Source organism: Crassostrea angulata, chromosome 5, assembly GCF_025612915.1.
Source record: "Crassostrea angulata isolate pt1a10 chromosome 5, ASM2561291v2, whole genome shotgun sequence".
Taxonomy (NCBI): domain Eukaryota; kingdom Metazoa; phylum Mollusca; class Bivalvia; order Ostreida; family Ostreidae; genus Magallana; species Magallana angulata.
In genome coordinates, this window is record NC_069115.1 from 16,151,331 (window position 1) to 16,223,419 (window position 72,089).

Consider the following 72,089-nt stretch of genomic DNA (forward strand, 5'->3'; position numbering starts at 1 on the left):
GGCCGCGGAATGATAAAGAATAGGTAATAAAAATAAGGATTGCATGTTTACTTATTAGTAAATTAATTCCCAGGTAAACTATATAATTAATAAATTTAATTCAAAATCAATGCAAACTCTCTCTCTCTCTCTCTCTCTCTCTCTCTCTCTCATGATTAATCAGGTTTTTTTTTTAATTTCTCAATATCTATAAAACCTCCTACATGTATAGAAAACATTTACATTTTCTGACCTTGGCGGCAAATATCTGTTCACTGGCAATTAATTAAATTATCTTTGATATCTTCCACTTTGCAGTAAAAAAAAGTATGACAATTAGATTTTGGAAATTAATGAAATTGATTATGAGATTAAAACATCAGTTTAAATTCAATTCAAGAGTCCAATAAGCCGCCCAGAAACGTATTGAACAAACATACTAAAATAATTTCCTAGGCAAACTTATATAAGCTATTGAAGCTTTATTTTGCTATTCATGGGAAATTGATAAAGGTATAACCGAGAACTTGGTTAGAAAAAAGAAGAAAGGTGTATTCTATCGTTACATAGCTGATTATAAATTCTATATTCTGACTGATTTATTAGTTTTAGTGTGCTCCTATATGTTTAGATATATACAAAATTAAAGCCATGTGCCGCGCATGATCTTAGTTTCTAGTGTGTTGTTCATTACCAAGAATCATATGATTCATAGGCTTAAGATATTCATAAGTAAAGTGTACATATATCTGTAGACAATTTAAAAAAATGAATAATTCACTCTATGTTGTATTCTTATGTGTTTTTTTTAAACATTAGGGAGTTGCGATGTTCCCGAGCTCCAAAGGACTACATGCCCTGAGGGCTTGCACATCTAATATAAAAAAATAATTCCCGCCCTCACCTGAGGTTTACCACCCGGTGAATCTCAAATCTTAAGTTGTTAGCATGATTATTGAAATATCAATAAATTATCAACCAAAACATGTGATTTCTAAAATAACAATATCAGTGTGTCTTGTGATTCGACGCTGTTGATTGCAAATATTGACTTATAGCTCAAAATATAACACATGTGATTTCAATAGTTGAATTAAAAAAATGATATTGAAAAAAAAACCCAGTCAAAAGCCGTACAGGGGATGTCAGGGGCATGCACAGGGATATACAGTGGCTTACAGGGGATGACAGGGGCATACAGGGGGTGACAGAGGCTTACAGTGGCACACAGGGGGATGTGTACAGGGGCGCACAGGGGATGACAGGGTATACAGGGACTCTGTACAGTGGCACACAGGGGCTGTACAGGGGATGACAGTGAAAACACAGGGGGTGACAGGGGAAGACAGGGGATTTTCATACGGACAGGGGTTTTTAGAGCCAGTAGTGTTGTCTTGGTGTATTGTAGCGAGATAGTGTGAAACAAAATGTAAGGCAATTTTGTTCCCCTTTAATATGATAGATAAAAGCGATACGTAACCGTATTTGTGTATCTATCATGTATTCCAACTCTTATCTTTTGGATTCGCCTTCCTACAGATGCTGATCTAAATTGATTTTAAAAACAGTCGAAATCTACTCCGAGGAAAGTTTCTCTCTGTTATCCTATCCATTAAGTGCCCTGGACTCTTTTAACTTCCTTAGTTTCTCAAAACTATAAAAAGATGCATAGTTATTGTGATTCCTTGCGATTGTCTTGCTATTTTTTTTTAAACTTCAACGAGGACAATCATACTCTTCAGCATTATCAAGCTGTACTGTGCAAAATTAAGGCATATATACGTCCATAAGAAAATGCATTTATTAAATAAAATAATGTTAATTTATTATATGGTAACATTTAAATTTCATATTGAATGGAAAAATATAGTAAATGCCACGTATTTTTTTTATTTTTAACTTAGAGTGGTTCCTTGAATCGATTGTCACGTTAAATGTTTGATAATTCTCCTGAATTGAGGTCATAAATAAATGATTTTAAATGATAATTAAATACACCTTCCTAGTAATTTCTGAAAAGCTATTCTGCTTTGTATAGAGGTCGTCTTTTATTTAAGTTTTAATTTAAATTTTATTTTGCGTCAGTGGGTACTTGTCCTTTTCTGTCCGGACACAACCAACTAATCACGGATGTGGGAAATTCCGGAGAGTTATTCTTATTTTCGAACAAGCAAATCTAAATCATACATTTGCGTAAATTGTTTTTATTTTCTCCCGTTGTTTGAAATATCTCTCATCTATTGAGCAGATTCGGAGTGTTGGGATGCATAGTCCAAAGGGGATGGATTTTTTGGTAGATTCAGAGTAGACATATATTTTGATTTGGAACATATGTTTCTCAGTGGCCATAGGTTTACTTACTGTAAAGGTCTGTAGAAAGAAATCCTTCTTCAAAAGGAAAAGTTACATCTTGCTGATTTTTTTTTAAAAAGTAGGTCAAGCTGAGTATTCAGATGTATATCATTTGCGGTTTATTGAAAATTTTGAAGATCAGTTTATGACCCTAACCATATTCCAAACATGTCATCGATATATCTGATGTAAATACATTGCTTCTTACAAAGGACTATGTGCGGTATGGTCAACTATCTGCCCCCGATCTCAACCAATTTTTAAAAAGTATCGTATAATAATCAAATCTTCACAAATCATTGTATAGAGGATGCCTACAACTTTAATCTTGATTTAAGTCATCATTGCTCATTCGCTGTTTATCTATGACATCACCTAAATGACCTAATTCCTGCAAATTTGCAATCAAATGAAAATATTCTCCTTTTTGCTCTATATTTTGCATTCGGAAATATAGAGCGCAAGTCTGCTGAAGTGCGATTTCAACATATGTTTTTCTTCAGATAGTTATACACATTATACTTGAGCAAGCCTGCGCTTGATGTTTCCCTGTCGAAAAACCATCGGAAAACACACATATTTTGCTACAAAACATCAATTTATCTAAATAATGCAATCTTCATGACGTCATTTCTACTTTATGACGTCACTGTGGTGGTAACATTTTACACCTTTATTTTCAATATGATTTTAACTATCTTTTACCTTGTTTTTACAGCTCTTTCAAAAACTTTTATTTTTGGGGCAAAATATGCAGAAAACCGCACATAGTCCTTTCTAAATGTAAACGTTCCAAATCATCCATATATACACATGCGTAGTTTCTGTCAAGCTTGGATACAAAAGCAGTTCCTTCTGTTTGAATAAAGTGTTTGTTGTTAAAACAGAAATTGTTCTTTTCTAGGACAGCATCCATCTTTTTCAAATGCTATAATTTGAATTTTGTTGGTCGTTGATTTAAAACGTTTTACTAGAACCTGAGGTTGAAGTGAGCCTTTCTGACCATCTGTTGTCCGCTGTCCGTCCATCTGTCTACACGTCTGTCGGTCTCTCTCTCTCTCTTTTTTTCTCTCTTGCGATACTGCTCTTTTGCAAGGTAAATTGATATACTTTGCCGAAGTTATAGTAGGTAGATAATTAAATGACGTAATTGAAACAATTAACGTTACGACATTAACTACCAAATTATGTCATTTTGACCTGCGAAAGAGCCAGTACCGCAGTTACAGTGAAGAGGTGGATTGCTTTCAAAGCGCTGTGTAGAAAGCAACTTGTTTGTACTTCAAATGTCATCATCATTAGTTACGGGTGAACTATTTATATAAATATATATATGCAATTCGCTCGGTTAATTATATTTTCGATAATTTAAAAAGCGCCGTTTTCCGATATAATTTTTACTTGAAACATGTGCGGCCTGTATGCCTCGATCGAAAAGCAACCACCGTAACTTTTTAGCCAAACAACATAAATGGGTTAAGTTTCGCATTGGTTCCATCAAGAAAAAAAAATCAAATCGAATATATACAAGTATATATTAGAGTATGGAACGAATACATGATAAATGACAAAAATCATTGTGATGCAGGTTTGGAATGAGTATCTACAAGAAATGCTTTGTTTAAAACAGACAAAATATCAAATCACACCACGTTCCCATTATCGTTTTCTGTGTTGCCTTTCTTTAGTCCCAGCTCTTCATCTTTTTTTTGTCTCCTTTCTCCCTTTTTAGAACCACAGATTAAAACCCCTATTAATGAAATAGGAAAAAAATGACTACTTATAAGTTTAATCGATGCTTGTGTTGCTGTTTTCATCAATATTTTGATGAGTGTTAAGTGTAAAAAAAAAAAAAAAGAAAACTTTGTGATAATAATATTGTTACACGGTTTGTTAGATATGTAGTTTCTGTTTATCATGAACATATTTTGGTATTCTGTTGCTGAAATTTATTTCATTTTCTTGGCTTTCTATTTAAACCGAATCTACTAGCATATCAAAATTCGTGTACTTTGTTGTTTAGTGTACACGACCCATCGGCTGATACAAAGTTCTTAATTTCAAAAAGTTCTATATACTATGTCCCTTATCTGAACCATGAATTACTACTTTTATCGTTCAGATAAGGGTATAATTTTGAGAGAAAGCGATGCCGTTTGTAAATGGGAGCTGGATGGCAATAATAGGAGTTACCATATTGTTTATATTGCGCCCGCCCCAACCGTCTCATCGTAAACATATAATTACTAATTGCTCAAATTTCAGTTCTTTAAATATTTCTCTCTAAATTTCATATCTTTATCGCTAAACTATCTTGTTTTTATCAGTAGAGTATTATATGTAAAATATGACTTCTGTAAGATTGTGTACGCTTGTAATTTTCTGTTTATTTTGTTCATAAAAAATACTTAGTTTTATTTTTCAGTACATGCACCTTTAAGTCTGTTTTCATTTCATTTCGTCATGCAGTCAACTTACGTTTGTACATTTCTTTGCAACTTCCTGGACAACAAATATTGATGAACAGAAGAGTTATCAACACGAAAAGAGAAATACAAATCACGTACAGTCCGTTGTTCAGCACTGTATTATCATTTGCACTGCAAAAACAGGTTTATTTTTTATAAAAATGTACATTTCATTATAAATAAATGTTCAGAATCATTTTACTTTTTATTCAACCTGTGAGTTTTGGTTAATTATTTGCAAAACGTTATTTTGTATTATTATTATTTTTTGGGAGTTGATTTTAATCAACTCTCCTTTGCAGTTACTCTGGCAAACCGAACGTGAAACAGTGTTTGGACCTAAGCACAAATCATCATCGCTGACAAGACTAAGTTCTTGAAAATAATAGAAAAATTCGATGTTATGTATGCTGAAGCATTGTTTTTCAAGGAAACTTATCTATAAACACTTTGAAAATAGTCAGATTTTATATCATACGAACAATTTATATATTTTTGTAGTCTCATGTGTTCGTACATGTACGCCAGAGTTTAATAAAGTCTCGTTCAACCAGACGTTCGGCTGTCTCCGTAAATTTCCGACAAGCAGAGAGGCTCTCTTGCTTGTCGGAGATTAACGGAGACAGTCGAACGTCTGGTTGAACGAGACTGGACTTCGATATCATACGATTCTTAAGAATTGTTTCGATTACTATTAACTAGTTTGAAATCTATCTTTAAATATTGCACAACATGATTCATATGGGGTTTCTCGAAATTCTTGTCAGAAAATTGTGAACAAGTAAAACCATTAAATCTTTGATATCTCGGAACCGGAAGTGACGACCAAAAAAACTCGTTTTATTTTCTTACAAGTTTTGTCATGAAAAAGATCTGAAAATTTCATGAATATCGGCTGAAGCATTTTTGAGAAAACATGGGAGAAAAAAAATAATTATAATAGAGGAAAAGAATCAAAGCATTCCGTTGGAAACGGAAGACCTAAAAAATGAATAGCAATATGTGGTTTACAATGAAGCAATTAAATGAAGTGTTCATCCTTACATTACGATTGAGCCAGCGGTGTTGTCTGCTTCTTTGTTGTTAAATTCTTTGAAACATTCTGGGTCTAATAGGTACAAGTAAAAAATGGATGCAATCAACATGAATATGTAGAAAATGATACAACTCATACGTCATTGATATAAAATAAATTTTATCTTTTGCTTAAAATACCAAATCTATACATTACATAAAACTTACAGTTATATACAGTGTTTGATTGGTACACATTTGAACATGGTGTCAAATGATCTTTGCATGGTTGGTTAAAGTTGGTGACAATAATGTTTCGCTCCATATCATAACTTGGACAATGTTCACCTGAGTTTTATTGCAAAACATAAAAAGAGCAGTTTTGTGGACGTACACAAGATATAAAAGTAGTCAAACTTTTTTTCATTTTAAACTTTCTTATAATCATTTCATGAATACTTAAAATTGCAAAACTCTAAGGATAAAACGTAAGTACTCTTACCAATTATAAGTTTTGTTGGGGCACAGACTTCTACAAACAGGTCGAGGAGGGTATTTGGTAGACAGTGATATTCAAATTTTCCTGCTGCTGTGCAGTTCTGGCTAATCGAATGACACATTTTTCTCCTCTTGGCTTTTATCCACTCCGTGATGCCTTTTGGACAGGCAGCTACGACAGTTCGGGTTGGTACAGATTGAGGACATCCTTCTCCCCTCTGAATTTATAACACATTTGGGTCAGTTGAAATATATAATGAGTGACATGATTTTAAATCAAAGAAAAGAAGTCAAGAATTCTTTTTACAAAATTATATTTTTAATAGTTTTTAAACTAATAAGTAGGCTATTCTATCAAAAACGTAACCCTTTAGAAGACAAAACAAACAAATATATCGGATGATTTAAGTATTTTTCCAGACAATCAAATGCAATATTTGCAAAAGTGGACACGAATAATTATTAACCTATAATTTTGATGACAAATTATATTGTCTCTAACAGTTGATGTCTTCCATTTATTACCTGAAAGTTATTTTACAAAAAACAACGAAGCAATTATATTGTTTGTCACGAGCTAATTTGTTTACGCATAATGAGATTTCAGAAAGGCTGGTATTTTGTACTACCTATTTTCCATTGATAAATGGCCTTAAGTGGTATAATTATCAAGATTTCTTAGAATTCTTAAAGTTACAAGAATTTAAATTCTCTTTGAAAATGTGTTTCATTGTATCTAATATTTAAGGAAATTTCCAATTCTTAATAAGATAAGTGAGTGTATCATAAAATCCATCGCTTTGAAACACAAATTAATTTTTACATCGATTTTCACGCATTGAAACACAAATTAATTTTTACATCTATTTCAGTAAAAAATAGAGGTTAAAAACCAGGCTTTGGATGATTTTCATGATAGATTCAAATGAAACAAATACCAACCAGTTTATGTTGTTTTTGTTTTATACATTTTCTAGCTTTGTTTACCTAGCAAAATCGGTAACATTTGATATAAAGATATCCTAAGAGACATAAAGGAAAAAAATATGTTCATACTTTTTATACGGTATCTTGTTGGGTATTGGTCATTTTCTTTAAATTAACTATGAGTTAAATTGTTGTGATTTTATTACCTTAATCGGGTAACATGCCAAAAAAGCGCATAGTACGACAGCATCATTTTCAAGTATTATAATTTTATGCATGAAGGATTTATAGAAAGGGAATCAAAATAAACATGAGAACAGTAAATATTTCATTAAAGACAATAAACCGTTAATGATGAAAGGGTTAAAGAAGATGAAATACATAATATAAAAACATCCTATATCAGTTAGTTAATAACACAAATACTCGTTTGGTAATAGCAGTTTAGATATACAATTTTGCTAGATGCAGTTTCGTATAAAGCCGAATTTTCTAATTTTTTTTTGTTCATGCTAAATAATTAATTCAAGGTTTTAACATATGCGATCCAATAACTTTATAATACCCTGAAACCTTGAAAATAAGCAGCGGCTTATTTTGAATTTTGGTAAGAACGTGGGGCTAATTTTAAAACCGTCTTATTTTCAAATTGCGGGTTATTATCAATGCAACACTCCCGTAAACAATGAGACAATAATCATGGTTTATTATCACAACAATATTGATTGTAATCGATCGATTGTCAACTATTTGTCTGTTCTAAAAATGGTATACACCTGTAAGAGTAAAATGGAAGAGGTAAAGTGTTTTTAATTCAACTTCATTTCATGTATTTGCATATTTTTGCACTCTGACCACAGTTTCTTGCATCTAACAAGTTCTAGCCACTGCATTAACCATTACGTTACCAGCCACCTGTTGACTCGTCGAGTGGTCAATGTTTGTTTAACAATTTCTGGTGTCAGACGCAAGCAATGTCCTGTCGGACTTCACAGTTTATATGAGTATAGAGGATAAGCTATAATTATGATTTCATTAAAACAGCATTAACTTTATGTTCGTTATACCATAATTGGTTTGCATACTGATGGACACTTTTAAAAACTGACCGATCATTTGTACGACTTGTTAATGACGATAAACAACATATACAGACGTTTCTTCACATTGTTTATTTCACAATAATAAAAAAAAATTGGATTAACTATCAATTAAATAATAGCCGTTGTTGGTTGACTTGGTTTAGTTATTATTTTTAAACGAATTGAATACATTATGTATGCATGCATATCGATGACTTTGAAAAAAATCGTATTTTTGAAAATGCGTAAAATGCATGTTATTATACTTTCATGTTAAACACTGAAATCTGATTGGTTTAAACGCAGTTGATAATCCGTTATATTTCCTTCAGTATTAGCAACACACTTGACAACTTGTAACAACGAGTTGCTACATGTGCGTAAATTATGCGCGTAGGGTTAGCCGTAGAATTCACGTATTCAGTATAATAAAATAAACAGTGCTTGTTTGGGAGGGTAACCGATGAAATTGACACCCCTCGAAAACCATTGCAAACCTCCGCGTAGCGAAAATTGTCCAAAATAACACGTTTGAGGCGTAAAATTGATTTTGTATTGTAGAATAAACATAAATGTATTGTAATATAAGCTATATTTGGGCTCGGGTCGGAAACATGAGATGGTTTCAGCATGCCTAGCGATCTGTCACGTTTTCTTACCCCGCCTAAATATATAGCCTAATACGTCTATTCCAAGACAGTAACCACGTATTTTATATTAATGACCCTTATATGTGATGTTGTTTATTACTTTATTATGTCTGAATGTTTTAAAAATACTATTTCATACAATGGGTACCCCTTTCATTAACTTACGATGTATGTCTGGTTCAAAGTGAATCCGAATAAGATCATAAACAGTCTCAAAATAATTGGAATGGACATCTTTTCTGAAAGAGAAAGAAAATATATGAAATTTTACAGTTGAAGTCGTGATCTGTTTACGACTTTGAAAACAATGTACACTTGCACTAATAAGGTGTGACTATTGCATGCTTAACATAATGTTAACTTATTTACTGCTAGTTATTTTTTTAAAGAAATAATTATGAATGTTATATTTACTAATAACTTTTAGTAAGACATGTTTTATAACAAAGTCAAAATAAATATTTCATCTGTCATGAAATAGTATGCACATTTCAAAAAGGTGAAAATAGCTTATATCCTTATTTAGTGCCGGTACAAACATTAAAATAGAGTCCTTTTCTGTAAGTGTTACATGCTTTGCATTCAATTTTACCAATTTCAAGAGAAATCAATTAACCAGTATTGTTGTCAAAGAGAAATGATTTGCTACTTACAGCATTTTCTGTAGTAAGTAAAACAAGTTTAAATATAAATTATACCAATATACTATAATATCGAAGAATAACGTAACTCTAACTTAATTACATGTATGTTTGAATTCTAATTGATCGTGTCAAGACATCAATATACAATAGGGGTACTAGTAAACGCTAAAGTATTGCAGTAATCGAATAATTCTTCCTTTTTTTAATACGAAAGGTAATATACCAGGAGTCGATTAAATTCCCACACATATTTTGAGCGCATGAATGATAATGCATATGGTGCATCATGGGAAGGGTAAAGTGGACTCGAAAACCTAAACATTGTAGATTTGAGTTTGGTAAATGCATTTTGTCTGCTTTGATATTCGTGACTTTTACATTTAGATGTGTCTAGGGAAAATAAATGATAACACTTGATAATAACACACTTCAAACCCAAGTTTTTGTTGCTGAGAGAGAGAGAGAGAGAGAGAGAGAGAGAGAGAGAGAGAGAGAGAGAGAATAATAACATAATTCATATGAATTGTCATCTTTTTTTATCCAATTCCTTGATATTTTTTTGGTAATGACTTTTGAATGACTTATCATCAGTGCTGTTCAGACACCATATATTTAAAAGTCATCTCCAAAGCTACAGATGACGAGATAAATGAATTTGTATACCACCTTCGTTATACAAAGGTTTCTGATCAGAACCGCTTCTCACAAACACTTGGCATATCGTGCTTTCAAAAGTCGGTATTTTTTTCTTAACGTGATCTCCCAGCCTTTTTTCATATATCAGTCAAAAGATGAAAGAAGCCGCACTTTTAAAGTCACAATTGACAAGTTGAAAGGACGTTTTAATGCCCAGTGTATTCAATAAATTGGAATATTGTTAACTGTTACGTATAGATGGATTTGATTCAAGGGTGAGAGACTTTGAGCGGTAAATCCTTCGTTTATGAGCGCAAACCTCTATTGATACACAGTCAGGTGGTACTCGCAGTTTTGTTATTGCACCATTACATGCTACATGTATCATGAAGGCTCAAACAGACATACTTCAAAAATAGGGTTTCTAAGCTATGCGTGTTAGAGACACTCGTGAATAAACAGTGCGAAAACATTGTCGGTTAAATCAAATATTTTTTGAAAACTGGTTTCAGTAAACCCCAATCAAAATCCAGGAAAAAAATCTCGACTTTTGATAGCACGATATGCCAAGGGTTTGTGAGAAGCGGTGCGGTTCAAAAACCCTTGGCTAGCAAAGATGTATGTATGCATGTGTTTCGAGTTACATTTTGTTAATAAAGAAATATGTAAAAACTGATTACTGTATATTGCTTTTATACAAAGATTGTTGACATGAGTTACTATGCCACTCTCACTACAAGACCAAATATATCATCTTCCTATTTGTTTTAGTATACTCGACAGAGAACGTACTCCGAAACATTTAAACCTTAGTTTTTAAAGTTGTTCTTAGTGGTGCATATACTCATAGTACGGAGTATTCGAGGATGAGTAATCCGTTAAAATATTACAGACAAATTATCTATCAAATCTAACGTACAGCTCTACTTTTTTCTTGAATATTAAATGCAAGTACCCTCATTACCATTTAAAAATAACATGTCTTAATCATGTTGTTGTCTTTATTGTATTATTAGCTCTGTTTATTACAATGTAATCAAACTATTCCAAATATTGATATGTCTGGCAAAAAGGGCATGGTTAATTTGTAATATCTAATTATTATTTGAGACCAAGTTTATTGACCTAGTAAGGTATATTTCTAATAAGAAATCATTTTATTTATTCACTGCCTAACGCAATTTATGTTTCCAATGGCGCTTGCGCAGAATATTCGATAGCGCAATGAAGCAATGACACAATAGAGAACTAACGTTGGCACGATAGAGCATCGCATCATCACTATCGCATAATCGCGTTACATGTATCGCTGTCGTGTCATCGCACTATTGCTTCATCGTACTATCGTCATCGCATTGTCGCGCCATCGCATCTTCATTGAGTGACCCGCGCAGTCACGAGATTTAAATCCCATAGAAAATAGTTGATTGACTATTGAAATACTCTGTATGCAAATTTCAATACGAAAGTTTTAAATAACAAACCTTGACAGTGGGGCGACCCCACTACAAACCTCTACCCGAAAGGTATAAATGTAAAATCAATAAAATCAGAAAAATGCATCATGTAATCGTAAATGCTCTTTTAAAAGTATCTATGTTGTTTGGGTTTTATTGAGATTAAACATGTTTTATCCTTCTATAAATGTCATTCTGTCAAGTTAATCCATTTAGATTTACTCTATATAGAGATATGTTCTAAAATTTAACCCCTATTTTACCCGAAAATTAGTAAAATGAGAGAATGCATCATGTAATGGTAAATGCCCCTTTATCTATGCTGTTTGCATTTATTGAGATTTGAAATGTTTTATGCTTCTAAAAATGTCATTCTGTAAAGTAAATCCATTTAGATTTACTCTAAATAGAGATATGTCCTAAAATTTAACCCCTATTCAAAAACGAAAACAATAAATTGCGACCGTCCTTCCGAAATTGTAAGCTTTTAAAGAAATTTAATTTGTGAATAGCTAACTTTATTTGTCACGAAAACAAACGCAATTAGTTTCTTTGATGGTTAATTTTGATTTGACAAGAATGAAAATTACCCACCTTTGCCTCGAGTGTCTCCAAATATTGCGTAATCGAGGAAGTAAATTTACACATGATTACCTGTGTAGATATTATTTCCTACATGACGTTCTACTTTAAGTCCTAGGTTTAAATTTCAGAGAATTTGGTTTCTTTGCACGCGAAGGGATGTATTTGTTTTGTTATTGAAATTTGATAAAAATATAACTCATTCTATTTGGATTTGAATTAAAATACAATTTCAACTTCTAGTCCAAGAGGTCGAGTTTTCTTCACGACATATAGATCTCAATTGTGCTGGTATAATTATATTAATAAATAAACAAGAAAATGCGATACGGTATAAAATGTTGACTCAAACAAAGATATACTTTGATCGCTTTATATATTTCTCATTAAAATTTTGATGAATTAAAATGGTCCTCTGTTTCTTTTCTTCTTTTTTGTGTGTTTGTTCCTGAAATGTCAACCTTTTCTATCTATAATATATACTGAGAGAGAGAGAGAGAGAGAGAGACAGAGAGAGACAGAGAGAGAAAAAGACAGAGAGAGAGATGGCAAAAATATTATTTCAAATACTTTCAATTGATCGTTTTATTCAGTATATATACCTAAGTGATAAATTTTATGAAAATTTCATGAGGAAAGTCTAAAATAACAAACCTTCATTTCGCCCTACTACAAACCTCTACCCGAAAGGTATAAATGTTAAATCAGTAAAATCAGAGAATGCATCATGTAATGGTTAATGCCCCTTTATATATGTTGTTTGGGTTTTATTGAGATTGAAAATGTTTTATGTCTCCATAAATGTCATTCTTTAAATTTAATCCATTTAGATTTACTCTATATAGAGATATGTCCTAAAAGCTAACCCCTATTCAAAAAAGACAAAAATAAATTGCGATCGCCCTTCCGACATTGTAAGCTTTTAAAGAAATTTAATTTGTGAATAGCTAACATTATTTGTCACGAAAACAGACGCAATAAGTTTTTGATGGTTAAATTTGATTTGACAAGAATGAAAATTACCCACCATTGCCTCGAGTGTCTCCAAATATTGCGTAATCGAGGAAGTAAATTTACACATGATAGGGTCGGAAAGTCTCGTTTACTTTCACTTTCGATTTACAACTTCCGGGCAGCAGACGAGATGCCGCTATGTTTTGCATTCGGATGCAATCATATGACAGGGGCGAAAAGAACGTGCAGCTTGTTTAGATTTCCAACAAATCCGAAGGAAAGGAATAAGTGGATACAGAGGTGCAGGTAAATATGCAATTTCACCTGTTTTATTTTGAAAGTAGATAAGAAAAGCGTAATTCAAGGTCACGGTGCAGTGTTTATGCTAAAGTCCACTGTACTGTCATTTCCACGTGAAAAGTTAATGGATTTAGTTTTGTAACGAGATCTTTCAAACTGTACTTTACATCGCCAAGTCTGAGTTAAATTTGCAGCATAATTCTTTTGTGATAATATTAAATATAGTTGGATGCATGTGATGTGTTTGTGCGCGAGAGAAGAATAGCTAGGTTGATGAGGGTGATTGGCGCAATAGGCATTTTGAATTGTTTTAAATTTTAAGGAAATAACAAATAGTAAATCTTTAAAAAAAGGAACGTTAAGAAATAAAAAAAAAACACCACCAAATATTTGTAAAGATGGCGGTCCAGTTTGTATTATACCTATATTAAAATCCTCTGTTAACATGGTTAATCTTGTCTTTACAGGAGAGCATATAGAGCCTATGCCGCCAACGACAGGCTGTGTAGCTGTCATTTTAAGGATGGTGTAAAGGAAAATGGACCAACAATTTTTGCTTATAGCACAAATCTTGGTTGCTTTCCTACGGAAGCCCGTTGGTGCCACGTAGGAAAAATATTTTATCTGGCGGCCGCCAGATAATTATTTGGCGGCCGCCACTTATTATCTGGCGGCCGCCATATAATTTTCTGGCGGCCGCCACATAATTATCTGGCGGCCGCCACATAATTATTTGGCGGCCGCCTTTATATTTAATGTCAAGTTTCAGAAATAATTAATAAAACTAATAAATTGAGTGTATCCACAACTCCCTAAAAAGCTCCCATTAAAACATGCGCGCTCATCAGGAAGCCAGGTTTTATCTGGCGGCCGCCAAATAATTATCTGGCGGCCGCCACATAATTATTTGGCGGCCGCCAGATAATTATTTTGCGGCCGCCAGATAAAACCTGGCTTCCTGATGAGCGCGCATGTTTTAATGGGAGCTTTTTAGGGAGTTGTGGATACACTCAATTTATTAGTTTTATTAATTATTTCTGAAACTTGACATTAAATATAAATTGCAGAGCTTAGTATTTTGAAAAACTGGTTGAGTTGAATGTATATAAGACTTTGTGTTAGAATCTAGAATGAATTTTATAGTACTTTGTGCCTTGTATTATACATGTATGTTGTAAAACATTGTATTTTAGAGTTGATTCTGAATTTTTTAAAACTGAACTAGACACCCGTTGAGGAAATCTTATGAGGAATTTTATGTAAACATGTATAAGTAAAGGAACGCACTGCCTTCTATATGTTTTAATTTTGGTATAAGAATTTACCAACGCAGATTAAAGTCAGCTTTATTGACCACGACAGCTAGTACAGGCAATATTAACACGAGAGCTGATCCATCTATGAATTTTTAAGGATAAACTAGGATAATTGTGTACTAGCATTCGTGGCCATAAAAATGAAACTATTTAACTGACTGTGTTGTTTAACTCTTATTCCAAATCACATGAAAGGCAGTGCAATAAAAAGACCGTGATCGGCCCCAGTCTCTCTGGGTAAATCAAAGTACTGAGAGTACTGAAAGGCGGGGTCTTGAAAGTTTGAATTTGAATTTGTAGTTTTCCTCCATTATGTTCCAAAAATTATGAGTTTGAATTAGTTGTTTCAATCTACATGTAGTATGCTAAAGTTCGGCTTTTTGCAATTGCCTGATACTTTGTCATAATTTAGCTAAATCCCGACCGGGACTGTTCTTCATAATTGTAAAAAATTGACACAACGGTTATGCAAAATAAGACCTCAAGAAAAATTTTTAAAAACTACAACTAACCGGGAAAATCAAAACAACTATATTTAGGTAAATAATTTAAATAGTTATATTTATTTATTTTGTGATTCAAGGGAAAATCTATAAGTCGGACGGTATCTGTTATACAAGGTTATTGGGAACTCCGAAAACTCTCAAACTGTTGAATTAACGAACAAAGTTAACATTTGTATACCGATAACAAACACAGGCATCTAACGTTAGAAATATTTCTTTTTTACAATAAGATTATTCCAAGTACTATAACAATAAAAAAATTGTCGCAGTAGCCATTTTGATTTTTTAGACCTTCTTACCTGTCATGATTTTTTTTGCAGCGAATCATATAAAATTAATAGGTAAAAAATAAATTCGTTCGCCACTTACTACTTTTTTTGTGTAAACTCGTGCATTATTTACACGAATCACGATACAACCGTTTCTGAAATTTCATTAAAAATCATACTCCAAATTCAGTCATCTGCTTTTCAAATCGTTAAAACAAGAAAATGGAGACCAAAAGTGAATGAATCCCGTCATATTTTTTCCTGATTGGCTGTTATATATGATAATTGTAGATTGTTAATTTTAGCTATTAATTCAGATTTATTTGATTTTAAGATTTCTAAAATATGCAAAGTTAACGCTTTTAACAGTAAAATTAACAAATGTTGTATGACATTGTCATTTCAGGGATCTTTGTCCTTTAAATACACCCTCGTTTATTAAACGCACAATTTAATGCGTGTCTTGGAAAACTGAACTTAATTTCGAAAGCGATTTAATTTCAAATTTTTTCGAGGAGCTACAATAAAGGATTTGTAAATCAGATTTTAAAACTATGATAAAAACTTACTTTTTATCTTCTTAAAATTGAAACAAGTCCTATTCATTTACATGTACTACCACACAATAAATTAAAAATTTAAAACAAAACAGCCATGCGTTATCTCTGAATTCAAAGGTCTAATATTGGTGCGAGATATTTATCAATGGGAGAAAGATCAGCTGAGTTTCTGATGAGAGGCTTTAAGATATTGATGAAGAATTCTTTTAAATCACGAATATGACTGGTTTTGTCCGTTATAAAGTATAGAAAATGTCTCATAATATTAAAACAAATTACATGATTGTATATTCCAACTAAGCCGGACAACATGAACATTAACATTTAACTTGGTTCTTCAATCGATAAGATTGTATATATCAATTAATGTATTGGTCACCCAAAATGTATAATCTATATAGATTTTGCTTACAATGTATTGTTCAAAATCTAAATTCATTTTAATTAACTAAAGAGTCAATGAACGAGAAGGCAAATTCAGACTTGTTTTTATTTTCTATGTACAAATTGGTTTTTTTTTTTGAGATGAACAGCAGTCATAACGCGTGTTAACTGGAGGCCAATGAAACACCTATTTATTATGTAGGACATCTGTGTATTTTAACCTCGGCTCGCGCATGAAGTTCGGTTATGGTGGCATATCTCTGTCCCTTGTGTGCAAGTTATTTTTCTATCAAATATGTCGACATGCAAGATAAATATGTTGACATGCAAGATAGTTATGTCAACATGCAACATAACTATGTTGACATGCAAGAAATTGCAATCTGATATGAATTATACAAAATCTCATAAAATCGCCCACCTGTGACATGCAAGATGCTATCTTTCTATGTCGACATGCAACTTATTTATGTTAACATGCAAGATAAATATGCTGACATGCAACTTATTTATGTCAACATGCAACTTATTTATGTCGATATGCAAGTTATTTATATCGACATGCGAGATGAATATGTCAACATGCAACTTAGTTATGTTTACATGCGAGATAAAAATGTTGACATGCAACTTATAAGTTGCATGTCAACATAACTAAGTTGCATGTTGACATAAATATGTTGCATGTCAACATACTTAGCTTGCATGTTAACATAACTAAATTGCATGTTGACATTTATAAATAAGTTGCATGTCGACATAAAGAAGTTGCATGTTAACATAAATAAGTTGCATGTCGACATTAAGAAGTTGCATGTTAACATAAATTAGTTGCATGTTGACAACAATAGGTAGCGTATCTAGCATCTTGAATGTCACATGTTGGCGATATTTGAGATTTTTTATAACTCTTATTTGATTGCAGTTTTCTTGCATGTCAACATAGTTATGTTGCACGCTGACATAACTATCTTGCATGTCAACATATTTATCTTGCATGTCAACATAATTAAGAGAAACATAACTTGCACACAGGGGGCAGAGATATGCCACCATAAACTTGGAATAATCTTATTGTAAAAAAGAAATATTTCTAACGTTAGATGCCTGTGTTTGTAATCGGTATACAAATGTTAACTTTGTTCGTTAATTCAACAGTTTGAGAGTTTTCGGAGTTTCCATAAACCTTGTATAACAGATACCGTCCGACTTATAGATTTTCCCTTTGATCACAAAATAAATAAATATAACTATTTAAATTATTTACCTAAATATAGTTGTTTTGATTTTCTCGGTTAGTTGTATTTTTTTTTAAATTTTACTTGGGGTCTTATTTTACTTAATATACCGTTGTGTCAATTTTTTACAATTATGAAGAACAGTCCCGGTCGGGATTTAGCTAAATTATGACAAAGTATCAGGCAATTGCAAAAAGCCGAACTTTAGCATACTACATGTAGATTGAAACAACTAATTCAAACTCATAATTTTTGGAACATAATGGAGGAAAACGTGAACAATTACAAATTCAAACTTTCAAGACCCCGCCTTTCAGTACTCTCAGTACTTTGATCACGGTCTTTTTATTGTACTGTCTTTCATGTGATTTGGAAAAAGAGTTTAACAACACAGTCAGTTAAATAGTTTCATTTTTATGGCCACGAATGCTAGTACACAATTATCCTAGTTTATCCTTATAAAGTCATAGATGGATCTGCTCTCGTGTTAATATTGCCTGTACTAGCTGTCGTGGTCAATAAAGCTGACTTTAATCTGCGTTGGTAAATTCTTATACCAAAATTAAAACATATAGAAGGCAGTGCGTTCCTTTACTTATACATGTTTACATAAAAATTCCTCTCAAGTTAAGGTTTTTTAATGTTAAGATTTCTTGAGCGAATGTTTAGTTCGGTTTAAAAAGTTCAGAATCAACTCTAAAATACCATGTTTTACAACGTACATTTATAATACAAGGCACAAAGTACTATAAAATTCATTCTAGATTCTAACAACAAAGTCTTATATACATTCAACTCAACCAGTTTTTCAAAATACTAAGCTCTGCAATTGATATTTAAAGCTGAACACCGCTCGTAAATAGGCACTGTCCGCCATATTTCTCTTTCAGCACCGCTCTTCCTACACCCCTATATAAGCCATAGACCTCTTAACAGTTCAAAGTATATCGCTGTAGAGGTCTCACCTGTGTGGACGTACATCTTGCCTCGCCATGTTACTCGGTCGCGATGAAATTGTCAAGTTTTACGCACTTTTTTCAAACCAGGAGAGTATCAAATGAACGGGTCATTGCATTATTTACAGACATAATGTGCACATAAATAACAATTAAATGCATAAAAATCCAAAGACAACGAAAGGAACACTACACGTCGGCCACGAGTTTCAGATGTGCAATCGGGTGTAACGAAATCGAAGGGTTTATATACCAGATACCTGTGTGACGGTTCCTATTTACGAGCGGTGTTCAGCTTTAATGTCAAGTTTCAGAAATAATTAATAAAACTAATAAATTAGAATGTATCCACAACTCCCTAAAAAGCTCCCATTAAAACATGCGCGCGCATCAGGAAGCCAGGTTTTATCTGGCGGCCGCCAAATAATTATCTGCTCCAGATTCCTTTGAAGGTTATATGTTTTTCATATTCTTACACTTTACTCCCATACAGAAACATCAGAATACTTGGTCTTGCTTGCGAAAGTTTTAAATGAGATATTCTTAATTAATAATATATGTGAATAAAGAATGGAGTATAAACATTTTCACAATGAAACCATTAATGACAAAAAAACCCATAAAATTAATTTGTTTGGTTTGCAGATAGAACAGGTCCTGTGGAAACATTGTCCAAAGATGTGCAAGGCAGCAACACTGATCATGATCACTGCTATGCTGTTTCTTTACCGGAGACATCAGAGGGTACACATGTTCTTAGATAAATTAATTACTTAATTATAATTTGAATCATTAGGGAAGGAAAAATATGAACAAACTTCAAATTTCATTACTCAAAATATGACATTACAGTAAAAATGAATTGTTTTGTCTAGAGTAATTTAATGTATCAATAGGAAAATAAACAGTAAATAGAAAATTTCTGAATTACAGTCTGCCAAGTTTTTAATTAAGAGAGGGTAAAAAAACATTGAAATAAAATTCAATCATGTTTTTCAAGTGGCATTCCCATGAGTCATCTTTAAGAATGCGAATAACTTCCATACTGACTGGTGTCCAAACCACGAAATCACAACATGAAGTTCCTGTTAGATAAAGTTGGCCTTGAACTTGATGCCAATAGTCATGGCTCTCTTTGAGACGCAAAGTGCCCTCAGAGTCGCACTCTAAAATATTAAGAAAAATTATTAAAGAAAAACTCACAAGAGCTAAAATTTACTAGGTTTCATTAACGCAATCAAACCTAAGGATGGGTTATTGGTAACATACAGTATTTAATTTTAACCTCAACATAATGAATGTTTTGTATGCAAATCTTTCTAATCAATCTCTGAACCTACCTAGAAAAAAATCTTTCAAGTTTGCACAAGCATCCTTTATGGACATCGCTCTTGCTGAAAACGGACATTTCACCTCTAAAATTGCTGGTGATGCTGTCAGTTTACTTTGAAGGTGGACATTCATATTACACGTTTTAGGATCACCCTGGACAAATCCATCAGGAGAAGCTCCAAGAACTCCTGATTCATGGAGCCAAATACCTTTAATTGAAAGTAAAATAAAATGTTTCATAAACTGTATCATAAATTAGTTTCATATCACATAATTAAAAAAAAATGATTCAATCAATAATAATGATTCAAATGAACATTGAAGATGAACAGGTTTTATGCCAAGATTTGAGTTTGACAGTATAAATGTTTACCTGTCTGCAATACAGACACCTCTGAAAGCTTACAATAGCTATCTATTGCAACCTTTTCATGTGTAAGTCCCCACTGAATAGAAGGTCTCTTCTCAAGATTGTGAGCACTGAGTAACCTTTTCTTCAAAGATAAAGTTAGCCTAAAAATAAAATTAAGATTCTAAATCATTTCTTATTATAATAAAAAAGATTTAGATAAAAGATTATAGTTATTTAAGAAATCAATATATGTTGAAATCAATGAATTACCGATTTCTCCTGATAGCTCCGATAACTTGCCCAAAATTTGATGCAGTTATTCGTAACTTGCGAACAGCTGCCCATAACGAATTCTCTCGTTGAGCTGTAGTCATCCATGCAGTCTTAATGACATTTTCCGAAGAAATAACAAGCTTATCCCTATTGCAATGAACCAGAAAAAAAATTTATTATTACATATTTATAGATTGAGAGATGAGAGAGAGAGAGAGAAAGAGAGCAGTTTTATAATTTCAAAAGTACCTCAGATATGAAGACTTGCACTGGGCATTCATGTACTCTTCACTTGTAAGCTGGTCCTCAATAAGTAATGCTGGCATTTCCTCACATTCAGGTTCTTTAGAAAAAATCCAATGCATAGCTGCAAAGATTAAATAAAGAAATCATATGGCCAACAAAAGGATGTCATAGTTTTCATATGAACATGTGTAATCAATATAGGTGTAAGTGTGACAATTATGTAAAAAAAAAAAAATGATATTGCCTTGATAAAAAAATTTCTCGACAATGCTTGTGTCAATTGGAATATATGTCATTAGTTTAACCATATTTAACAGAAAGATGAATTATGTTGCGAGATCATTTTTCCTGCATAGATAATTTTCTTTACATATCAGTTGTTGAAATATTCATTTAATTAATGTTTCTTAAAGCTGAACACCACCTGTAAATAAGCACAGTCACACAGGTATCTATCTACAGGTATATAAACCCTTTGATTTTAACTTGTGGCCGACATTTAGTGTTCCTTTCATGGTCTTTGGATTTTATGCATTTATTTCTTTAAATATTATATGTGCAAATTCCATTTGTAAATAGCATTGCGAAGCAAGATTTACATCCTCACGGGTGAGACCTCTTCACCGATATACTTTTAACTGATATGAGAGCTGCAGCTTTTAAAGGGGATGTAGGGATAACAGTGGTAAAAGAGAAATATGGCGGACAATTAATGCATATTTACAAAAAGGTGTTCAGCTTGAAAAGTTCAATAATTTTTGTTACATGCACATGCAAACTGAAAGAAACAAAGGCTTTTTTGAAAATAAATTCATATCCATGCACAACATTAATACAATATTTACGTAAAAATAAAAGGGCCTCATATAGAGGAAACAGTTTTCCCTCAAACAGGGATAAAATGATAATTGTTGATCAAACCTGTAAATCTACCCAAAAGACCTAGTTGATCATACAAATATGATCTGTCGGCATCTGTCATCTCTCTTTTTAATGCTCTGAATTCACATTTTATAGAAATGGTATCATTATGGTTTATAAAAATCTGATTTTGCCTAGCACTGACATTTTAACAAAATATATTGCATAAGTGTCCTGGTGATTTACCTATAATCTTGTTGCCTGGGTGGATACATTTCCGCCATGGTTGTTGTGGATTTGGGAGGTGCCGATTTTGGATGCTTGATCCAGCTGCACTTCACATCTGTGTTACTTGCTCTTTTATATCTTAAATATCATCATTAATCCCAATGTTTAGATAAGCTATCATATAGATTTATTCTTTAAACTGAACTTAATAGACACTGGAATGCAAAAAATCAGCTGACAATATACATTTAACACTTATTACAACCATGATTAACACAAGAATGCTGATTTACGCGTGTATGATAATAGATTAGTAATGATTACCCAAACAGAAGTGCAGCAGCTACATGGTGGCAGTGAAACTGACCCATAGGGCATTCACAGGTTGATGATATAACTGTTCCTGCATCATCATCTTCATTTTCCAGAAATATCTTTGTAAAAAATTAATGAAATGTCTGTGAAGCAACTTTGCGTGTATGAATATATTGACATATTGTATTTATAGTGGGAAATACTTATACATATTATTAAAAACAAATATATCTATTAAAGACTAAAAGTGGGGGTAGGGGTTATTTACAACGGCAACAATGACGAACTTAAGGTTAAAGATATACAATGTAGCACATTTCTTGATCGCAGAAAGCGATATTGTTAACTTAAAGAAAAAATTCGATGCATAGTTTTACCCTGGTTGATTAAATGTAGGGATGAAGACGGCTAAATATTGTGTGCATACCTGAACTTTGTATGAAGTGTCTCGCATTGAAGCTTGAACCACCGCCGATATCACGTAACATTCTTTGTCTAAAACGAACTTTAACACCCTGTCGCTATCCACGGCTTTCTCGCTCTTCCTAGTAAGCTTTGTATGACCATCTACATATCGAGCCCAGTATATTATTGATAGCGCCATTATTGCAGCAACTGCCCAGAAGTACGTTTTCTCGTTATATCTCGCGGGTCACATGACGAGACTTTCCGACCCTATTACCTGTGTAGATATTATTTCCTACATGACGTTCTACTTTAAGACTTAGGTTTAAATTTCAGAGAATTTGGTTTCTTTGCACGCGAAGGGATGTATTTGTGTGTTTGTTCCTGAAATGTCAACATTTTCTATCTATGAATATACTGAGAGAGAGAGAGAGAGAGAGAGAGAGAGAGAGAGAGAGAGAGAGAGAGAGAGAGAGAGAGAGAGAGATGGCAAAAATATCATTTCAAATACTTTGATCGTTTCATTCAGTATATTTACCTAAGTGATAAATTTTATGAAAATTTCATTAGGAAAGTCTAAAATAACAAACCTTCATTTCGCCCTACTACAAACCTCTACCCGAAAGGTATAAATGTTAAATCAGTAAAATCAGAGAATGCATCATGTAATGGTTAATGCCCCTTTATCTATGTTGTTTGGGTTTTATTGAGATTGAAAATGTTTTATGCTTCTAAAAATGTCATTCTGTAAAGTTAATCCATTTAGATTTACTCTATATAAAGAAATGTCCTAAAATTTAACCCCTATTCAAAAAAATAAATTGCGATCGCCCTTCCGAGATTGTCAGCTTTCAAAGAAATGTAATTTGTGATTTGCTATCTTCATTTTTCACAAAAACAGTCGTATTTATTTTGTTTGTAGTTAATTTTAACTTGACATGAATTAAAAACTTATTATGAAAAATACCAACCTTTTTCGAGAGTCCCCAAATAATGCGTAATAGAGGAAGTATAATACACATAGTTACCTGTGTATAAATTATTAACGGCTTGACGTTCTAGTAAACTGGCTTAGTTTGCATGCGAAGGGATTTATTTGTTTTATGTATGACTGTTTGTAAAATGAAACTCATTCTGTTGGGATTTGAATTAAGAAAAAATAATATTTCTTTTGTTTTTATTCATAGTTATGTAGACAATGAGGCCGCTACCAAAACTGTGAATGTCATGTCGACTGAGGTAGGGGGTTTGACTCTAAGGCGGGGTTAAAATGGTTATAAAGCATATATAACATGGCTGTATAAATTCATTGACTATCAAAATATATTATACGGATAATTGTATTCAGTGCGTTGGCGCGCCCGCGCGTCCATCTCGTCTGTTTTATTCCAAGTAAATTCTTCTAGTAATGTTGACCCCGATAGTAATAATCTTGTCAAATAGTTTTGATTCACTTTAATAACGGTAGGCGGTAGAGCTTTTATAAATTGCAGATTTATTCTTTAGTGACACAAACCAATTTGGAAGTTCTTTTCATTACATTTTTAATTCATGATTTTACAATGGATATTGTCTATTTTGCTATAACTTTGAGCGGTTAGAGCTTTTGCTTTTATATGCTTTGGACATTTCCTATAACATTTTTTTTCAAAATTTTTAAATTTTTAATATGACATTGATCCTGGAGTCCAGTCTACTTTTGTAAGACTAATCTTGGCATTAAATGCCAACAGAGACATAAACAACATAAACACAAATGGTTTTTATGTCTCTGATTCCAAACAGGGTATCGGTGTTTTACAAACACATATTGTCCGTATCAATATCAACCAGGGACTTATATACTAATACTTGTTTGTATATACGTCCTTGTATCAACTTAGAATATATAATTGTCTAGAAATTGAACTTGTTGAGTCAATAGCCCAGCTGGCCTAAACACTATAAACCGGGGTATACGGTCGTTCAGTATGTAATTTTACATGTATAGCTAAGTGATTTAATCTTTAATAAGTTTTGTCCATACTGTCTTTAGTCTGTACGGCTAATCGTCATCTGAGCAATAATATCGCAAGGTGAATGACAAGAAGGCCTATGGCTTGTACAGACATTTTCTATAACTTCAAATTTTCTCCCGCACCTATTCCCGATATATTGTTATTTATCCAGTGAGAACTTTGCCAATTTAGATAAAAATACAAGGCACTACATGTACTATACATATGCACACATGATAACCAAATACGTATACAATGTAATATTATGATTCCTTATCAGCTTTAAACCCGTACCTTATAACATGATCAATGAATACTAACCGGGGTACTTATCCAGGGTACTATTTCACCGCGTGGATGGTAGTCCAAGGCACAGATGTCTGACATTGTAATATTTATTTAAGAAATTTGATATTTTTCTGTACTATAATAATATATAAATAGTGCCTGTTTGGGAGGGTAACAGTTGAAATTGACACCCCGAGAAAACCATTGTCAACCGACGCGAAGCGGAGGTTGACAATGGTTTTCGAGGGGTGTCAATTTCAACTGTTATCCTCCCAAACAGGCACTATTTATTTTGTTATACTGAATTTTTTTTTTAAATTTTTAAGAAAATTTTACTGCTTTTATATAGGAATAACGTGAATTCTACAGCGAACCGTACGCGCATAATTTTCGCGCATGTAACATTTTTTAATGTTACCCGTTGCCAAGTGCGTTGCTAACGCTGAGGGTAATAGTAAATATTATTAACTGCGTCTTAACCAATCAGATTTCAGTATTTGACGTGAAAGTATAACAATAATTATTATAATACAGATAATTATCTCATTATCGCAAGAAATATTTTTAACATCATCAAGCTGCTTGTGCTTCCCTCTTCCAAATGCTCTCGAGAATAAATAAAGCCAATTTCTAGGGGTATTTATCATTATATGAAATTATTATGCCTTCTGTCAATTTGTCACTATATATTCAATACTCATCTATTTTCGCATAGTATTAAAGGATTTATATAGCGTAAGCATACTATGCCGAAATAGAGCACGGCAAATGTTTTCAACGAAAATCTTTCAAGCGCCGACAGTGAGATTCGAACTCACGACGCTAAAATCTTTCAAGCTTGAAGCCCAACGCGTTACCGCTACGCTAAATAAGCCGTTATTAAATTTTACAGTATTTATATATATAAAACGTAGATATATACGACTGACATTGAGCAATTAAAATTATTCATTTTTCCAAAAACACTTCATTATTGACGGTAATTTTAAAGTTAAAGTTTCTTATAAACTTTTGAACAAATTGATTGAACATTTTTCAAAGAAATTCTACATGAGAATCACAAAAACGCTTTTTTAAATGACGCTTGATAAAGAATGTACAAGAAAAAAATTCAATGAGATTTCGTCTGCTAAAAATTTCGAGTTTTCTCGGTAAGGCCAAACGTCTCTCATTTCTTGAAAAGAACAAAAACCTTTGTTGAATTGTTATTGTACAACAACTTGTTGATTAAATAGATAGTCAAATCAATTGATTTATTTGAAAAAATCCAAAAGCTTACTTTTCCAGTGATAATTTATAGGGACTTGTCAACATTCGAACGTCACAGCTAACGCTATAGCAAAGCACGTCAGTATATTCAACAGTCGGCATAATAATAACAATAGTGTTGTGTTGTGCATGTACTATGCCTGAATAGTAGTCAGGGTTTGATACATAGTGCACTCGCCTCCGGCTCGTGCACTATGTATCAAACCCTGACTACTATTTAGGCATAGTACATTCACAACACAACACTATTATATAAATAACATGAAGTTTGATGCCAAAAAACCCCGTTAAATTGTATTATAACGAACACATCAAATACTGGGGCATCAAGAGGGGTTTAAAATTCAACATTTTAAAAAATATACAGGAAAGAATGCTTTAATAAAACTGACAAACACTAATTCAACGCATTTCAATTAGTTATATACTTATATGAAATGTGTATGCAAAAATGTCATTTATAAGTATTTCGTTCCTATAAACCAAAATAAGAGCATGTATTGTATATCTGAATACATACTTATAGTAATACACCTCATTATGTTTTTCCTATTTCGTTGACCGTATAACGGGTCGGTTGGTGTTTTTTCTGCGGTATTTTGCGGTATGAAAAATTCGCAAAAGTTAGAATTGCAAATTTATTGCAAAATTCTTAATAAATTTATTTACTTATTGCAGTTATTACTTGATCTACCTGTTATGTTCACAAATGTGGTCAGTATGTAACTAGTTAGTATGTATTTGCTAATCACCCTTATTTAACTCATATTGTCGTTTACGTGAAACAGTTAATAAAATTCACAGTCACTTACTATATATGCTGTTAGAAACTATTTTCTAATATATGCATACGCTCATGTATCTTCAAACATATGCACTAAAAAGAAAGATAATTATCAGACGTGATTAATCGTTCAGGTTAGCGTAAGACCTAACTATTTTCATGTATAGATAATATATTTCATACGCTTGTATAAACATTCATCTATAACATTCATCTAAAACATTCATCTATAACATTTTTATTACATAAACGGGTAATTTGATTATGTGTCTCATGAATTAAAAAAAAACCTTATTCAATCATTATTTGTTAATATTTAAATTTGTTTAATTGTTAATTACTTACGAAATAAAATTAGTGAACATGGTGTTATGAATAGCAATTGTTCTGCTGGCATATTCCATGATGCCCTCTAGCGATCATGGTAAATATGCCAGCAGAGCAATTGCTATTTATAATGCCATGTTCACTACATAATCGTTGTTAATTACTTATATTTGCATTTTACAGTGAAGATGAAAAGGTGCGCGAAGCCAGGGTGAATCTAGAAACAGGCAGGAAGTGGTCTGTTCAAGACACGGTCCGGGAAGCAGAGTTACACCTGAAGCAAGCAGACATTGTGGGAAAGGTAGCAGTCGGAAGACTGGGCCTGGGAACAATTACATCAACCAGATGGGGAACAGCAAGCAAAGAAGTGCAAAGGAAGCTAGTGCAAAAGGAAGTCCGGGTGATGGAGGAAGACTCAAGAATGGTTAAAGCAGTGGGCATGAAGAAACAAGGAAGCTGGATGATTGGAAAGCAGCAAGACAGAGGAAAGTGACCTGAAATGACATAAGGTCGATGGAGCCAAACAGGTTGCAGTTTCTCCTAAGATCAGTATATGATGTGCTACCAAGTCCAACAAATTTGGCAGTATGGGGCTTATCTGATGACCCAAATTACATACTTTGTGGAAAACCAGCAAATTTGGAACATATATTGTCATCATGCTCCGTAGCATTGTCTGAAGGCCGGTATACATGGCGGCACGACCAGATATTTTCGGTGCTTGCAGACTCTCTCGAAAAGGCCAGGAAGAGACTACCACCAAAGGACAAGCGGCTCAACTTCATCAACTTTGTAAGAGCAAGAGAGAGGGAGAAGATAGGCAGCACTGGGGAGGGAAGAAGACTTCTTGGCACGGCAGGATACTGGCAAATGCGAGCTGACCTGAAGACAAGAATGCAATTCCCAACGGAAGTAACATCCACCAAAACGCGACCTGACATAGTGATCTAGTCTTTGGCTAGTAAGCAGGTAATTATAGTGGAGCTGACTGTTCCTTGGGAGGAGAGAATGGAAGAAGCATATGAGCGGAAAATGGGAAAATATCAGGAGCTTGTGGCAGATTGTCAGGAGAGAGGGTGGAGAGTATGGTATTTCCCAGTTGATGTTGGCGCGCGCAGCTTTGTTGGACAATCCTTTTGGCTAGCCCTGAGAGTCATCGGAGATATTGGATTGGAGAGAAGACAGCTCATAGGGCGACTAAGCAGAGAGGCAGAAAAAGCATCGTTATGGTTGTGGAGAAGAGAGGGACAGTGGGGAAGACAGTGAGAGATAATTGTAAATGTAAGATCAGTTCACAGGCGGATAGCTGGATGGTCCCCGTCTGGAAGCTGAATACCCCAGTCGGCGCACCCCTGGAGGTTGTAGTGGACAGCGCTGAAACAACAGAGGAAGGAGGATCCACCTGATGACGGGATCATCACGCATCTATTCCACCAAGATGTTTACAGGTATTTACCCCTTGGAGTTCCCCTGTATTAGACCTTGACATTTAGATATTCCCGATTTTCAATAGTCAAGTCATGCAAGAGTTATCCTTCGTGAGTTGAGGTATTGTTCACTTCCGTTATAAACAATAACATGGGGAAATTTATTGTGCCGTTAAAACTGTCACACTGTCTCTGGGCGTATTGGTTGATTTGGTAAACAGGTAAAACTGCATGAATTACCAAAGAAACAACACCTTCGCACTGCGTTACTTAGAGCTTATAAGCCGTAAACACTTTAATCCCAAGCGAACTCAGGTAAGATAATTTCTCTCAGTAATGGGGTGGCACATACAAATCGTCGCCACCTTACATGTTATAAAAAAACGCACTTTCCTCAACAAATCAGGACCCTCTCCCTTGCCCCCACCTCTCTCTCTCTCTCTCTCTCTCTCTCTCTCTCTCTCTCTCTCTCTCTCTCTCTCTCTCTCTCCGAATGCCTATTGATGATGAACTTTTTCATTGAAGGCACATCCAAATTGCCGCTAACTTACATGTTATAAAAAACGCACTTTCCTCAGCAAATCAGGACCCCCCCTCTCTCTCTCTCTCTCTCTCTCTCTCTCTCTCTCTCTCTCTCTCTCTCTCTCTCTCTCTCCCGAATGCTTATTGATTATGAAAATTTTCATTGAATTCAGGTGTGTTCTGACCACTTCCCTGGCGGAAATGGAAGGACTTGGAACAATCAAATTCCAACCCTTTTCCTTCCTCACAAGACAGTAAAATCAGTTAAAGTAAGATGTCAAAGAACAGTAATAAAATGAACATAGAAAGCCCAGCCCAGACAGTAGATGTTAATGACCACAAGTGAGTACTGTAACACTTTGTATCATAATAACATGTTATAGTTAATCATGTATATCAAACAAATATTCTATTTAAAAAATCAAGTACACATATTTGTATTTATAATAACCTGAATGAACATTTTAACAATGTTATTTACTTATATTTATTATTTATTTTAAACTTCAGATAATGAGCATAACTATGCAATTATTTTGAAAATGTCAGAATTATGATCATTTGACTATGGTAGTTGAGAAGTTTACACAAAATCAAGTGTTCGTTACTATTGGAAAAAATTGAATTGTAAATTTTCACATTAATTATCTTATATCTTCAGTTATGCTGTACATTAAAAAGTGAAAGAACCACCCCACCCCCCCACATCAAAATTTAGATATTCCTACTGATAGCAACGCTAGCAAGGATATTCTGCCATCCTCTTTCGACAACTTCTCGAACTGTGAACTCCCAGAGATAACCATTGACGATATATTAAGGACGATAATGACAAAACGTTGTTATATACTGGACTCCCTGATTATGGCACATGCAAAGCATTATTTGAATGCCTAATACAACAGGGAACAGACTAACTTGTGTTGGATTCTTCAGCTATGAAAACAAAAACCGATGCAAAGAAAGGGGGAGCCAAAAGGAACCATAGAATTGAGGATGAATTTATTATGGTTCTCATGCGATTAAGGCTTGTTCTTTTATTCAAATGTTTGGAATTTCATGGATTCAGTTATTGTGTCCGTGTTTGCAGACAAATGTGTATTTACCACCATTGAAAGAGATGAAAGCGATACATAAAGGTTTTGAGAAGTTCAGAGATACTCGTATTGTCTTGGACTGTACAGAAATTTTGTTCAAACTCATTCATCTCTACAAACCCAGAGTCAGACTTTTTTCCAACTACAAGGGCCACAATACACTGAAGTCTTTGATTGGCATCGACAAAATTGGAGCAGTAGCTTTTGTATCTCGTCTTTTGGGGTGGATAAGTATATGATACCCATATGACCAGAGAAAGTTGACTATATAATCTACTATTAGAGGGTGGTGTTGTTATGGTGGACAAATTATTTATACATATTAAGGGCGATTAATCACAACGTGGAGTTAAATTGTACTGCCCTCCTTTTCTGACCAAAAATCAATTTACCAAGTAGGAAGTTGAAGGCACCGGGAGGATTGCATCTGCACGCATACATGTTGAGCGCAAAATGGAGCAGATCAAGAACTTTCGTATTCTGCAAGGAGTTATAACAATAAGCTTTTGTGACATTGTAGATGAAGTCTTTTTTGTGTGTGTGGATCTCTGACAAATCTTTTACCACCTCTTGTAAAGTAGGACTAAGTACAAGGATATATGTTGTATCTGTGATAATAATGTTATTATAAATAAAACACGAACACATCTCATTGTTATACATCTAATATGTGCATATTTTGATAAAATCTTATGTAACAAGCATGAAAATAAGAAGACAAATGACATTTTTTGTACATGTGTTTATTGAATTTGCATATCATTATCAGTTAAATCAAATTCATTGTTCACATACATGCATGTATCTATAAATAAAAGTTACAGTACCAGTACATATTTCTATAGTAATAATAGATTTCATTGATTATGATATAAGGTTTACATCGACATGTCCATTTATTTATTATGTCATCAGGACCGGGTACTTGAATTCAATAACATATTCCATGGATCTTTTATACATCCTCTAAGCTCAAGAGAGTAATGAAGGATTCATGTTGTCAATATAAAACTCATGAAGTTTCTTCTTTAATTTATCCTAATAATCTGCATCAAAGGAGACCTTAACTATTTTAAAGTTTTGTTTAGTGTATAAGACAAAATCACATTTATCAATTTTACAAATGGTCATTTGACCTTGCACCTGACTGTAATATCGGTGTGTAGACTTTAATGATATTTCATTTGTATCTTCATCATATATACAGCAAAAGCCACTCAATTTGACAGCTTCGATAATTGTTTTTTCCCTAACACTGCATGGACATTTTTTTCTAATAATTTCCTTGAATCTAGTTTATCACAATACCCAAATACCATCAGGACTTGATCCCAGATATGCATGATGCTCACTTTGGAACAAACCGCAGTCGACAACATTTACTTTCTGTTTGTTAAAAAGTCTTTTATTGTGCTATGTATCTTTTTCGAGCAATCGGTTCATATTTTTTTCCCCACCTTAATGCTGGAGTCATGACCTTTTCCAACAAATTTTTGATTAGTTTTTCTGGGGATGTCGAATACTGACGGACATATACATCATGAAAGTTGGAATTAGTTACATGTATTCTGCATTTTCTTGCAGTTTTCTACATTTCATTTTGATTTTGACCACGTGTTCTAATTTCTAACTCTCTATATGTCAAAAGATACATTAGATATTGCTTCTATTGCTTCCTTGGCTGTTGAACAGGGGCTTATCAACTTTTTAATATCAATGTATTTGTCAGACTTGTAGCTTATGTATTCAGAGGTTTCCACCTCTGCAACATTTTAATCACTATGAACCTCAAAGTTTTCTTTAGGTGTTATCATCTGCTATAAAACAGCATTTGAATTGATGTTACTCAACTTACAACGCAATTGTGTTTTGAAATAATCATTTGGTACAGGAAGGGGGAATTCACATCTTGATTTTGCTGAAGGTTCTTTACCATATTTAAGTTTTTAAATTGAATGTTTTTCACCATGTCCGCTTCTTGCTTTCTCTTGCTCGGCTTTGACCACTCTCAGGGCTTTGATGTACATGGCTTTTCATTTTTGTCTGTTGTGTTTATATCTTCCAGGGAAACGAGAAGGCCTGCAATATGGGTGCACCCCTCACCAAGTCTGAAATTGATAATTTTGATAAGAATTTAAAGTTTTAAAATAACATGTCAATAAAATTTAAATGCCTTAAATTAATAATGATATGCGGTATAAATGTATACATATAGCTACATGTATAATTTCTTGATAAAGGGCTTCCATGTGCTGATAACAAACACTGTATAATTCAATGGTTACTACATGCTTAAGCATAAAATGACGTTAGTATTAATTTTTGGGGGGAAAATTCTCAAAAAATTAAAATAAACAATACTATACCCTGCAGGACACGAGCAATATGCCTTTGTTATAGTGCATGGAGAATCTCGTGAAACTAATATCCATTGGATGTACATTCCCTGTTTCATAGATAGGCTGTATTTCGAACGGATATTGCAAAATTTGCTTTCTTCGGAAATTAAGTTATTCATTATTTTTTGTACGTATCCTTCCTTAAAAAAAGTTAAAACCTCTGATAAATTGACGATAACACTCCATCTTTTCCTTGTTCCGTCCTGTGACTGCTGTGTAATAGGTAATTTTCAACATCATTGTGAGATATTTTTGAAATTAATTGTATTTCAGAAGTCCAGCCGGTCTTTGAAGAGTCTATTGAAACTATTTTTTCATCGACTAGATTGGGCTCAGAATTAACAACAGACTTAATATTTACATCATCATCCTTGTTTCGTACGATTTCAGTTCAAGCTTCGTGCCGCTTATTTTTTACATTTACTCTTTAAATACGGTTTTTCTTGTAATTAAGAATATTTTCTATCGTTGTTTTACTATCTAAATGCATAATGTTTGGTTCAAATCATAGCGGGGATTTGACTTTTTGCTTACTTTCAATTGTACCGGAAATGTTTATACTTGCATTCAAGAGCGATAACTCGTCAATCGAAACGAAGGAATTGCACCTAAAATAAACGTTCAGACTGTAATGTCTTTTTTTTTTATTCACATAGATATACTATATTTTTTAAAACAAAAAATGATATGATGAAACGGTATATCCCTTAAAATATATATATAAGGAATCTTTTAAATGTCTAATCGAAAACTATATTTTCACGCGTCGTTATCTGCACATGACTGCCAACCGGATGTAAACCCTTCTTCATTTGAAATGAAAGTTACAATTTGTAAATGTTGAATTTGCGAAAAATCCAGGAGTTTGTGTGACCGACAGCAGGGACAGCTGATATAACATTTATGACGAAACAGATATGGCTGTGGTGGTTTCTAAGGGAAACAATTCATTTTGGATAGCAGGCCGAGGAACTACAGCATGTTGAGCATCGCACAAGGTTGCTATCGAGGTTTATGTCTTCAGTGAAGACAATGTCGTACAAAGGGCTCTTTTTGAGATGTTGAGACAGTCCTGCTGTATGATCTTCGTTTCTGTGGCCTGATAAAAACATTATATGACGTGCTTCCCATCCTGAGTTATTAAGATGTTGAAAAGTTGTGGCGCGGATGCAGTGTGGCGTTTACCTCTTTTCAACACCAGCATTTTCGAAAATTTCGGGTAAAAAAAGTGCGTTTGGATAAAGGCTTAGATGTGAACCAAACTGCTCTCTCTGAATTGGCCAGGGCAGCTTTATCATACTAGTTGAACAGTGATGTGGCATCAGATAGGATCTTTTCTAATATGAGTTTAACATTTTAACTTAACAGCATTCTGTATCATCAGCATACATCCTTTTGTCGGATAGTTCCTCTACACTTCTGATTCCACTTTGGAAATTATTCTGCTCTGTGGCATGTGATAAAGCTACGCCATTTTCATCATTTTTTAATTCAAAAGATTTTAAGTTGAGTTGGTGGTGCAATTCCAGCCCCCTTGACAAGAAATGAATTGATGTGAGGAACCAAACAGCCTGTCTCAGAATGACTTGAGAAGGGGAACCCTTTTTCAAGTAAATGACAATTTTTTGAAGATGGTTCTATGATTTCTTTGTGATTTGTGAGAAGGGAAGTTCCGGACCTCATTCTTCAACAAACCATCAAGTGCTCGGTTAGCCATGTTGAATTCTTTGTCCCTCACTATATCAATATTTCTATTGATATCCTGGAAATGGCGGTTTATAGCCCCTATTATATTAATTAGAGAATTTTTATGATATACATATGTGGGTGCTTTTCCACCTGCTTTCTTTTGAAAAACTGCTTCACAATAAAATTTCATCAAGATTTATCCAAGACCGAAAGCTGACACTATTAATGTGTCTAGATATTTCCCATATGCTTCCATGTTCCAATCTAATAAGTGAGAAAAAAACTTAGAATTTGTTAACCTAAATATTTTTTTTATTTTCAATTTTAAAAAGTAAGTTTTAATTATATTTGTTAAATATCCCAGAAATATTGAATTACAGTCAAGTCGTACCCAACCCGACTCGCACCCAAACCAACTCGTACCCAAATATTTGAGTACGACTTCACTAGTCAACTCGTACCCACGTGGAAAAAATATACTTATACTACATGTGTAGGAAAATAAAATGAATGGCTTTTATTCGTATGTTGTTATGTTTTGTATATTATCGATAACATTAATATGCGAATTGTATAACAAATTTAAAAGAATTTGTTATAAAAATCTGGTATACACTGTACTATAATTCTGTACTTGAATGCGGACGGATCAAAGAATGATTATGAGCAGGTTAACTATCATCAATTAAAATTAAAATTAATTGCTTTATGTGATTCCGTTCAAAATAAACATGCTGCTCATAATTAAGAAGAAACAAATATTTTCATCACTTTTGGAAGATCAACATGGTTTGAGAGAGGTGTGTTTCCTGCAAGAAAATGGTAAGTAAATCACTATATTAGATATTGTTTTATAATTAAAACATATTTTTTGAGTAATCAAATGGATTAGGCAACAGGCAAAGTTAATTCAAAGTTAAATAAAACATAAATAAAAAACATAACATATGAATGCGAACTATTGTATTTTATTTTCCTAGTATAAATATATATTTCCCGTGGGTACGAGTTGACTAGTGAAGTCGTACTCAGATATTTGGGTACGAGTTGGTTTGGGTGCGAGTCGGGTTGGGTACGACTTAACTTGATTCCAAACATTTATTTATGTATTTATTATTATTTTTATTTATTATTATTATTATTATTATTATTTATTATTATTATTATTATTATTATTATTATTATTCATTCCATTCATTCACTCACTCCTTAGTTATTTAATTAACGTTATTTATCAAATTAGCTTTTCAAAAGATGTAAATTATTACCTTGAAAAATGTTCATCCCCCACACTGTGTTTTTCTTTGTTGAGGATGACTGGTGAGAATCATGATAATTCTTTAGTTGCTCCTGTGTTACATTTTGGAATCTTTTGTTTTTATGTCTACCACAGGGGCTTCTGGTTGGGGTATTTCAGGATATGCAGGTTTTTTAACTTCTTTTTTTTCATTCTTTTCAGTTCAGGAACAGTTGGGTCAAAGGCATTTAACAGTTCCTCATCACTGTTAGAATTTTCAGTTGAAACATGGTCGGTAGGATTCATTTGAAAGTTTCCAAATCCCTTCTCAGCTCCTGTGTATTCAATAGCGACACGATCAAAGTAGACGATCAATGAGTCAGAGACCCAGATATTGTACAAAATTTACGGGACTATTTAATATTTAAGAAAGATAATCATGAAATATTTTGTTTATTAATTTATTCAATTAAATATACTGTCTACATGTTTTAAAAGTGTTTATTTCTTATGTGTATTGCCTACGATGGTAATGAAACAAAGATAGACTGCGGATTTTCCCTGAAAGTACTGCAAGTTTGAGATATTACAACGCTTTTCGATTAAGGAAGAGTTATCTTTCCCTTTAGAAAGAGTTATCTTTCCTTGTACATTGAATTTTGTACAAAAAAATTTAGTTCATTATGGGTGTATTTTTTCATACAATAATAAAAAACATTCATAATTAAATAAAAATAAGTATGAAAAATATCAAAATTTCTTGTATTTCATTTTATATTTTCGATAATCTTTATGAACAGTACATTATTTTGTAATTAAATATATCCACTATATATACAAGTAAAAGACAATTTTATAATGGTGTGTAATCAGAAAGTGGAAGCTTTCAAGGTAAATGCACATACAGGCTGAGCAGTTGCAATAATAGCAATATAAGTGCAACTCCTCCGAGTGGGCTTATAGTGAAAAAAGACAGTACGTATGCAAATATTCACATTTATGAGCCACAAAAATCTAATATCCAACAAGGACAAATCCGTGCTTCACCAAACATTGTAAGATAAACAATTATTCACGCAAAATTTAACTACCGCAGTTAGAGTGAAGAGGCTGATTATGTATTGGGAATTTCACAATCTCACTACACATGGTATCACCAGTAATACCTGCATCGGGAATTTAAATAATTTTCTGAATTACTTGTCGATGTCTGTCCAATGTGCGGCTATATTTCTGACTTTGCTTTCCTGTCAATGCTCATGACTTTTTCCATAGGTAAATTATCGAAACGGATAGGCGCAGAATACATCTGGTACATGTATTTCTACATTCAATACAAAATTTTTACAATGTTTTCTAAATTCATGCATACGTTTACGTAAATGTTTCACAAAAAGAGCGCATTCTATTGTTTTATTTACTATGAAACAATATTTGGACAAAGTGAGTTTTAGGGGACATAAATATACCATAAAAACGTAGAAATACAAGATGTAATTTTATTCGGGGCGATTATAAAGTCTCACAAACGAACGAGGCCATCATTTGGAGTAGGGATGACCAATATGGGTCAAACTTTACAGACAAAAAGATTTAGAACTTTATTATTTCATTTCTTAAGTTTCATGATGTTCCCCAGGTGTCATTTACTATACATCAGGTGAACCAACATGACCCAAGGAAAAGAATATAAATGGTTGAGGGGTGAGGATTTTAACCGTTTTAAAGATGTTTGGGCACTTCCTGTTTAAGGGGGGTCAGGACCTACCCCGGGCCATGACCTACATACCAGTTGATGCCCCTTGACACAAGCAATAAGAATATATATGGTTAAGGGTAGGAATCTTAACAATTTTCAAATTAATTGTGCTCTTCCTGTGTGAGGGGGGGGGGGGGTCAGAAGCAACCCCGGGGCGTTTCAAGTTAAAACCATTTACAATAAAGTATACAATTTTCCCCATAAGGTTCCATGTTAGACCCCACAACCTTCTGACCCCCTCCTCCCCCCCAAAAAAGTGGTTAACCAACCCCAAATGAGAAAAATCAAACCAGTCTGCACATCTAGTTATGCAGGTTTATAGTATACTGGAGTTTTGTACAATTATGTGTAGCCATCTCTGAAAATTGCGACGTTCAAGTTCAGAGCTGGAAAGAAGAAGAAGAAGAAGAAGAAGAAGAAGAAGAAGAAGAAGAAGAAGAACCGGACAAAAACAATAAGTATTAAAACTTCGTTTGGGAGACTTAACTACATTCGCGTCAAAAACCTACGGAAAGAGCAGTTCAAGAAAGCTATTGAAAGCTACACAACTGTTAAATACTGATGATTTTCTGACTCTGATTCAGTTATCTCTGGGGCAAGGTACGGATCTATGTCATTTTCATATACAAGTACATCATGTGGAGAATATCTCTTTTGTGTCAATGACACTGACACTGAATTGTCATTTATAAAATTTCCAACTGATGCCGTCATCTCCGTCATTTCAATATCAACGTCTTTATCTTTATGTGATAATCTAGTAGCTTCTTGAAATAAACGCTCTTTTGCATATAATCTGTTTCTGTCATACAAGTTCCCTTTTTTGTTATTTTCGAATATTTTTTGAAAGACCCACTTCCTTTTACAAAATAGACAGAGCACGAAAATGCAACAAACTATGAAGATAACAAATGTGTTCAATGAAATTGTCAAGATCAATAGACTATTGGTGCCGGACGTGGTGGTTTTCTTATTCATATTGTTGTTGTTTCCAGTAAACACAATACTCCCGTTATTATATATAAAATCTTTATCCAAATTGATTTCCGACTGAGCTAATGTGAAGGTAGATGACAAAATTCCGTTCGTTTTCAAACCAGTTGAGTAAACAGACATGTAAAGAGCAGATTCATTAGAAAGTACTTTTGTTTCAGGTGGTGTTATTGCTTCTGATGTGATTCCTTTGAAACTTCTACTTGAGGTTAATGCACCAGCTGCATTCAGAAAACAAAAATATATATTTTACAGTCTATTTTCTACAATGTCACTATAAGTAGCACAACCTAAAAAGTTAACAAAACGAACAGCATCAATGTCAAAGCTTCAGCTTAACTAAATAGTTACACAGAGGGCAATGCTATGTCAAATGTATTTTTTTCTGTTTGAGAATAAAGAAAAAAGTTTTGTTTTGTTTTTTATTGATTTTATGTTTTAAAAGAAAACAAATAGTTAGCATTTTGGACACATATAATGCACATGAACTTCTATAAATTAATTCACAAAGCATTTAAATTCGGCTGCACATCGAAGAAAAAAGGGGATCAAATTTATCACGCCTGTTTTTAAATTTTAACTCACTGTTGTTATTTTTTTCTACTAGACAAATATTGTTTTGTTAATATTTTCTTACAAAATTGAGTCGCTTTCTGACGATTTGTCGACATTAAAAGCTTAAGAGATTGCTAGCCTTTACTACACATCAAAAGAGCCGGCTTTCAATGGTTCAGAACTCTGCTTTTTCCAACAACATTGCCTTTCTCAACAAAATCTCTGAAACTACAGACCCACATCAGTATCATATATCTTTCATAGGACTTTTTCTATTCTGATAGTCTATATAATCTTTAATAACGGTAACATTCTAAATACAGTTTTGAATAAACAGATACTAAATCAACTTTATACCGATAAACCTTATTTTAGATTTGATATAACTTATATTGAAAAAAAAACAACACACTACGTCCATGACGATTGTTTAACATGGGATCTGCAATGAGGACTAAAATGGCTCTAACTTAGGACATGATAAAACACTGTTCCTGGTGCAAATTAAACATGTTTAAAACGGGGATTTTTTTTTGTTAATCCACAATGATACGTACCAATGCATCCGAGTTGGTGATCACAGCTCTCATTGTTACAATTACATATCTCCTGACAACCTTTGCCGTAGCTTGGGTAGGGACATTTCTTCGCGCACTGGGGACCGTAAAACCCCTCAATACAACCTAAATAAATAGAGGTGATCAAAATGATGAATAATTCTAATTTTGTTTACTTCTCAAGTTCATGTAGATATTTTTGAAAAAATGTATGTTTCTCGTAGTAATTATAAAGTATATTTTCCTGATTAAACTACAACATTTCATGTATTTTAATATATGAATATGATTTTCTTTTTTAGAATTTCTAAAAATATTTTTGTGGTTGCATATTTGTAGAAAAAATACGACCTTAACAGTTTGAGATGGGAAATATCTACACGTACATGCAAGTATCGTAAAGATAGCTAGTAATTATCTAGTCGAAAACAAATAAATAACTTTGCATCAGATATCTTTTAACATATCAAACACAAATGTGAATAAACGTCAAAAAATGTTAGATATATATATATATATATATATATATATATATATATATATATATATATATATATATATATATATATATATATATATATATATACACAGGATATATATAAAAAGGATCCACGATGCGGGACATATCCTTTTCTTTAAACCGGCCCATCAATAATGTTCAAGAGCGGTATGCATTTTAACGTTAATTCAACAATGAATTGCAAATCCAAGAACCTGATTTACTGCAAGACGTGCTCTACTTGTGGTGACAACTATATAGAACAAACTGGAACTAAACTTGCAGATAGAGTGCACGTCCACAAGCAGCAGATTAGACACCAATCTGTGAGGAACACACCATGCAGCGGCCATTTCGATATATGTGGAAATGGAATGTTTTATTTATTCCCTTTTTATAAAGTGAAAGAAAACAATGAACAATTGCGTAAAACTAAAGAAAATCACTTTGTTAAACTGGTTAAACCTTAGTTTAATTATTAATATTATGTATTTTTAACATCTGCATATAATATATCTTTAAAATATATCTACATGTATATAATTATATACAAGAGACACTGGACGTTTATCACTATAATTGTATTGACTCTTTTTATGCACTGTATACTGTTTTGACGTCACTATGTTTTGACGTCATAATCACGTCTTCAACGTTTTGTTTATTATAACGTTGCCTACCTAACGTCACGAGATTGACTTCATAATGTTCTTGTTTACTTTGTTTAAATCTACTGAAGAGCCCGGTAGGGCGAAAGCGCTATAGATAAAAGTTGTTTGAGCATTAGATTATTCTTTGTTTATTCATCCCCGATACCAAGAAAAAAGGATTTATTGAATATAATTATATATATATATATATATATATATATATATATATATATATATATATATATATATATATATATTTTTACATTCCAAATATTTTTTGCATGTAAAATGTGTAAAAAAAACCCACTGCAGTTATGAGACCGTAACACAAACAGGGTACTCAACGGTTAGAATGGCTAGTTTTATCATGACGTCACAAACGTTGAACGCTGTAAAATGCAACGTCACAAGCGATAATCGAAGTTCACGCTTGTGGCTGTTACAGTGGCTCTTCCATTAATTTGAACTTGTCCTTAGGATAAAACAGAAATTTTGACGTATAAATCACATTTGCAGACAAGGCAAGAAGTTATAAAAATGTAAATATAAGCATCAAATCATTATTTTTTTTAAAGATATAGTCTCAAAACTGCAGCGCTGTGTGCGTACAAATTTTCATAACGCGTTAGCGCGCGTTATTTAATTTGTTATTTCAATTCTTAAATATGTATATATATCAATCGACAAGTACTTGCCCATAGTGAATGATATAGATATACATAAAGCACAGAGATATTCACCTCATTGGAGCTCCACCTCCAACCCGACCGGGGCTTGAACTCACGATCCCTTGAAATCATTTTCATAGCAGTGATCGGCTATCGAAAAAAAATTCTTTCTTTTGATGACGAACGGAACCTAGCGCGCCGGTTGCTCACTAAGCGCGCTCTCTATATCATTCATATGGGCAGGTATATGTCATTTTGACAGTTATTGCAGTGTTTGTGCTTATTATATGTATATATCTATGCGATGCGTATTGTCCCGATACTCTCAAATTGTCGTTTAACTGTATTCCACCTGTATCTCATACGACTGTGTAGTGAGGGACCAGCGCGTTAGGTTTCGTTCGTCATCAAAAGTTAGATTCTTGTCTTTCCAACATGACCGAGTGGTGGTCGCCCACTGCTAGGAGAATGGTTTCCAGATGTCGTGAATTCAAGTCCCGACTGGGCCGGAGGTGGAGCTATAATAAGGTGAATTTTAATTCGAGATATATATATATATATATATATATATATATATATATATATATATATATATATATATATATATATATATATGGGTGTTTTTGACCGTGTACGCCAGTGTTGGTAAAATAAAAAAAAAACTCACTTGAACGTATACATCCATATTGAAAGTTGCATAAGGTTTGTGTGCAGTTACATATCATCTGGCAATCGAACCCATACGATGGATATGGACACATTATGTCGCATGATGGACCGACGAAACCACTTTTGCATCCTTTAAAAAAATAAGATAACAACGTCATCGGCGTCCAAAACTTTATTTAAGAAATAAAGTACGATTTTTTGTGAATGTTCCAGGTCAAGAAATGTTGTTAAGGAAATAAAAGCCGAGGCTTCAATATTTCTAAACAACAATTCAAGACCAAGGAGGTTATTGTGCAACATTCACGATAACAAGAACTTTATTTCTATTATACTAACAGCTTTGACTATCAGATAATCCATTTTCTATAATGAGAAGAAGTAGGTCATATTTTCAAGCGAGATGAATCTGATTGGTTGAGACGGCTGTTCCGCGTAAACCCAAATATTTTGTAATGTTAGTACATCGGCATGTTTGTTTACAAGTATATCGTTCGCAAACTATCAATCGGAATCGAATGCAGACGATATTTTTTCAGTCAATGAAATACACACTTAGATTATTTATAATTGTTTTTTTGTTAATTTAGATAAATGAACTCGATAATTAATGCAGCTGCGATGAGCTCTTGCAAAATTAACTTTAAAGGGAATACACATCGCTCTAAAGATCTGGTAATTTATTGATGACGTTCGTGGTATATTGGAGAATAATGTCCGCGGCATCCATTTGATCTCAGCAATAACTGTAGTAGATTTTTCATAATTTAAGTTCGACCCAGTCTTTAAGAAATCTCAGTAAAACAAGTTTTTTTTATTCAAATAATTAAAGAAACTGATAAATTTCAGCCCACGAGATCCAAAAATGTAACACCAAATTTTAACATAATTCATTTATTTAAGCACCAAAATATTTTATGGTAGGTTATGATTTAAAACATCTTATGATAGTCAATCAATGAAAAAGTCTTACAGTCATGTATATACAAATACACGAAAAATATATATATTTCTGGAACTTTTTAAAAGGATTAACGGTTTACTTACCATTTCTATCAAATATTGATGTAGAGTTATATAAATAAATAAATAAATATATATATATATATATATATATATATATATATATATATATATATATATATATATATATATATATATATATATATATATATATTATTTAACGAAACAACTTAGTGTTTTCCTAAACATTGGAGAGAATTGAAATGCACAAAATAGACATAACAAAACAGTCACTAAAAGTATGTATATACGCATTCAAACTGAATCATAGATTTTAAAATGTTGGTCCTGGCTGGCAAAACCGTAAAAACAAGAGCAGTACGCTCACTCCCCTCCAAATCACATAAGTAATTTTTCACCAAGGTTTGTGACATTTTTATGGGTTTCCTTTCCTTTATTAACAAAATTAGCTATACATGTATATTTGTACTTGTACAATACTTTAAACAAACCCATGTCTTTTTATTTGATTACTGATGTGTTAAAAACGATAACCGAAAAATTATCATGCCACTGGAGTCACTTCAAATACCGCTGTTGGTCATCAATACTATCAAATGGTGTCGTCCATCCTAATCTTTTCAAAACGTGTTTTGAATTAAAATATTATTCAACATATGACATATACATTAATGTCACTTTATTCACAATGTTCTCTGTTAATTAAATATGAGATAACTCAAAATATCAGTAACTTTACAGTGTACTTACTTTCACATTTTTTAAAATGATTATTCCAAACATACCCGGTGCAACATTGTTCACCAGATCTAAAAGAAAAATGAATCTAAATAATACGTGTTTCATAGGATGACGCTATTTTTGGTAGTAAAATAAATGAGGTACCTATAATTTGATGATTTTTTCACTATTCTTCTGAGTGCCACATACATATTTTGTGTTTAGTATTACGGTCGGCACGTGATCAAATCCAATAAAACTGATACGGCTTAATGACGAATCGTATTAGGCACCGACCGAAATAATCTTACCCAAACATTAATAATACTTCCTTATCACTTTGATTTGTTCAATTGTTGTTCACGCTTAATTTTGCTGCTTTAAAAAAAATTATATGACTTTTAAGCACAGCCATTAATGTTTGAAGTTTAGAAATGATTGTACACATCATAAATCACTCAACTGTGTATGTTCAATACTAGTACGTCATCAATTCTAGTATACGCTTAATCATCGGTCATCATTACAAATGTCACCAAAAACATGATATTAGGAATCTTTTTTTCTAGATAAAACAGTGTATGTTTAAAAATGTCTTTACACAAATATGCAATGTTTCTTGTATTTTTAAAATATTTTCTCGTTTCTATTTGAAAATTCTCGATTTGAGCCACAAACCAGAACTAAAATACAAGTCAGAACTTATTTTATTATCATACTCTCTTGAAACAACATATATTTCGAAACGTTTAATACTTACTTTACACAATCAGCAAATACCATCCCAGATAAACTGACCGTTTCGATCAACAGCATAAATACAGGGATCATTATGAATTGTATGAACAATCTGATGTATACTGTCCTTGAAAGCATAGAGAACTGGAGGAAAAAACACAACTTCCTCATACGAAGTGTAAAAAGGAAATGGCATTAAATGCACGTTACAAATTAAATCTGTTTTAGTACCAAGGACAGGTTGGACCTCTATACAGACCCTTAACCCAGACGTTATGTATCTTTTCTGACATATAGCGGTACTGGATATATGAACATTCCAAAAAATATAATACCATCCAACTTAGCATGCAACTGTGCTGCTTTTGGCTGTCTTCGGTTTAGGGTGGTATAAGACACATCCATATTGTGACTTACTTTGTATTGAAGTAAACAATAAAAACAGGTACAATTTTATATTATTTTTATTTTCCAAAATTATTATGTCATAGGCAGTGACATTACCGTCTGATGTCTGTTGTTTCTGACTGCAACAGTCAGCAACAAGCGGATAGGAATAAGATGACTATTTTGTAGCATAAGAGGCACTCCAGAATGATTGAAAAATAATGTTTAATAAGTAATCTAATTGATTATACCGAATTTTATTGGTTTGAAAATTGTTTAAGCTTATAGGAAATTGCACTGGATCGATATGAACAGCTTTATGCCCATTTGCAGTAAAACGGATGGACGAGCAAGTTAAACCCGTTGTTTAAAGCAAGTGATATAATTTTATTCATAAACACCACATTTCAATACCCCATAGTATTTTTTTTCTTTTGTTTGATGTCATTGTATATTCAAAACGAAAATATGAATTATGATTATATGTCTATCTTTTTGGTGGATTAACCACTCTCTGACCACCAATTTTTTATTCTATAGCAGCGATGCACTTATTGTTTTGGGGGATTCTTCTTGTTGATCAAACAATATTGTAAGCATTTTTGTTATTGATACGTAGCATTTGGTCTTTGGTCGATCCACCAAGTAAGGGTACCTTGAATTTTTAAATCTTTCTTGTGGCTTCACCGACTTTCTTGTTTTGTATATAAACTTAACATGCTTGAATTTTGGTTGTTTACCAATTATATATATATATATATATATATATATATATATATATATATATATATATATATATATATATATATATTGCCAGAAAAACATGGTTTTTAGTGTTTTAAATTTGTTGGTGAATATATCAAGTTTGTAAACTACTTTTATTTGCACGATTAGTTTTGGTGGTTCTACCAAATATATTGTCTGCATTTTTACCACTTTATATCAATCTTATTATTTTTGCATTTGTCTATTTTTATTAGATATGTTATCAATGCTTTGTTGGTTGGTTGATTAATTCTTTGAATGAAATATATAATTCAGTTTTATGTGTTGATGGAACCACCAAGGTCCTGTGTGAATAAGATATTTGATAGAGATCAAAAAATAGATTTGCCAATATTTTGTTATTGGTGGAAACACCACGTTTATTCGTAAATGAGATGTTTGAAAATAAAAATGGTGGATTCATCATTATTTTGACTGTTAATTTAGAATATCAAGACTTAAGGTACTATAAAATGTGAATTTGCGTAAAAAAGATGGTGGGTTTACCAAGACTTGTTCCGTTAAACAAGAATTAATAAAAAAAAAAGATTTAAATCATCTTCGTTTCTGTTTTTTTTTCTCATTTCGCACTGTAAAGGACATGAATTGAAAATCTTCTTTCTTAATAAAAAAAAAACCAGTTACTGGTGACTAATTTAAATAATTAGCCCTTAAATGAGAAGTACCTCTTATTAATCAAAATTGTAAATAATCAATTAATATTTAAATGTTATTTTCAATTAACACAACGTTTACAATAGTTACAGAGTTATGGACTCAAGTGTTATTTACTATTTCACTTACATGTAGTATATATTCAGCAATATATGACTCTGACTGATCATCATAGTGTCCAGTAAATTGACATGGAACCATATTAATCCATGACCACGCCAAAATTCGACTTAACTCTTGGAATGCTAGAATTAAAAAGAATTATACTAAAGGTTAGTGATATGAAAATGTTCTACATCTATAAACTAACTTTTAAATTGTTTAATTTTTTTGCAACTATTTACCAGACATTGAAATATTTTATTTCTTTTTTTAAAGTTTATAACCCTAACAAAAACACATTACATAATGAATTTTTGTTTCAACACCAGTATCAAAAACAATTTGATAATTTTCTGAAATACATGAAAGGTGGTCTTCGGTTCTTTTTTTATGTAATCTTTGATATATTATATCTCTTTATTGTATGTTATCATAAGTTATTTTGGGAACTTTATTATAAATTATTGTTGAAGCACACAACAACTTTAAGTTTTGTTGTGATTTTTTTTTATTCCTAAAATAGTTGCGTAAAAATAATAAATTGCTGGGCAATTTATTTCATGGCGTCTTACAGCTACTATGAAAGTTTTAAGATTTTTTTAAAAGTTTCATTTATTTGAAATGCTCATGTAAATATTTTGCAAAGAGGTGTCGTTTTATACTTTGGTTCATTAGTAAAATAGTAAATTTTATTTTAAATTGTATAACGTTATTCTTTCCATTTTTTTTTTTGGTTATCATTGTGAAATTTTCCCATATAAACATAACATTTTGTTTCCGCAATCATATCAAACTCTGATGTAAAAATCATTATCAAAGATACGAGCCTAAAACAAACAACTGCTATGATTTAATCAACTGAAGACGGAAATAAATGGAGTTTTGCTTGATTTCCTGATATTACGGTAATCCCAAATGAACATCATTCATACATAAATATGTGCTAGTCTTTATTTTTCTTTTTAAAAATAAAATATTACTTATATTCTTAAGGTATAGCTTAATACGAACATGTAAAACCAGGGACTACGAACGCGTGCTTGTTATTGTGACTTAGACCAATTTAAGAATATGTTTGTTAGCTATTATATAATGCTACACCTGTTTAAGTCAAAATGGTAAGAAACAATTGGTTTCCGAATGAAATCACATGTAAGTCATATAAATTAAAAGGATGCAAAATATTTTGATGAATTACTAAAACATGAAAAAATACAATCAATAAAACAAAAAATTTAAAAACATCAGGATTAACATCATTCTCTAATCACGAGAAGATGTCCTCATTTCGCATGTACGTTGAACAGTTACATTTTATTAAGTTGGAAAAGACCCATTTTGATAATCATACTTTTTTTCACACCATAGAACATACAAGAGATCACCTTTTTGAGTACATATCTAATTTTAACAATCTATAAAATTGTTTATTTTCTTCTTTCAGTCGTTTATTCAATGTGTAATTTGATTTATTTTATTTAAATATACACCATACTGGGAAATTATTGGAATTCGATGTTCAATGCATTCCATGCATTACTTAGGATAGGTGAAATTGCTCTATCTTAGGGTAATTCACATGAAACCATAATCCATTGCCAAAACGTTTCACTGTTAACTAACAAACTTATGGTAAGCATTAAACGCTCCAAAACTGATCAGTGGGGAGTAACATTGTCAGTCAATGCAGCAAATGGAATAATAGGGCCATTATTTTGTCATTTTTCGGAGAAACCACTAACACGGTAGAATTTTAAGTCGCACTCCTTTCAGAAAGAATCAGTTCCATAAATGCCCGTAATAGACTTGCATCAGACAACAGCCATTAATGGTCCATATAAGTGGCGTATTTTGACCGCACCTCAACACAAATGGAAGAGTCATAAGGTAGCAAGGGACAGTTTCGAACAAAGTACCCGTCAATATTTTTGTAAAATTGAGAGTTGCTGTACTTGAAGGCTTATGAGTGTTGCTAAAATTCATGAAATGATTTTTAATGATTATCATTAGTTAGAGGGATGTCTCTTGTTGAAATTGATATGCAATATGTAGGCCCCTTATGTTAGGTACATAAGAATCAGAAGTAAAATGCGAAACCTGCGGCTATGACTGTTGTGCTGACTTTACACAGTGAAATTGCAAGTTACAGACGGGAGGTAAAATAACACGAAAAGTAGGTGGATGGGACATTGTAAACTATACACCGGTAAGTTTCTGACATGTGCTAGTGCAACATGCACGCGGTACGGAAGGTCAACCCTCTGCAGGGAATTAGCTGGGGGAGGTCTAAAAAGCTGAAAAATCATGAAAAATTAGCAAAATATGAAAGGGTCAAAATCTCATAAAAACCAGTATGTAGAGAATTTTACAGGTTTTGACTAAAAATTTTCTTCAGAAATTGGTGATTGGCCTTATAAAGAGTGAATTAAAGGTATTTGTGCTGAATGGGAACTGAGGAAATTCTAGTTACAGAGTTCCGAAGACATGCATCCCTTGGCTACAATGAATTGCATCAAAAAACTGTCCCCTGCCACCTAACATATTTTTCGCTTATGACGTCATATTGGACAGTTGATCCTAATTTAAATCCATAATGATGGCTATGCACATGTTAAAATTTTTTGTCCATTTACTGGTCATCAAGGATGCTTATATCATGTATACATGTGGCTTAAGTTATGTTAAAATAGTCATTATAACGTTAACGCACTTACGTTTACCCAGTGCATGATTACGTTATATTAGTTATTGAGAACTGATATCGTCATAATTACGTCATGTGTGCTTAATGCTTGTTGCTTTGCTTTTTGCTTGCTTGCTTTTATTTGGGGCGGCCAGAAGCGCCAAATAAACTATTTTCAGACAACTTGGTTTCATGTTATTTATCAGGTATCTTGGATAATTCCGAGATAAAACAAGAAAATGTTCTATACGTGTGTATATGTAAGTAAATGCTTATGAATATTTTAATGTTAATTTAGACAATTAAACAAATATTTCCTATTATGATGTCAATGTTAATACAACATCCACTATTGAGAAAAAGTAACTTCGTTGATGATAATACGATTCTAATTTGATAAAGCACACATGTAAATTTACTAAAATATGTTTTTATCACTTGTATTTTTTTTTCAGTAAAGCTGTATTTAATAATAATGAAAAAAGTTACTGTATTTGAACGTGTTTTAAAGGTATATATGGCGTATTTTGGAGTAAAATTTTTGACCTGAGTTTTAGTAAAAATATACATCATGCTTCTTATAATTAGACGTTTCATAAACTCTAGGCCGGTTAAACACGTTCTTTCTTTAGTTATTAGTCTTTAAACATTGCTACACGTCTGGTGACTATTAATATGATCGGCCATTTGTAACGCCACTGCACATGAGTGCGGAAAAACCTAGTATTGAAAGCACGATGGAAGAACAGTTTCTTTACAAATTAGAATAACGTTTTTCATGTCTTAAATTAGATTTTCTGATATCAGATGATACCGGAAGCATTACATAAATGAGTGAATACCCCCTCTCCCTGAGAGATGCGTGTACAGAGATTGTTTATTTATTCTTTATTCAAAAATTCCTCTAAAAAATACACTTGTGGTTCATAACTTATAAAGTAAAGACATGGAACACATGGAACACGTACGAACCTGACCAGAAAAACTCCTACATTTTTATGATGAAAAAAGTGTAATTCGGCTTTAAATCCTATACCATCAATCTACATGGTCTCCGATGACAATTTCCCCTTTGTTCCTATCTTTGTCAGTCTGTCTCTTTTTTATTTCTTGGCCAAATCTGTCAACCTTAACGGTATTTCGGGTACAATGGCTTTGTCGCTCAGGTGAGCGATGTCCCCCATGTACCTCTTGTTTTACTGACAGATTTGTTTAAACATAATGGGCGTCTTGTTATACTGACTGATTTGTTTTAACATATAATTCAAAGCTATATTTACTTGATATTGTTTTGAAAAAAATTGACCCGTTTTTGTTGCCTTATCCTACCATAGGGATTATAATTTGAACAAAATTATTTAAATCTACACTTTTTGAAGATGTTTTCATATACGGTAAAAGCTTTTCTAGTCATTTGGTTTTTAGTTCACGTGAGCTGAAATATCGAGTGATCTTTTCTGATCACATTTTGTATATGTGTATATGTCTGCATGTAAACTTCTTTTTTTTTACATTTTGGACTTTTCCCATACCACATGTGGAATTACATTCCAACCTAAGTTCCTTTATAAAGTATTGGGTGTAAAAGTATCGTATCTGGGAACCAAAGTTGGGAATGTAACCCCAAGGGTGGGTGGGTGCGAAATCTCACAACACAACCCTACCGCATTGTTCTTCCATCTCCTACTGTATACACATCCACCCATCAAACAGCGAAAAGGAATGACGTCACTTCGGTAGCACGTGATTTCACTTGTGATATTCCCATATCACATGTGGAATCACATTTCAACCTCAGTTCCTTTATAAAGTATTGGGTGTAAAAGTCTCTATCTAGGTATCCAAATCTCAATTCTTATCTCAATATCTAGTGCCTCTTCCCAACACTCGCTATAAAATATATAAACATTTTTAAACACATTAAATTAGCATATAAAACACATCAAACCCTTTATATGTTATCAAAACTTTAATCATTAAAATCATAAATCATATTCAGACATGTAAATGTACATAATGTACACTTAGCTCTCTATCTCATCACTCACTCTCTACAAAGGCCGAATCAAGAATATCATACTGCATGCACTCTCGATACTTCTCTTCCATCATTCCCGCATCTTTCACACTTGTTGCCAATCTTCCAGCTACAAAATCTGATTCTACCAAGGCTGGAATTCTACTATAATACTCGGCACTCCCTTCCCCAAACCAACCAACATGTCTCATTATCTGACCCACCTCACTCACTGAGCCTGACATAGCCAACGCAACAGCACAACCTGCCCGGAAACTGTGTGGAGTCTCACCTTCATCAACACCAAGTTTCCACAAATACACACGCAACCTATCATAAACAACTGAATAGGAAACAGGCTGATCCAAAACCCGTGCATCCTCTGTAACAACTCGAAAGAGATAGCCATAAGACAGATCAACTCCCAAGTCTTTACATCCTAAAACAAAATATTGTAACCCTACTACAGGACAAATAACCTTATCATCACACCTCTTTACAACATATTACTCCTCCTTTTACCTCCTCGAAGAGCCTTTCCAAAAGTGTGATTAAACACAAAACCTGAATAATCTCTAAGCCACTTAACTTCTTGAGCCACACAATTTGCAAGATCTCCTGCCCTATCTCCAGCAAAAAAACTGCAATTTGAACCAAGCCTGGTCTCTCAATAAGATATACCTCTCCCTAACTGACACAGAACTCATGCTTAATCGACCCCCTATATAGCCAACAATAGCCTTAACCTTGGTCTAAAAGATGGGTTTAGCCTGTTTTGGTTCCAAATGGGCTCTCGCTTGCTCCTCTTGTATAATTTTCAAATAATTTTTCACTTGACTTGATGCAGCCGGATTCCCTAATCCAAGAGCCATGTTCAACGATCTTTCACATCCCATCTCATGAAAAATGTTCACTAATCTATTTATCATTAATGAGACAGTACCAGAAGTAAGATGTACTGGACAATTACAGCCAAATAATCCCTTGTTTCCTAAAAAACGACAGTCTATCTTATGAACTTGACTTTTACCGCACTGATCCTCCCATACCAAAAATCGCCTAATGTCATCAGGTGTACAACTTGTCAATTCTCGACCAGACATCCTCACAGGAAATTCAGTAATTTCCCTTTTCAAACAATCCTGCCTCTTTGAATCCAGTGAAGAAGACCTCCTTGCATCTAACTCCTTTAACCTCTCATCTAAGACTTGAACATCGACACTCCCTACCTGAAAAAGATTAAACAGGTTTATTCTCTGAAAATGTCAACCTGTAAGCAATCAATGCCCATTTCAGCCCCTTATTATCAAGAACATATCCTTTCTTTGTAGGGACCCGAATAACCCCCTTTTCCCCCTGCCAGCCTAACACCACACTAGATATCTTACACTCCTCAACGAAAGGCTGCCATACAGGCACTGATTGTCTATATGGCATGTACATGTACATACAGGAATTTCTTGTTTCTTCAAAAATGATAAAACTGGAAAAACCATACCAAATGGAGGAAATACATAGGGGTTCAACTCCTTTCGAATATTTTGTGCGAACACATCAACCCCTGTAGTGAATGGCATTGGACATGGTGTGAAATGACGCAATACCCCACCCCCCTTGGCCTTCATTGAATTAGAATCACTTGCCATTAAATCAACAGTGTGGGGACCATATACTTTTTCCACTATACCCCAAGTTTTCCCATCCAACATTGAGTCAGCATAACTAATCTGTCTCGAAGGTGCATCAGCCTCATTTAACTTCGAAGGAACAAACTGTAAAATTAACTCAAAATTCAACTTCAAAGTCATAGAAAAAATACATTTTGTAATACAGTTCAACGCCCTGTCCTTTCCCACCTAGTTCTGCCAGACACTAAGTACAGCCATGTTATCTGTGAGCACATGTACTCTAGAATTAGCTAAGTTCTCTCCAAGAGCTAATAACACCTTATGAACAGTATCCGCCTCCTTTAAATGAATAGGTCTTTGATCATTCTCTTCCCCAAAATCACTAATCTCATACCTATTCCTACCCTGCTCTACCACTGCCCCGTACTTATACAAGGATGCATCTGAAGACAACATAACCTGCTGATGACACTCACTTCTCCACTGACAACAACCTTCCCAAGAATCTAGAAAACGCCAATGTTCTAATTCCTCCCTCAGCTCATCAGTCAAACACACATGCTTACTACTTTTTACAGCTCTAGAAATTGCCAAGTTAACCTCCCTACAAAACAGCCTACAACCAGTAACTGCAAGGCCCATTGATATACATTTACCAGCAAATCGCTGAAGAGTTTTCACAGTAAGTTCTTTTGAACCAATAATACTTTCTCTCAAATCAGCAAATTTCAACCTCTTGCACTCTGGCAAAATATAAGCTTGTTTTTTGGAATCAACCAACAAACCCAGAAACTTGACACATGTCAATGGAACAAACGAGCATTTCCCCAAGGCCAAAGTATAACCCAACCTTGTCAACACTTCTACTAATATGTATGCGACCTTACAACCTTCTACATATGGGTCCACAGCACCAGAGACATTCGCGATAGCAAACCTATCATCAATATATTGTACAGTACTTATAGACCGACTCCGAAGGTATGACGTAACAACCATCCCAATGGTCTGGTATATAAAAGGCGACGCCTTGAACCCAAAAGGAATTACCGTATACACCATTACATAACCACCAAAAATAAGCCCAAAGTATCCCTGAGAATTATTGGACAACCTAACATGATCGTATCCAGATTTTTCATCTGTCGTTATCAGAAATGAAATGCATTACACCCTAAAAGCCTATGAACATCTCTCAAAGTCTCCAGCTGAAAGGGAAGATCCTTCACCCAGAGGTTCAAAAATCTGTCATCATGACATAGTCTTGGTTTACTTGGTTCAATTGTCAACGGCATCACAATATGGGCCATCTCACACTCACCGACTTTACCAAGCACTCTTACAGCACCTGACCTTATCTTTTCATTCAAAACATCACAAATAAAAGCATGATACTTTTTACATAAAGCAGAGTTAGGGAATACAGCACTTGGGGGCAACTCAGAATCAAATGACTTTCCACGAAAATTCCCTTTAAACTATAAAAAAAACCTCTTGTCACATCCACTCCCTCTGTAAGCCACTTTCTCACCCTCAATATCATATTTTCATTTACTCCACTCCTCTCCATCACATATTCCCAGGCCGAAACATTTCTACCCAACTGTCCTGCAATAAATGAATCTGGACTATATACCAGCAACTGGTTCACATCAAAATCAGAACCTTCAATTACAGATTCTGCACTAACTTGGTGGGTTGCAAGTGAAGGAGTCCCACCACTGATTGTCACCCATTCTCCCTTCTGACGAGGAACTATTATAATCGGATTAAATTCTACCATCTTGTTAATCTCAGCAGTAACCTGATTATCATTAATCAACACTGGCGCTCCATTATCCTCCTACAAATTTAAATCATAAATCATAATCCATTTAAAGGTCATATGGTGACAATCATAGTGGAACTCCTTCACCTAACAACCCACGTGGACTTGGTCCACTAAGGCATCAGGGTCCTCGGGTTGCAAGATCAGGAATTCTTATGCATGTATGATATATAACAGACAATCCAGTTCCATCAAAACATTTAATGCGTCTTTTTAACTATAATAACCATCTTCATCAAAAAATATATGTGTATCTTTCACTACAGCCATTTACAATTCTTCCAGCTGCATAAATCAATCAAAGCAAAATTAAGTTCATAAATGAACCTTGAATGAACAAAATCCTGTTATAAATTTGTATCCTTACAATTAAATGCACATATTTCCATACATATGGATTCTCAATTCACTTTCTCCTAGCAGCCCTCATCAACTCACAATCTTTAACTAGATGTTGTGTCGAATCACAAAAATGACAAGCTAACCTACTAGCATTCCTTCTTCCCATACCTCCCATTGGTCTGTAACCCCGCGGCCTATAATAAGTACCAACGTTTGAAAATGGATATGGCTGAAAACCAGGGGCACCTAGAAGAGGCGTTGAATACATAGGGTACAGTCCAGCTAATGGAGAATTTGAACCTTTAGAACCTTGATCTTGTTCCATCTCACCCCTCATCTTCACATCCTCACATTTAGACCCCAAGTTTTGTCAGTTTTGTCCTTCTTTAATACATTTATTAACTGCTTTTGACACCAGATCAGCTCCCTGCCCCCCTAGAACTGCAAGACATATATTCGCGATATTCACTTTCCCTTGCAGACGACCACACTGCCTATACAATTCTTCATATACTTCTATATCTTTATCTCCCAACTTTCTACTTAAGCGAGCTAATTCATCAAGAGTAATTAATATCAGAGGTTCACTAGGGTCCTGCTGAGCAGCTAAAGCTTTAACCCTCTCCTCCACCCTCGAAACATCCTCCTTTTCCAACCTCTCGAGCATCAGCAGTCTCCTTTCCATGTCATCAATCGTCTTTCTACTTTTTACTGGGGTGGCCTCATTCTAAAATAAACAGGATTTGCTCAATTTTTTTCTCTCCACACACACATACAATATATTAGACACAGTACCTCCACAGTATTGTCTTCAGTCTGATTCTGTCTTTCTGAAGGTGCACCAGACGTACTCGGACCCGCTTCATCATCCTGCAACACCTGACCTTTGGGCTGTCCCCTTTCATTCGCTGCTAGTACACAAAAGTGCAACAGTAACTTTGCTGTATCATAATCTCGAATATCTATCCCTACAAGACAGACTGTGCACGTAACAATATCAACTAGACACATAATAGTGATAATACCACTATTACATCAATATAATTAAACCAGATTAAGTGCTCAAGACTAAATATCGCCCATGCTAATCTATTCAAGTACACAGTTTACCTGCTAACTCCAACAACTCATCTATGGGTTCCCCAGTAATCTCCATCACTGCTTTGGTGATATCCCTCAAATGCAGCGCCTCCGTGCGCTTCCCGACACTTATCCTCGCTAACTCCTTAACATTTTCCAATCGCCCATCCTTTACTTTCCTGATTACAGGTAACAGAGTAAGTCCCTTCAGACTATGTCTCTTCTTTAAAACTACCGGCTGAACCATCTAAAATATAAACAATCATGACGTAAGCATTCATGCTCGACCCGAACTTTACCGTCCAGATAAATACGGATAAACGAAGTAGATAATATACAGGTATAAAATAAAATTTCACGCTTCCTACATTGTAGTCAATATCCACATTCTTCTCTAATCATATATAAAATGCATTTGAACAAGAAATCACATTGATGCAAGCGTCAAATGGGCCGCAAAAAATATAATTGTTGTATGAATCATTGGTTGATTACAGAAAAACACACCACAAAGAAGAAAAGAGAAAAGAGTTGGTTATACTAATTTTTATGGTAAATTCTAATATACTTTAAGCAACTTGTTTTGAAGTATAACATTTTACTATTATCATAAAGAATCGATTTCGTCACTGTAAGCATTTCTAACGGCAAGTGTATGATCATTGCCATAGTATGAAGTAATGGAGAACACATTGATTTGTACATTACTCTAATACAAAGTTCAACTCATCATTTGAAATTTCTCTTGGAAATTATATATTTCAAACCATTTTGGTTTTTTTTTTTGCATTGTATTGAATGAAAACTTAATGCATTAGTTTAATATATGATTTCAAGGTACCTCATAATAAAATGAAAATGGATTAGTTCAAATTTTCCAGTCAATTCAAATTTTCATTTCTGTCATATTCTTGCGTAAATAATTGATATAATGATATTTTCTACCACATTTTACATGAAAATATAATAAATACACACGCAAAGTCATTTTATTTGACACGGCACATTGAAATTCAAATATATATCATTTATATAAAATTGAATGACTTTCAGGTCTTTAGTATTTCAGGTCTTTAGTATGTACCGCATACCATTATGAAAAGAATGAAAAACTCCGAAATTTTCCGAATGGATTATAGTCTCGATAAAAAGGCGCCAAATACGTCAATCTACTAAGTATGACCTACTTTTCTTTTACGAGTAAAACAAAAAATATGTGATATTTTCTAAAAGGCATAAAACATATTTCTACATGCAAATTTACTTTTAATTCATAAAAATAAGCATAGTATTAGTTCTACTAAAAAAGAACTATCCCGCAGAAACGCAGTAACAATATTTAAATGTGTATCAAATAACGGACCGCCTTTCGGCGGCCCGTAATGAAAACCCAGCTGAGATATTCCAATTTCACACAAAACGTCGCTCCACGGGTTGTCTCATATCATTTAATGGCCCCTGGCCCTGCCATATTCCAAATACAATCCAGTTTAAATCTGCGACATCCAACAGTCACATTTACTCAACTATTCTCTAAAGATATCCAACAATCTTGAGACCATAAATTTCACTCAAGCCTCCAACGGCATATAATGTAAAATATAATATTACCTTCCTCTCGGTCTGCTGTCTGCTCTCACCATCAAATAGCGAAAAGGAATGACGTCACTTCGGTAGCAAGTGATTTCACGTGTGATATTGTCCAGAACTTCAGTACCAATCAGACCAAACCTAGTAGAAAGTAAACCCAAACTAAACTCTGGCTTTACTTTCGGGTTTACTAGAGTCGACCAAGAGTAAGCCTAAAGTAAACCCAGACAACGACACAGAGTAAACGCCGATCAGAAGTAAACCCTTGAAAGCAGACGCTTAAGGTGTATTTCGAAATACAAAGGGCAAAAATTGCTCGCGGTAAGATTGAAAGATAAAAGACGAGTCTGTTTCACGTTTAAGTGCGTACAGTGGACCCCAAATGGAACCCAGAGTAACCCAAAGTAAACCCCGAGTATAGAGAGTACTGAACATGTACAGTTAATTAAGAAATAAACAGAAATTTAATAAGTTCACTGGGATATGAAGTCGGTTGGTCACGTGATCAAATCATGTAAAGACGGACGGTTCAATAAATAAATCGAATTTATTTATCTTTTTTCAATACTTAAATCACAAAAACAAAAATCTAATCACTTACCTCAGTGTTTATTTTATTGTGTACAATTCGCGAACGATTTAATTTTACCGTTTCACAGGTAAATATGTTATCCAGTTCTAAAAACTTTCGGTTTTATGTTTAATTAACTACATTGGCTAATTAAATCATTTTTCTGATCACAATTTCCTCCGTTGTCTGTCGTTGTCGTTGTAAACTTTTCACATTTTCATCTTCTTCTCAAGAACCGCTGGACAAATTTCAACCAAATTTGGCGCAAAGCACAACTAGGTAAAGGGGATTCAACTTTGTTGAAATGAAGGTGGTGTAGATTCAAATTTGTTCAAATCATGGTCCCCGGGCGTAGGGAGGGGCCACAAGAGGGGGGTCATGTTTTACATAGGAATATATAGAGCACATCTTTCAAAATCTTTTTTTCAAAAAATATTAGGCCAGAAAAGCTCAAATTAAAATTGAAGCATCCTCAGGTAGTGTAAATTCAAGTTTGTTCAAATTATGGTCCTCGGGGGTAGGGCGGGGCCACAATAGGGGGATCATGTTTTACATAGTAGTATATAGAGACAATCTTTAAAAATCTTCTTCTCAAAAACTATTAGGCCAGAAAAGCTCAAATTAAAATTGAAGCATCCTCAGGTAGTGTAAATTCAAGTTTGTTCAAATTATGGTCCTCGGGGGTAGGGTGGGGACACAATAGGGGGATCATGTTTTACATAGTAGTATATAGAGACAATCTTTAAAAATCTTCTTCTCAAAAACTATTAGGCCAGAAAAGCTCAAATTAAAATTGAAGCATCCTCAGATAGTGTAGATTCAAGTTTGTTCAAATTATGGTCCTCGGGTGTAGGGTGGGGCCACAATTTTGGGATCAAGTTTTACATAGGAATATATAGAGACAATAGTTAAAAATCTTCTTCTCAAAAACTATTAGGCCAGGAAAGCTCAAATTAGAGTGGAAGCATCCTCAGATCGTAAAGATTCAAGTTTGTTTAAATTATGGTCCTCGGGGGTAGGGTGGGGCCACAATTTGGGGATAAATTTTTACATAGGAATATATAGAGAAAATCTTTTTAAAAAATCTTCTTTCTTAAGACTATTTGGCCAGAAAAGCTTAAACTTGTGTAGAGGCATCCTCGGGTAGTGTGAATTCAAGTTTGCAAAATCACAGTCCCTAGTGGTAGGGCGGGGCCATGATGGCGGTTTGAATTTTTACATAGGAATATATAGAGAAAATCTTTTAAAATAATCTTGGAAAGTTTTCATTCCAAAACTCAGTACTTAGTGTGAAAGCACAGGCTATGCAGATTTAAGTTTGATGAAACCATGACCCCCTACAGAAAAGTAGGGCCACGAAATGGGGGGGGGGATATATAGGAATAGGGAAAATTCTTCTCACAGTTACAACAACAAAAGTGGCTTGGTATATACCATAAAAAATAGAGGTGGATAAAAATTGGCAGATTTTCAATTTTTTTTCAGCAAGATCTACTGTACTTAGTTGTCAAAATATTTTTATACTGCAATGCTAATTTGATCAGAATGATGGCAATTGTTGGTCAAGTGAGCGATGTGGCCCCTGGGTCTCTTGTTTTTATTTCGTTGAGCTGTTATTCTGATATTTGGGTGGTATGGGTTAAGATATGACTTATTTGCAGGATAGGATGCAGGGTGGGATTATTTTGTCAACTTCCACCATAGCAACACTGTACATTTATCAATGGTTAGGGTCCTGGTGGGTGTTAAGCTTAGAAACTTTTCTGGATATAAGGCAGATGACGATTAAATCAAATCTTGCTCCAAATCATAAACTGTATAGTCATGCTCTGCAATCTCTATCCACATCGATCCTGTTAGACATCCTTACTATTTTATATACTAGGTAGTTTTGATTTTATTGCCTTTGTAGAAATTGCGAGATATTCCTGTGTTCTACTTTTTACTAGGTACATTGTATTAGGTTACATGTTCTTTCAATGAAATGCCGATTTCGAATTATAAGGTGGTATGGGTCATCTGTCTATTTTAATGTGGATTAAAGTACAGTATAATTGAAATACTATTTTTAAATTTAACAATATTTAACCAAAAAAGCTTTTAAAGATATTTTAAGAGGTCAACATTGTAAAACCCCCAGCGGTTTTCCTATTCATGACTTAGAGATTCGTAGCAAACCCTGTGCTACGCTCATACAATACTGAGAGAGAAACTACTTATATAATTACGCTTGCTTTTATTGTTTATTTCGATAAACAATACGTCACAACAGGGAAGTGTCCGATAGCACCTTAACTTCATATGGCAATTTTTATAAATACTTTAACCCAAAGCATTATCTTTCGTTGATAAGGCAGCAACAGAGCAAAGCTGAATACTATTATGTGCTCCAGATTTAGTTTTACGGAAATGCAACATAACCAGTGTTTTTTTGTCATAACCTCTCTTCCATGTTCACACAATTTATCCTGTATATATGTGGCAGAAATTACTAGCCATATCAATGTTACATGTCAAATCGCTTTAAAAGTTGTAAAATACATCCGTTGCATTAAGTATTGTCGATAATAGTGATCCGGAGAGGGCATTTGGTGTTTACTTCTGTGTTCATTTGCGGATGTTTTACATGTGAGACTTTTATGTGGCGAACGTTGAATGTTATTTTCTTTTAAATTTATTTATTAACACTTATTCGATATCCTTGTGTAGTTATACTAGATATACTTTTAAAATGAATTTAAATAGTTTACAAAATCAATGTCATATTTAAATACCACAATTATTTAGTAATCCATACCAGCAGGCTAATCTAAAATTCCACGGATGACAGTAGTTAATAGCCATTTACATGTATCCATGAATCATATCATTTTGAAACCATATCAAAGAGAAGAGCGATAACGTATTGTAAAAATACTTTCAGCAATAATGTTTTCCGGAAATTTTATTTTTTGCGTGGACCCTGAGGTCCACGCAGAAAATACATAAGCGAGGTTAAACCGGATGCTATGGGGAAAATTCAGCCTGCGCATGAGCTAGCCTGGTTCCTGTGCGTAATGGGTAGCTCAAGGAACCAGGTTAGCACACGTTTATCTGAATCGGGATCGGGATTCCGTGCCATATGCACACATAAGTTCAAAGGCGCTTTAATTGTAAAGTTTTCGGTAAACAATACAGAAACAAAGTATTCGTTTAAAAAAAATGATTGGCTTGTGATATGAATTATCAGTATTATGAAATAAGTTAATGTTATGCCGAAACTACAACATGCATCATATAGCATAACTTGCAATGTTTTCTTCTTAACCGAATACACATGTAGCTTAACGTTACTTTAATAGTAGGCGAGGCTAGAGAACTTCCCGATTGAATTTTTTTCAGCATTTAAGTATGATTGAATAATTATGTCACTGTATAAAAGTTTAAATCTCAAGAAAAATGCATCAAAATATGAAATTTTTAATTTACACAAAGCAAACAAAGTAGAGCGAATCTAAATGTGTGCGCAAATAGTAGAATTCACCGAATGCCTGATACTTTTCATGCAAATTTCATTCATAGATAGATCATAATTATTTGAGAAGTATGAACCCTTTAAATTCTGAGATAAAAAATCAGGGCTTTACATACATGTATACGTAATACAACGTACAAATTTAGTGGTTAAAAGCAGACGGCTAGAGTCGGTGGAATCTATGATAATCTGAAGGCTTTCACGTTTTCGTTGGAAACACATACAAATGGTCCACGTATTGTAGTCCTTTTTTAAAGGACAACAACTATTGTTTCTTTGTAACTTTCTGGAAACTTCTTGGGAAAATTACTTCGTAAACAATTACCAAACGAAAAGGTATGAAGTGCAGTCAGTTACCTCCTTTTATCGTCAGATTTGTTTGAGTTGTTTTTATTTATATATTACTTTTTCTAACATTAGATTATCAAAATATTTGCAGAGTAATTGACGATATTATATTATACAATGATAATTTTTTTTACTCCACTTACTTGGTACGGATTTCCAGTTATATTTGATTTAAATGAATATGTAGTTTTCAATCGCATGTTTGGTACTTTTTTCATGTAAACAACTTTATAATCTTTTTTGTGTTGACATTAAACTTCATACCAATTAATAAGTTGGCAAAATATATAATAATAACATATATCACAATTTCAACAACTTGGTTCTATTTCCTGGTTCCGATATTAAAATGATTAAATTGTGTGCGTTGTTTAACACATTTGAATGAATATGTATGTATTGGAAACCTGTGTTAATGTTTATATCTGTTTTAGTATCGTAGTTTTATTGAAAAATCCTATTGGCAATCAAACAAAAGGTAATGTATTTATATTTCATTAAATTATTTAATTATTTTGTTTTAGTTAATCGATTGCATTAAATTTGAATGTACATCCACTTCTGTATTCAGTGACTAGCCAGATAAAGCATGGTCCGACCCTGAGGTCAATTTTGGAATAACAAAATATATTTCATAAAACTTAATCTAGAAAAAATAAATTTTGAAATGGGTTGGTCCACTATGTGGGCAATCGATTTTTTGTCATTTTAAAAGGTTTTTCAAATACATATTGTATACTGAAATGTTTATCGTAAAATTTTAAATTGAACAAGAGTTGGTTTGGATGTTTTTCAAAAATTAAACTAGTATTTGACTGCATCATGGGATAGCAAAAGGTACGTATGGCCTAGTAATAAATTGTCTGGACTTCGTAAATGATGTTTTAGATATGAACAAATACAGCTTTTATGGAGCAATTCAAACTATCATTATTTTCAATGGTGACGTACAGTACCGTCAACGCGGATCCCGTATTTTCCGCGCACCCCCGCGGTCCAAATTGCAACGCGGTTTAAACACCTGTCTCAGGTAAAAACCGCGTGCCCCCGCGGTGCAATCACCCACAATGACAACACCCCCGCGGTTTGAACGATCGATTACAGGTGTTAAAAAGTATCGGAAAGGAACACGAGTTATCTCCCTCGATTAAAAAAAAAATTAACATGCATTAAACGTAAATGTTAGTTAACAATTGCATGAAGATAATCATGATCCTTTTATAGAAAATCACATATTTTGAAGATAAATATTTTTTTTAATATTTGCTGTTTATTTCGTAATACTGGGGTAATATTTGAATTCTAAAGCTGTTATCTGTACAATCCAAGGTGTAATGAGCCATGCCCGCAGATGGTTGAAAAATCATGCTTTACTAACTTATTGATATACGATTATATTAAATTTTAAAATCGAACAAAAAAATGTAAAATTAATAAGACTTATTTACTTAAATTAAATATTTTACTTTATAAATATTCAGGTATGTTTATTTTTTTTTTTCAATATCATTTTATCTTTTTATCCTATGAAACCGTTAAAAATTCATTCAAATTTTAGAAGTGGCTTAATCGCTCATATAACGGAAAATCACGACTTTATAATTGTTGTAACAAGCGTCATTGTTTTGATGAAAAATAAATTAATTTGTTCGAAAAATTGATTTCAACCAGCTCTGTAGACCGACTAGTGGTAGCCTTATATAAACACATGCTAACAATCAAATGTTCAAAGAAAAATCAGTTCTCCTAATTAAAACACAAAGGAAAAAGGTACTCATAATTAAAATTGTATGATTCTTCACATCGCACGGGTTTTATTCAGTTTTAAACCAAGTGTTACCCTGAAAAGATACAGTGTATATACACGTATATTCTGTGATTTTCATAAAACAATGGCTAGGCGTTCTGGTGTGCGTGAAGATAGACATTTCTATACAAGAAATGGAATAAGGTTGTTACATCACAAAATAACATGGGACATTGTACATGTTATTAAATGCATATATCTCGAGTTACTTTAAAAAAAATTCAAATGCCAACTATTTTTGTACACATTTCCTTCATAGTGTATATCACTTATAAGTCGCGATCATTTCCTGTGTATAGTGATTAACAAACCTAGGGTAGAAAACGACATGCTCTAGGGGTTTTCACACCTATTCAAGACAAAAGAAAACCTCCAAATTGCGTAGGTCTCCATTTAACCGTACACCTATCTTACAGAGGAGGCTTTTTGATTGAGTGTCGCCGATCTTGATTTTATCTACGATCTTTATGTGAGTGTGTGTGTGTGTGTGTGTGAGAGAGAGAGGGAAAGAGAGAGAGAGAGAGAGAGAGAGAGAGAGAGAGAGAGAGAGAGTAGTGCTCTTTAGCCCCCCCCCCCCTTCCAACGACGCCAATGCATTCAATTGAAATATACTAATATAAAAAATTCCTAAGTTTAGTATTCATAAAAGACATTGTGATTGAATCCAATATGCAGTTTCAGTCTGAGTCCACGTGCTTCACCTGTCAATCAAATCATCCCGCGAGCTGCACCACGTGCTTCTTCCTTGATAAAGGAAAAAAGTTTCGTTCTATTAGTCTTCAGGTAAAGGAAAAAAAGAAGTTTGTCTAACAATAAAATATTTAACACTGTTTATGATGTTTAATTTAATGCTTGACACTGTGTTTGTGAAGTTTAGTTCGTATACAACGTTATTTTAAAAGAAAACTAATTATCTCTCTCTTTTCGGGGGAAGATACATGTTAAACACCTTTTACAGTTTAAGAAGGCAGTAAAATGAAACAATTATTTATTGTTACTGTTAGATAAATTGTTTGATATACGGGTAGAATTCGTAGTTGTCACTTGTTGCAAGGAATATCCACCTGTCTCATACCCGTGAATTCTGTGCGTTCAAGCGAAGAATGATTTCCTGTCAGTGCGATGGTTTCACACCTTTGTGTAAAACAATTGGGACAAATACAGTCAACTTTGACAGTCATTAAAACGTTGGAAAGGGGGGTACAAAAAACGTTATAATTCGCTACAGATACGACGTATGTGTAGTAGCTTCATATTCAACACACATAAAATGATATCAATATCTTTTTATATTCTAAGGGTACTAAAGTAAAATTTTCATATCATGCCGTTGACCGTAGGTAAACGTTCTCGGTGTAGCATGTGCCTGTCACGGACTAGATTAATTGTGTTGAGCATCGAGAGAGTGCCGTAAAACGAGCTACAAACTGATATGGATTAAAACATTTTTGTAGTCGGAAATGTTTAAAATCATTAAAAAGTGCAAAATAATATTTTATAGTTCTAACCTTCTCCGTCATGTAGATTACATTATAAAAATGATTAAATATTTTTGAAATAATAGTTATATCAACTACATGAAAATTATTACGGGAGCAGATGATTCTTTAATTAAAATATCTCTAAAATAATCGATAAGGAGTTTTGAAAACGTGCATTAAAAATACGTAATTATTTTAATATGTGAAATGAAAACAATACATCAGACATGGCTAGCATAGAGTGACTCTCAGTGTTAGGTGGCCGTCTCATTGTCTAATAGCATACAATCACCTTGTTCAACGGTAGGTCACACCGCCGCGGTTTAAACATGGCTGCAGCGAGGACCGCGATGAATTAACCGCGATGGTGTAACGCGGAAAGGATTAAATAACCGCGGGGGGAGCGCCAAAGCTAATCTGAGCCGATGGAAACACCTGCAGTACCGTTTACATACCCTACCGTTTCACCGGAAGTGTCAGATCGTCCGTCATCGCCGTTGAAAGTGCCGGACACTCCGAAGACAGACCGCTCCGTCGTCAGCAAATCTCCTGTTGAACCGAGGCAAGCTGTGCTACAGACGCCTACCGCGGAACGACGGTATCCAACACGCATTCGCAAACCAACTGAGCGCCTGATTACAGTGATGTGAATTTGTGTTTTTTTATTTGTGCTGAGGCATAATAATCCTCATTAAGTTCATTATTGTGAATTCAAAAGTTTGAAATTTTGTAAAATTTAGTTATATGTTACATTCAAGAAATGAACCAAAACATTTGTGTATCTGTGGACATTGACATTAAGGGGGGAGGATATGTTATATCTGAATCCGGAATCTATTGTTCTTATCATATTGGTTTTGTATGTAACGTGTAACTGCGCATGAATTTGTAAAATAAAGTAGTTCCTGTGTAGCCATTTTGGTAGTCACACGTGTTTTCCCTAAACTCAACAGTGATGGTGGAAGAAACGAAAAAAGCATATAAATTTGTCGAATTAACTTATCTCTTCGAGTGACACAAGCGATGCTCTTGCATGATGGTGAATGCGGCTTATCACAGAGCAGTAAACCAAGGGCCATAGCGTTAAAGAAACGTCGTTATAACTGAACTCAAGACTGGGCCGTGCGGCCTGTATAGGCAATATATATATATATATATATATATATATATATATATATATATATATATATATATATATAATAAGCACAAACATTGCAATAACTCTCAAATTGACATATACCTGCCCATAGTGAATGATATAGAATAATTATATATAAAGCACAAGGAAATTCACTTTGTATTGAAGCTCCACCGCCGCCCTGACCGAGGCTTGAACTCACGACCTCTGGAACCCATTCTCCTACCAGTGAGCGGCCACCGCGCTCCCCCCTCGGCCATCTAGGCAAGACAAAAATTTTGCTTTCGATGACGAACGGAACCTAGCGCGCTGGCCGCGCACTACACAGTCGTTTGAGATACCGGTGGAATACAGTGACAATCTGAGAGGATCGAAACGATACACATTGCAGAGATAAATACATATATATTATAAGCACATATAATAAGCACGCTAGGTTCCGTTCGTCATCGAAAGCAAGATTTTTGTGTTGCCTAGATGACCGAGGGGGGGGGGGGGGGGAGCGCGGTGGCCGCTCACTGCTAGGAGAATGGGTTCCAGAGGTCGTGAGTTCAAGCCTCGGTCGGGGCGGCGGTGGAGCTCCAATACAAAGTGAATTTCCTTGTGCTATATATATATATATATATATATATATATATATATATATATATATATATATATAACATACTCATCCAGAATCCAGAATTTAAAAAAAACACCAAAAAACAAACTATTTGGTATCGTACCATTATTCAATTGCACATTGATACATGTACATGAAATAAATTACTTGTAATTTTTATTCCATTATATTTAACTATAGAATGCAGTATAGGATTTTACGGATTACCACCGTTTTGTATGAAATGTCCTCATCCATCATACGGTGTGGATTGTACTGAAAACAGTTCTATGTTCCCAACCAACGACCTTATCTAACAAACCCTAGAGGTACTTTTTAATCAGAAAATTCCAAACTTCGTTTTAACGCAAGCGATCCAAATTTATTTATTACTATGTTTTTGCTGTTTATTGGATACTATTCTTTTTTTATTGTTAAATGACTTTTTGAGGAATTTGAAAAGAGATGCCGACATTGTAGACAGTTTGTGTTCACTGCAAATACGATATTTTATACCTTTTGATAAACAAAACTTAAATTTCATAGATGTAGATCAATACAGATGTTTGGAATTGTCAAATTTATTTTAGTTATCAATATCAAATATAAGACAGCTTATTAATGTATAAATACGAAATCTGTGTAATTCAGCTATAACATGAACTGTGTATAGGCATCCATTATAGGCTGGATTAATCTTACGGTACTCCCTTGGCTATCTGGTTAAATAAATCAAGGGCTAAGATGGTGATTGCTATTTACCAGAATTTTAATGTGCATGACAGTGTCATTAATCGCAATCAAGGTTATTGACGTCTTTTTTTAAACCTCAGTGACAAGCAAACTATTGTAAAGTTTGTACATTTTAAAAATGAGGGACCACAATATGGTTGAAATTAAAAAAATCAACAAATTCGAAAACTTATACACATATCTTTGAAACCAAATATATGACTCGAACGTTTACTTTCTTACCAAATCTTTTAATACATGACGACACAATGATAAAATATGGTATTTTTTTATCAGTTTCAATGTTTGCTTCATATATATATATATATATATATATATATATATATATATATATATATATATATATATATATATATATATATATATGTAGATAAATAAAGCCTTGGTACAGCAAAAATACTTAAATAAATAAAACAGAATGCGACAGTCCAAATTAAATAAATTGTTTACTGTTAGCGCTTTCAGCCATGTCGGCTCTTCAGACAGTTATACAAAATTAAAAACGTTGTTTGTAACGTTGTCAATGACGTCGTGTTTTTAAAGTTCATTATGACGTCACAATGTACATCAAGGTAGCGATGGCGTGAACTTTATCAACGCCGTTAAGCAATGCATAGACATATAATACAATACATATAAAAATTATATATATGATAAATCTATTTTCGATTAAGTTTCGGGTTAAATATTTTAATAAAATAGTCCTCTTTTGTGGTTCGGGCGATTTCATTTGAATTCCACATTTTGTAAAACGGAAATATTTTAAATGTTCCCTTTCCGCACTTCGCAAAATGTTCCGAACATGGAGTGTTTCTCACTGTTTCGTCCTTTATTTGTTGTTTGTGGACTCTCACTCGGGCGTTGAGCTGGTTAGTCTGGCCAATATAATTTTCTCCACATGTTGGACAAGTCGCACAATATATCAAATTAGACGATTTGCAGTTCATTGGGGCATTAGGTTTTAAAATTTGGCCGCTTTTTAATATTATTCCTTCTCCCTCCTGTATAAGGTCACATGTTCCACATCGGGGGTCGCCGCACTTTTTGATGGAAATAGTATTGCTGGACGAGAACTTTGCTTTGGAGAGAATTTTCCTCAGATTCGGCGCTTGTCGTCTGCTGTTTATGAAAGATGATTGGTTTAACAGTTTTTTCATATTTTCTGATTGTTCTAATATTGGAAAAAAACGTTTTGCTGATTTAAAAATATTATGGTTACACGGATTATGTGTAGTTACAAACGGAATTTTCTCATCTTGTTTCTCCTCCTTAAGGCGGGTCCTTCTAAGTTGTGCTAAAGGAATATCCATAGCCCGGTTAATTCCGTCATTAATAAGTTCCACGGGGTAATTCTGTCGTCTAAGGTGTTGTTTTAACTCTTGAAGCCTTTGTAGGCGAAGAGAAGGGTGAGTCACAATAGTACATACACGCCGTGCCATGTTGTATGGAATATTCCTTTTTGTGTGAGACGGATGACATGAATGAAAATCCAAGTATTGATGGGAATCTGTTTCTTTGCTAAATAAATCGGTAATGATATTCTCGCCGTCTTTGATAATAAGAATATCTAAGAATGGGAGTTTCTCACGATGGACGTCTATAGTGAATTTTATCGAGGCATGCAGTTCATTTAAGATAGAATGAAATTTTATAAGATCCTCTTCCGTTTTGGTCCAAAAGATGAAACAGTCATCAAGGTATCTTTTCCAGTTCTCTTTAATGTATAGCGTAAAATCGGCATCAAAGATATCCGGCAATATACTATAAAGTTTTTCTTCAAGGTACCCCATTACAAGTGAGGCATACGTAGGGGCAACTTTTGTGCCCATGGCAGTACCTTTTATCTGTAGGTAATTTTCATCATCAAAGAGGAAAGTGTTATTTTCTAGTACAAGTTTTAGTCCGGCTAAGATGAACTCTTTTGAAAATCTACTATCTATTTGATCTGGATGCTTGTCCAACCAATATTGAATTGCCGATGTGGAACATGTGACCTTATACAGGAGGGAGAAGGAATAATATTAAAAAGCGGCCAAATTTTAAAACCTAATGCCCCAATGAACTGCAAATCGTCTAATTTGATATATTGTGCGACTTGTCCAACATGTGGAGAAAATTATATTGGCCAGACTAACCAGCTCAACGCCCGAGTGAGAGTCCACAAACAACAAATAAAGGACGAAACAGTGAGAAACACTCCATGTTCGGAACATTTTGTGAAGTGCGGAAAGGGAACATTTAAAATATTTCCGTTTTACAAAATGTGGAATTCAAATGAAATCGCCCGAACCACAAAAGAGGACTATTTTATTAAAATATTTAACCCGAAACTTAATCGAAAATAGATTTATCATATATATAATTTTTATATGTATTGTATTATATGTCTATGCATTGCTTAACGGCGTTGATAAAGTTCACGCCATCGCTACCTTGATGTACATTGTGACGTCATAATGAACTTTAAAAACACGACGTCATTGACAACGTTACAAACAACGTTTTTAATTTTGTATAACTGTCTGAAGAGCCGACATGGCTGAAAGCGCTAACAGTAAACAATTTATTTAATTTGGACTGTCGCATTCTGTTTTATTTATTTAAGTATATATATATATATATATATATATATATATATATATATATATAATTTGCTTGATTTTACCATTGGCATCTGATCATGGAGCGACACTTCATGCTTTGTGCACATGTAAGTATTTCGTAGTTTTACCAACAAAGCAATGTAGCATAATAATATTGTCTCTATTGTCCCTCGTCTTTGTTGAAGATACACATGTGCAGTGGATATTTTTAGTAAGCAGATGTACATTGTGCCATTTAAATTAAATCTAACAGAAACGACGGTAAGTGGATTTAGACATATAAAGATAAGTTGATTGATCGAAATCTAATATATAAAATTAAATATTTTTATCGAGTAATTTCTGTATTTGGCATTTATATGCAAACAAAATCAATACTGAAACTTTTCTTATAACTTACATTGCATCGACATTAAATCGAAACCGAAAGTAGAAATTTAAAAAAAACCGGACCTTGTGATATTTTTATGGCACTGAAATAATGTAGGTAAGTATATAATCTAAATACATGTGCGACTTTATATACGGAACATGTAGTTTATCGAACTTTATGTAAAACTCGATGACATTTGTATACAATAAAGATTTAATTTGGTCATACTTACATGCATTGTGTTTAAAATTGCAAAACAAGCGTTTCTGGGCAATATACAATTTGAATAATGCATGACAAAGTATGGAAGATAAACATTTGTTATCACAGCTGTGTGAAAATGTTCTTTGTTAAATTACATCAAATGAATATATTTGTTTCTATCTTTTCTATCTACGCGGGGGTGTTAAGGAAGCATATGGAATCTGAGTTACATGTAATTCCGTGAAATCACAAATCTTAGTTATTATGTACATATTCAAATATCTAAGCAACGAAACGTAGATCAAAAACAAGTAAAGAATACTGAAGACAATTTTTTTCCAGAAATTAGTTTGTGTTACGTAGATTTACACATTGATGACGTCATGACTTAAAATTGAATGTCGTGTTAATTTGATCGGAAAGCATTGTAAACATATACAAAATAAAAATAATCTAAGAACTCTAATAAAGTATTGTGGTGTGATTTACTGAGAATTGAACATAAGAATACTGGGGGAGATGTTAGTTTTTTCAATCATTCGCTAAAAGGTATGTAAATTTGCTTTTATTTCTCGGCCAGGCTTTCCTCTGTCGTTGTTTACGATGTAAAAATCCGACTAGAACAACACTTCCCCGTATATATTGAACTTGAAATTTTATACGTATCGGTAGTTTGATCAATGCTTAAATTGAAAAGTGCTGCTAGAATCCCATGTTATGTGTTGTTTTGATGCAATTTGCCGTTTTCCGTGCAACATATATAAAAGTTGGGAAGGTTTTACTAGAACCGGATAAATAACTTTTTAATCAGGACAAACATAGGATTCTAGCAGCGGTTTTGATTAAAATGAGATGTTTTGCTTTCACTTGGTATGCTTATTTTATTTTGGAAACCGCGGGGTAGTGTTGTTCTATTTCATTTTATGTTAAGGAATATACATAAGCTAATTTTAGTTGTCACGTGATAATGTACCGATGTAGCAGTAATGT

At 33.5% G+C, this 72,089-nt stretch overlaps 2 protein-coding genes and 3 pseudogenes across 2 annotated transcripts; 1 reads left to right on the forward strand and 4 right to left on the reverse strand.

Moving 5' to 3' along the window:
- Positions 1-3,921: 3,921 nt before the first annotated feature.
- Positions 3,922-9,205, reverse strand: LOC128183632 (uncharacterized). Its single transcript, XM_052852737.1, has 6 exons — positions 9,136-9,205; positions 6,316-6,529; positions 6,042-6,161; positions 5,844-5,907; positions 4,810-4,931; positions 3,922-4,081 (listed from the first exon to the last, which is right to left on the reverse strand). The coding sequence occupies exons 1-6, from the start codon at positions 9,202-9,204 to the stop codon at positions 3,975-3,977; spliced, it is 696 nt and encodes a 231-aa protein (XP_052708697.1). The 5' UTR covers position 9,205; the 3' UTR covers positions 3,922-3,974.
- Positions 9,206-19,644: 10,439 nt separating this feature from the next.
- Positions 19,645-22,983, reverse strand: LOC128183629 (uncharacterized). The gene is made up of 7 exons (XM_052852735.1): positions 22,807-22,983; positions 22,389-22,498; positions 22,083-22,202; positions 20,727-20,876; positions 20,478-20,617; positions 20,113-20,313; positions 19,645-19,938 (listed from the first exon to the last, which is right to left on the reverse strand). The coding sequence occupies exons 1-7, from the start codon at positions 22,981-22,983 to the stop codon at positions 19,718-19,720; spliced, it is 1,119 nt and encodes a 372-aa protein (XP_052708695.1). The 3' UTR covers positions 19,645-19,717.
- A 5,474-nt stretch (positions 22,984-28,457) lies between these two features.
- LOC128185155 (uncharacterized) lies at positions 28,458-30,513 on the forward strand (annotated as a pseudogene).
- A 954-nt stretch (positions 30,514-31,467) lies between these two features.
- On the reverse strand, positions 31,468-33,384 carry LOC128183627 (uncharacterized; annotated as a pseudogene).
- Positions 33,385-50,901: 17,517 nt separating this feature from the next.
- LOC128183628 (uncharacterized) lies at positions 50,902-56,451 on the reverse strand (annotated as a pseudogene).
- Positions 56,452-72,089: the final 15,638 nt, after the last annotated feature.

What these genes read in the sequence shown, in the direction of transcription:
- LOC128183632 (XM_052852737.1), bottom strand. Translation starts at nt 9,204, where the DNA reads ATGTCCATTCCAATTATTTTGAGACTGTTTATGATCTTATTCGGATTC. An exon ending in ATCAAACACTGTATATAACT is followed by an intron (nt 5,908 to 6,041) that starts GTAAGTTTTATG and finishes TGTACCTATTAG; the next exon opens with ACCCAGAATGTTTCAAAGAA. An exon ending in TTGCAAAGAAATGTACAAAC is followed by an intron (nt 4,082 to 4,809) that starts GTAAGTTGACTG and finishes TTTCATTAATAG; the next exon opens with GGGTTTTAATCTGTGGTTCT.
- LOC128183629 (XM_052852735.1), bottom strand. Translation starts at nt 22,983, where the DNA reads ATGGCGCTATCAATAATATACTGGGCTCGATATGTAGATGGTCATACA. An exon ending in GGAGCTATCAGGAGAAATCG is followed by an intron (nt 20,618 to 20,726) that starts GTAATTCATTGA and finishes TTTTATTTTTAG; the next exon opens with GCTAACTTTATCTTTGAAGA. An exon ending in GGTGTCTGTATTGCAGACAG is followed by an intron (nt 20,314 to 20,477) that starts GTAAACATTTAT and finishes TTTCAATTAAAG; the next exon opens with GTATTTGGCTCCATGAATCA.